This window comes from Aquarana catesbeiana, linkage group LG05 (genome assembly GCF_042186555.1).
Source record: "Aquarana catesbeiana isolate 2022-GZ linkage group LG05, ASM4218655v1, whole genome shotgun sequence".
Taxonomy (NCBI): Eukaryota; Metazoa; Chordata; class Amphibia; order Anura; family Ranidae; genus Aquarana; species Aquarana catesbeiana.
Genome location: NC_133328.1, coordinates 540765467 through 540837555, shown reverse-complemented (window position 1 = coordinate 540837555; position 72089 = coordinate 540765467). Strand labels below are relative to the sequence as shown.

The 72089-nt window shown below is 42.8% G+C and overlaps 1 pseudogene; it reads right to left on the bottom strand.

The window, feature by feature from the left end:
• Positions 1–35395: 35395 nt before the first annotated feature.
• Positions 35396–55468, bottom strand: LOC141146067 (H(+)/Cl(-) exchange transporter 3-like; annotated as a pseudogene).
• Positions 55469–72089: the final 16621 nt, after the last annotated feature.

Genomic DNA, 72089 nt, shown 5'->3' with positions numbered 1-72089 from the left:
ATCGTGAGAAAATTTTAAAGCCATTTTCCTGTGTGGTAACGTTTCTTGATCCTTTATGTATGTTGAGAAAAGCTTGTTCCCATTGAGTCTCAGAAAATACTATCGAAAGGTCTTTTTCCCATTTTTGACAGGCAATGTTCTGGTTCGTCTGTATGTTTGTGAAGAGTAAACTGTGAGTTATAGAAATTAGATGTGGTTGTGTACTAGTTTGGGTACATATTGTCTCAAAAGGAGTAAGCGGTCTTGAGCATGTAGCTTGTTTGTCTTTTGCTTGTAGGAAATGAGCAATTAGAATGTATGTCCAGGGGGAGATGGGTGGGTATCCTGTTTGGGTAGAGATTTGAGAGGCCGTGAGAATTTTCCCTTGGTGAAAGAATTGGTGTGCCTTTATGTTCTCTTGTGGGATGTTGGCCTACGGTCATTCCATATAAATTTATTGAGAAGGCTCCTAATTTTGTGAAAAATTACTTAAGCAAAGGCACAGGTATCATCTGCAAGAAGAACTGCATCCTGGGTAAGATGCTCATCTTAACAATATTAATTTGTCCTATCCATGTAAAGGAAGTCTTACTCCAGGATAGAAGGTCTTCCCAAATTTTACCAAACAGGGGGGCATAGTTTTTAAGATAAAGGAAATCCGAACTATTAGTAAAATGAGAAAGATTGTTGCAAAGTGGTAATGAGAGCGAAGGGACAGTTATGGTCTGGGCTTTTAAAGGCACTGATGCAGAAATGAGCATTGCAACACCAGTGCTAGGAGATTGAGTTGGTTTGAGGGACAGTGGTTTAGATCAAATCCCGGGATAGTCCTGTGGAAGCGGTTGAAAGGTGTTGGAAGGTATGCATATGAACAGAACGTGAGGGGAAATAAAAAATTAAGAACTGTCACAAACAAAAGGTAAGGGAACATCTTCCTTCACTTTAGGGAGATTTCCAGTCCTTTTCCTGTTGCACCAAAAGGACAAGAAGTGAATGTAAATCTCCTTAACTTTGCTAAAATGGCACAAAATGCACTGACAGAGTCTTTAGCCCAACCCTGTCCAAAAGAAATTGGACTTTAGATATATTTTATGGGTTTCTAAACTGATTTAATTATCTAAATAAAATGCTATCATATGCAATATTTAATTTTAACGTCATTTTAAAAAATGTATGAAAATATAGAATGTTTTAATCTGTAGTCCTGAATATTAAAAAAAAAAAAATAGAAAACAATATATTTCCATATGTGCACTGTGTTTTGTTAGCCTGGTAGCAGCTGCAAGAGACTTTGGTCTTTAGTGAATAGCAACCCCCTGTGGTTTGTATTGGAAAATATGTGATTAAAAGCTCATGTTAAAAAGCATTGTTTTAACATACGGTACATTTTAAATGCACGTTTAACTTTAATTGAGCAGTACAAATTGCAGTTCAGGGAGACATGCTTTGTGTTGCACTGCGTTTCTTTGAACAAAGCATGTCCTACAGAGTTGCGTTTCAGCTACTTGCAAATCCAAATGCAGCCTTTTCTTAAAATGCTGCATATGCCATTGGAATACATGCTTTTGTGTAGCAAAATCTGCGTTCTGAATAAATATAATTGTTCACCTTCCATAGGTGCATCAATAGGCCATACAGGAAGCACTGTGAGCAGAGACTGGCTTTTGTTGGCCTGAAAGGCAGATTTAAAGCAGAACTCCAGCCAATAGTAGTAAGATAAAATGAACAGGCCAGTAAAAGATGAAATGACAAAACCATCCTTTGCTGCAATATTCACCTTCAATACAGAGACTTCTCCTGCAGAATTTATTATGATATTTTTATCAAGCGGATAATAAAGATTTGGATGACAGTGCAGCTCATTTCTGTATAATATATATATTTACTGTGTGTGTGTATATATTTATATATATATATATATATATATACAGTGGGGACGGAAAGTATTCAGACCCCCTTAAATTTTTCACTCTTTGTTATATTGCAGCCATTTGCTAAAATCATTTAAGTTCATTTTTTTTCCTAATTAATGTACACACAACACCACATATTGACAGAAAAACACAGAATTGTTGACATTTTTGCAGATTTACTAAAAAAGAAAAACTGAAATATCACATGGTCCTAAGTTTTCCCCCCTTTCCCCTCCGAGTGCAATTATTTCTATTGGATGGCTGTACTTTGCAGGACTGCTGTTGGCTGCTGTGAGTACAGCCATCACCTAGGAGGCAGTAAAAAAGGAGCTTACATAGGGCTGCATATGAACATTGCTGGGTCAGGCCTGAAGGTGGGTGGGTAGGAAAGGGTGCCCTTTGCCAACCCCTTTAGCATTGTTTGTAAAATCTCCATCCCCAAAACACTTTTACAAGTACAGTATAATAAGGAATTAGCCTGTACTCTATACAGTGGGGACAGAAAGTATTCAGACCCCCTTAAATTTTTCATTCTTTGTTATATTGCAGCCATTTACTAAAATCATTTAAGTTCATTTTTTTCCTCATTAATGTACACACAGCACCCCATATTGACAGAAAAACACAGAATTGTTCACATTTTTGCAGATTTATTAAAAAAGAAAAACTGAAATATCACATGGTCCTAAGTATTCAGACCCTTTGCTCAGTATTTAGTAGAAGCACCCTTTTGATCTAATACAGCCATGAGTCTTTTTGGGAAAGATGCAACAAGTTTGTCACACCTGGATTTGGGGATCCTCTGCCATTCCTCCTTGCAGATCCTCTCCAGTTCTGTCAGGTTGGATGGTAAACGTTGGTGGACAGCCATTTTTAGGTCTCTCCAGAGATGCTCAATTGGGTTTAAGTCAGGGCTCTGGCTGGGCCTTTCAAGAACAGTCATGGAGTTGTTGTGAAGCCACTCCTTCGTTATTTTAGCTGTGTGCTTAGGGTCATTGTCTTGTTGGACGGTAAACCTTCGGCCCAGTCTGAGGTCCTGAGCACTCTGGAGAAGGTTTTCATCTGGGATATCCCTATACTTGGCAGCATTCATCTTTCCCTCGATTGCAACCAGTCGTCCTGTCCCTGCAGCTGAAAAACACCCCCACAGCATGATGCTGCCACCACCATGCTTCACTGTTGGGACTGTATTGGACAGGTGATGAGCAGTGCCTAGTTTTCTCCACACATACCGCTTAGAATTAAGGCCAAAACGTTCTATCTTGGTCTCATCAGACCAGAGAATCTTATTTCTCACCATCTTGGAGTCCTTCAAGTGTTTTTAAGCAAACTCCATGCAGGCTTTCATGTGTCTTGCACTGAGGAGAGGCTTCCATCGGGCCACTCTGCCATAAAGCCCCGACTGGTGGAGGGCTGCAGTGATGGTTGACTTTCTACAACTTTCTCACATCTCCCGACTGCATCTCTGAAGCTCTGCCACAGTGATCTTTGGGTTCTTCTTTACCTCTCTCACCAAGGCTCTTCTCCCCCGTTAGATCTGTTTGGCCGGACGGCCAGCTCTAGGAAGGGTTCTGGTCGTCCCAAACATCTTCCATTCAAGGATTATGGCAGCTACTGTGCTCTTGGGAACCTTAAGTGCAGCAGAAATTTTTTTGTAACCTTGGCCAGATCTGTGCCTTGCCACAATTATGTCTCTGAGCTCTTCAGGCAGTTCCTTTGACCTCATGATTATCATTTGCTCTGACATGCACTGTGAGCTGTAAGGTCTTATATAGACAGGTGCGTGGCTTTCCTAATCAAGTCTAATCAGTATAATCAAATACAGCTGGATTCAAATGAAGGTGTAGAACCATCTCATGGATGATCAGAAGAAATGGACAGCACCTGAGCTGAATATATGAGTGTCACAGCAAAGGGTCTGAATACTTAGGACCATGTGATATTTCAGTTTTTCTTTTTTAATAAATCTGCAAAAATGTCAACAATTCTGTGTTTTTCTGTCAATATGGGGTGCTGTGTGTACATTAATGAGGAAAAAAATGAACATAAATGATTTTAGCAAATGGCTGCAATATAACAAAGAGTGAAAAATTTAAGGGGGTCTGAATACTTTCCGTCCCCACTGTGTGTGTGTGTATATATATATATATATATATATATATATATATATATATATATATATATGTAGCGCTGACAACTTTTGTTTCTAGTCATATGTATTGTTGTAAAGGTAATAAGTTGATATAGCGCCATCTAGTTGCTAATTATAAGGATACAATCTGTTTATTTTGCATTACTTTGAGAAGTGACATGGAAGTGGTTAATTGTTTACTTCTGGACATTAACTATGACCTACCCACAATGTTCAAGGACCAGAGGACAACTGAACTGCATTGTGGGGAGGATATAAAAGGGCTGGAAGCAGCCATCTTAGGTCTCTTGTTCCTGGGACGCGTGGCCTGCCAGCAGAACTCTGTGGGTGTGTGTGTCCCACAGGGTTGCGGCCTACCTTGTAAAGGAGCGGAGCAGCACCAAGGATCCTGCTATTGATCACAGTGTGCTGGATTAACAGAAGTGATCAAGACCCGTGGAGGAGGTAACTGAGGACTCCTGGTCGTTAGAAAACGGAACAGCGTAACAGCGAGGTTGGGGCTCCACACGGACTGAGAACTAATGAAACGGAGACACCTATCTGTCCAGATCCATTGCGGTGAGAGGGTTAACACCCAGAAGTTTGTTTAACACTACACACATTTAAAACTGTTACAGAGTGTTGCTGGGACTGATAGTCCTACGGAACAAGTGAGTTGGAAAACATTACATTTCCACAGACTTCAATATCCAAGAACTGTTACTGGATGTCTGTCTTCTTCAACTAAGAACACTTAATCAATTTGCTGGATTATAATTGCCTTTGTGTATCACCTTGCACTGCGCAACACTCCAGAAGAACTCTCTGTGGAATACAATTACTGATTCATAACTAGCAAAGACGTCAAGACATCAGGACTATTTTTTTCTTTTCCTATTGCAGGGCCCTGCATCTAGTTATAGAGGATAGTGACTTTATGGTTTAAAGCAGGGGGAGCTCCCTAGTGTATATAGATATATATATTTAGGTATATTTGTGTATGTTACAAAGACTATCATAATTATTCACTATACTATCACATTACGTTGGTGTGATAGTGTAGCCATTGTAATAACTTTTATATACATATATCATTGCAGTAAAAAGAAGTTATTTTGGTTATTACAGAAGTTGGTGTGCAGTGTTGTTATTTCTCCTGCAGGTGGAGCTACAAGCAATCAGGTAGAGGTAAATATATGTATAAGTGTATATTGTGGGCTAAAGTTGGCATTAGTGTCATTACAACACTGCAGTACAGTTGTGTCAAGGGGAGAAGAAGCAAGTTTTAAGAGGGGTGAAAAGATCAGAGGACAGGCCCAATAATAAACCAGCAGCTCCGCCGTGAGTTATCGCTACATGTGGGGGCTCGTTTAGGATAACTGTCACTCTGAAGTCAAGCGCCCCCTTAAGAACCATAGAATGGATCCCCCCACTGTGGCACAGTGGTGTGAGGCAGAAGGCACCCGCTCAGAAGCGAGCGTGGCCATGGAACTCTGGGGAGATATCTGGGAGAAGGAACACATTAACCGAGTGGTAAAAACCCTGTCCCCAGAACAAAGAGCCAAGGTGGTCGCAGTCAGACCCAATCATGAGACATTCCGCACTTATGCATTATTAGAATGGAGGTAGGGAGTTCTGGAAAATTTCAAGGGTACAAGTGTCGAACTTACTGATAAGACCAAATTTTATCTGACCCACCCAGGGGAAGAAGGGGAGAATCTTACCACCCTCCCACAGATGAGGGCAGAAGTCAAGGTTCCATCACAGTCAGCCCCGGCAGTAATTGAGCCAGAACTCTTCACAGCCCTGGGGAACCTTGTGTCCCAATGTCAAAAAGGGAACCCAACATACCAAAAACTGGGCATTCTCTCAGGCCGATGGCCTGTACCCAAAGAAGAAGACACCTTTGAAGAGTGGCTGGGACAGGCCACGCAAGCTTTGGATGAGTGGGACATCCCTGAAACGCATTAAAAACAGCGGATTACCGAGAGTTTGAAAGGGCCTGCTTCCGAGGCTATTCGAAATCTGAAGCTCAGCAAACAGAATTGTGTAGCCCAAGATTACTTAGATATTCTGCAAGATGTGTTCGGACGTACTGAAAAGGTTTTCGATCTAATTTATCAACTAGAACACACCTATCAAGAAACAGGAGAGAAGTTGTCAGAGTATATGAGACGCTTGGACAAGGTCATTCACCAGATTTTGTTAAAAAAGGGGTTAGATCCTCATGAGGTGGATGAAATTCGAGCCAAACAAGTTTTAGGAGGTGCCCAGCCTTTGGACCCCATCACGCTCTAGTTAAGAACTCGTCAAAATGGAGGCATATTAAAGTACCCCAATCTGATTTGGATTGTACGAGAAGAAGAGGCTATCCTGGAAAGGAAGAAGGGAAAGACTCAAGAGAAGAAACAAGTTGTTGGGGTCAGGACTGTTAATGTAATGGATGATGATCCTCAGATCCAGTTCCTAAAGACTCAGGTGGCACAGTTAATGGAGATGATGGCTCTGTTGACCGAAAAAACCCTTACTCCACCTGAAGGAGAAGTTAGAAAACCTGAAAATATGTCCAACTCTACCTTTGAGAGGAGACCTGGGCTCTGTTTCCACTGTGGAGGGGCTGGACACCATAGGAGAGTGTGCCCAAGCCCAAGGGCAGCAGTGAGACGGCAACAGCCGGCGGAAAACTTCAAAGGGCCCCAGTGAAGGAGTCAACTGTAACACCTGCCAACTACAAAAAAACCCAGCCACGCCAAGTTCCGAGGATAAGAGAGAAGATGAAGTTGGGCAAACGCCCATGGAAACGAGGAATCAAAATACGTACTAATAAGCAGAGTAAGCCAACCTCGCCTTGTGGATTTCCTCCCAAGCTAGTAGGACCCTCCCCGATCATCCCAATCCAGGTGGAAGGAATCTATGCTAAAGCCCTTCTGGATACTGGAGCTCAGGTGACCCTATTATACAAAGCTTTCTATGTGAAGCATCTCAAACATCTGCCCCTGCAAAAGTTGGAGGAATTGGAGATATGGGGCCTGGGTACCCAAAACTTCCCTTATGAGGGATATATTACTATCAAACTCACCTTTGACCCGAGTGTGGCTGGAAAAGCGACACCCTGGCAGTAGTGTGTCCTCGGCCCCCTGGGGCTCATAGAAGTTCCCTTATCATTGGAACAAATACTGATCTGGTCAGAAGACTTCTGACACCGCTTGTACAGAAGGAAAGTGCCCTGGCCATGAAGGTACATCCCATGCTAACCCAAGTGTACAAGGATATAGTACACGAACAGAAGGCCCCAGCAGGAGGAGTGGGAAAAGTTTGGCATTTAGACCGAGGTGAAGAACTGCTACAACCGGGTGAAGTGATATGCATGAGGGCCTCTGTCAAGTTGAGTTGGAGACAACCTGGTCGATTCATTGTCTTGGAGACGGACACTCGAGAAGAAGGTGTGGGTCTGGAGATAATCCCAAAAGTGTTATCAACTAAGACACTTAAGAGAAGCAGAGGGAGAGTCTCAGTCAGTGTTCGGAACACGACAGCTTTGCCTGTGAAGGTACCAGCAAGAATGCTACTTGGGCAGGCGAATCAAGCAACCCCGGTCTCGCCAAGTGATGTTAAAAGAGGACCCGAAGGGGAGATTCCCATAGAGGACTTCTACCCAAAGAACACCTCCCTTACGCCTGATTGGATGGAGAGGGCCAAAGCCCAGCTCATGAGATGAAGAGAGGCTTTCTCAAGGAGTGAGTTTGATGTGGGGTATGCTAAAAGTGCAGAGCACAGGATCCGGCTGGAGGAAGACAAACCTTTTCGAGAAAGAGTTAGGAGGATCCCATTGGGAGATCTGGAGGACCTTCGAGAACAGCTGGCTGAGCTGAAAAGGACTGGGATTATCAGGGAGTCCAGGAGTCCATATGCCTCCCCGATAGTGGTAGTGAGGAAGAAAAATGGGTCACTATGGCTGTGTATCGACTACAGGACTCTGAACCGACGGACCATTCCTGATCAATACACTACCCCTCGTATAGAAGATGCCCTACAGAGCCTGTCGGGGCGAAGTGGTTCAGTGTATTAGACTTGAAGAGTGGTTATTACCAGATCCCCATGAGTCCTGAGGATAGGGAGAAGACTGCATTCATTACCCCCGTGGGGTTCTATGAATTTAACCGGATGCCACAAGGTCTGTCTGGGGCCCCAACAACTTTCCAGCGGCTCATGGAAAAGACGGTAGGCGATATGATCTCGATTGAGGTCCTAGTATACTTAGACGATATCATAGTATTTGGCTGAACTCTTGAAGAGCATGAAGAGTGACTTGAAAAGGTTCTGAAGAGATTACATGATGAGGGCTTAAAACTTTCAATGGAGAAATGTCAGTTTTATCAATCTTCAGTGAACTATCTGGGGCACATAGTGTCTGAAGAAGGGATAGTAACTGACCCTGAGAAGTTGGAAGCTGTTACCTCTTGGCCCAAGCCCACGAATGTGACTGAGCTCAGGTCATTTCTGGGATTCTGCTCCTATCGTAGGCTTGTGGAGGGGTTTGCGAAGATAGCCCACCCACTCACGGAACTATTGAAAAATCAAGAAGAGGCTGATGTGGATTCAGAGAAACCTACGAGGCGGAAAGAAGGATCCAAAAAGAAGAAGGAGTCTATTCAGGATCAGTGGACTCCACAATGTGAGGAGACATTCAGACAATTGAAGTGGAGCCTTACCACTGCTCCAGTGTTAGCTTATGCAGATCCTACCAAACCCTATGAACTGCACGTGGATGCCAGCCGAGATGGGCTCGGCAGAGTACTCTACCAAGATCATAATGGACAATTAAGGCCCATTGCTTATGTGAGCCGGAGCCTACCCCTGCTGAGAAGAATTACCCCACTCATAAACTTGAGTTTCTGGCCTTGAAGTGGGTCGTAGTAGACAAGTTGAAAGATTACCTGTATGTTGCAGAATTTGTAGTCAAAACAGATAACAATCCCCTCACATACTTGCTTGCCACCGCAAAGTTGGATGCTACAGGCCATAGGTGGTTGGCTGCTCTTTCAACATTCTCCTTCAGCTTAAAATACAGACCCGGAGTGGGCAACAGAGATGCAGATGCTCTGTCAAGAAGACCCCACAGTCCCTTGAGTTCCCAAGAGGATTGGACTCAGCTTGCCCCCGAAGGGGTAAGAGCCCTTTGTGAAGGAGCAGAAAAGCAGGAGAAAGGTGGAGCCAGAGCTGAAGAGATTGGAGTGACTACAGCAGGGGTGCCCAGGTACTACTGTAATGTCTCTCAGATTGCTGGAGAAGGTCTACCTAAGTTATCAAAGAAAGACCTTAGGAGAGATCAACAGGAAGATCCACTCTGCCGCTTGATACTGGAAGCTTTGGAGAGTCAGCACCCCGATTTACTTTTGAAAAGTGCTCGGAGGGAAGCTCTGTTGTTACATAAAGAGTGGAGTCGGTTGCAGTTGCAACAAGGGGTGGTCTACCGAAGGGGCCCCTCTGAAGATCTGGAGGAAAAGTGGCAACTGGTTCTACCAGAGAAACACAGGGAGAAAGTGTTAATCGCCCTGCATGATTGTCATGGCCATCTGAGGGCAGAAAGAACACTTCAACTGATAAGGGATAGATTCTATTGGCCTTACATGAGGAAAGAAGTGAAGAGTTACTGTCACTCCTGCCATAGGTGTATCCAGAGAAAGACTTTGCCGCAACGAGCTGCCCCGATGGGTCATTTATCAAGCCAAGGTCCCATGGATTTAGTTTGCATAAATTTCCTGTGTCTAGAATCCGACTTGAGTGGGCAAGGAAATATCTTGGTAGTCACAGACCATTTTACCAGGTATGCTCAAGCCTTCTCCACGAAAGATTAGAAGGCAGTCACAGTGGCAAAAACGCTAGTGGAGAAGTTTTTCGTCCATTATGACTTACCACAGAGGATTCACTCAGATCAGGGAAGAGACTTTGAAAGTACGCTCATCAGGAGGTTGTTGGATCTATTGGGAATTCAGAAGTCAAGAACTACACCTTATCACCCACAAGGAGATCCTCAGCCAGAGAGGTTTAATAGAACTCTTCTTAATATGTTAGGGACACTGACCTCTGAGCAAAAGCCCAACTGGAGTAAGCATATCACTGCTTTAGTACATGCGTACAACAGCACCAAGAGTGACGTCACAGGATATTCACCTTATCGGTTGATGTTTGGGCGAGGGGCTAGATTACCAGTGGACCTGGCTTTCGGAACTTCTCTGGATCACACCTCAGAGACCTCTCACCGAGGATATACAAATAGGCTGAGGAAGAGTCTAAAGAGTGCTTATGAGAAGGCTCGGACTATGTCAAACAACAGAGGGAGTAGAAATAAGAGGAACTTTGATCTCAAAGTAAGGGTTCAAGATCTACAACCTGGTGACCGAGTTCTACTAAGAAATTTGGGTATTCCTGGGAAACACAAGTTGGCAAATCGCTGGAGGTCACAGCCATACATCGTATGTAAACAGCTTCCAGGGCTTCCAGTATTTGAAATTAGACCAGAAGGAAGTGCTGGACCAGTTAAGACTTGGCATCAGAATCACCTTTTGCCCCTCACTGATGCAGTCAGGATAATCCCCGAGGAGGAGTTACCATCTACATCAGATGTTGCACGTCGGCCTGTAACTAGCTCTCAGTCTGGGTCTTTAACAACTGAAAATAGTGAGGAGAGAGACATGGACATCAGCTGGTTGTGGTCATCTGATACACCCGCAGCTAAAAGGGGTGTTTTATCCCCGACAACCAGAGAAGATAGTGAGGCCCTTAGGCCAGAAGCTTCAGAGTTTGTACCATTGTCTGAACGGTCTGAAGAGTGTTTGTCACTCACTGAATTGGAGGAAACGAGGTCTGTAATAGAAGAAAACAGTGTTCACTCAGAAATGGAGGACACACCAAAAGGACAAAGAGGAAAGAGGAGCATTCGCCCACCCAAAAGACTGACATATGATACACTGGGCGAGTGTTCTGAAGTAACAAAGGTTACCAGTAAAAGGAATGTCAATGAGCCTAGTTCCTCCTCTGTCAATCTGGAAATGGAGAGCCCTGTTTCACCCCTTGACACACCTGTATCTGATACCAAGGTGACAGTTGTGGGTACACAGAATAGTTTCCCCACACCTGAGAATTGATGGGAGGCTCCTCTGTCGGTCCTGTGCACTCGTTTAGAGGCTAAAATGTGTAGCAGGAACAAGGTCTTGCATATCTTTGGGGACCAAAGATCTAAAGCAGGGGGAGTATGTAGCGCTGACAACTTTTGTTTCTAGTCATATGTATTGTTGTAAAGGTAATAAGTTGATATAGCGCCATCTAGTGGCTAATTATAAGGATACAATCTGTTTATTTTGCATTACTTTGAGAAGTGACATGGAAGTGATTAATTGTTTACTTCTGGACATTAACTATGACCTACCCACAATGCTCAAGGACCAGAGGACAACTGAACTGCATTGTAGGGAGGATGTAAAAGGGCTGGGAGCAGCCATCTTAGGTCTCTTGTTCCTGGGACGTGTGGCCTGCCAGCAGAACTCTGTGTGTGTGTGTGTCCCACAGGGTTGCGGCCTACCTTGTGAAGGAGCAGAGCCGCAGCAAGGATCCTGCTATTGATCACAGTGGGATGGATTAACAGAAGTGATCGTTCTGGAGACCCGTGGAGGAGGTAACTGAGGACTCCTGATCGTTAGAAAACGGAACAGCGTCACAGCGAGGTTGGGGCTCCACACGGACTGAGAACTGCTGAAACGAAGACACCTATCTGTCCAGATCCGTTGTGGTGAGAGGGTTAACACCCAGAAGTTTGTTTAACACTACACACATTTAAAACTGTTACAGAGTGTTGCTGGGACTGATAGTCCTACGGAACAAGTGAGTTGGAAAACATTACATTTCCACAGACTTCAATATCCAAGAACTGATACTGGATGTCTGTCTTCTTCAACTAAGAACACTTAATCAATTTGCTGGATTAGAATTGCCTTTATGTATCACCTTGCACTGCGCAACACTCCAGAAGAACTCTCTGTGGAATACAATTACTGATTCATAACTAGCAAAGACGTCAAGACGTCAGGACTATTTTTTTTCTTTTCCTATTGCAGGGCCCTGCATCTAGTTGTAGAGGATAGTGACTTTACGGTTGAAAGCAGGGGGAGCTCCCTAGTGTATATATATATATATATATATATATGTATATATATATATATATATATTAGGTATATTTGTGTATGTTACAAAGACTATCATAATTATTCACTATACTATCACATTACGTTGGTGTGATAGTGTAGCCATTTTAATAACTTTTATATACATATATCATTTCAGTAAAAAGAAGTTATTTTGGTTATTACAGAAGTTGGTGTGCAGTGTTGTTATTTCTCCTGCAGGTGGAGCTACAAGCAATCAGGTAGAGGTAAATATATGTATAAGTGTATATTGTGGGCTAAAGTTGGCATTAGTGTCATTACAACACTGCACTACAGTTGTGTCAAGGGGGAAGAACAAGGTTTAACCACTTGCCGACCGCCTCACGACGATGTACGTCGGCAGAATGGCACGGGCAGGCAGAATCACGGTGCCCGAGGCAGTCGGCTTCTGACTGGGAGCGTTCAGAGATGAGGGGGAGGCCATTCATTCATGGCCCCCCCCTCACGATCGCTCCCAGCCAATCAGATCATTCCTCTGCCTCTGTATAGTACACAGAGGCAGAGGAAATTATGTAATCTCTCCTCGGCTCTGTATTTTCCGTTCCGGCGCCAAGGAGAGAGGACTGCAATGTGAGTGCACCAACACAACACATCACAGTAGAACATGCCAGGCACACAATACACCCCCCTTTACCCCCCTTTACCCCCCGATCACCCCCCCCCCCCCCGTCACACTGACACCAAGCAGTTTTTTTTTTTTTCTGATTACTGCATTGGTGTCAGTTTGTGACAGTTAGTGTGGTAGGGCAGTTATTGTTAGCCCCCTTTAGGTCTAGGATACCCCCCTAACCCCCCCTAATAAAGTTTTAACCCCTTGATCACTCCCCGTCGCCAGTGTCGCTAAGCGATCATTTTTCTGATCGCTGTATTAGTGTCACTGGTGACGCTAGTTAGGGAGGTAAATACTTAGGTTCGCCGTCAGCGTTTTATAACGTCAGGGACCCCCATATACTACCTACTAAAGATTTTAACCCCTTGATTGCCCCCTAGTTAACCCTTTCACCACTGATCACCGTATTAACCGTTACGGGTGACGCTGGTTAGTTCGTTTATTTTTTATAGTGTCAGGGCACCCACCGTTTATTACCTAATAAAGGTTTAGCCCCCTGATTGCCCGGCGGTGATATGCGTTGCCCCAGGCAGCGTCAGGTTAGCGCCAGTACCGCTAACACCCACGCACGCAGCATACGCCTCCCTTAGTGGTATAGTATCTGAACGGATCAATATCTGATCCGATCAGATCTATACTAGCGTCCCCAACAGTTTAAGGTCCCCAAAAACGCAGTGTTAGCGGGATCAGCCCAGATACCTGCTAGCACCTGCGTTTTGCCCCTCCGCCCGGCCCAGCCCAGCCCAGCCCACCCAAGTGCAGTATTGATCGATCACTGTCACTTACAAAACACTAAACGCATAACTGCAGCGTTCGCAGACTTAGGCCTGATCCCTGCAATCGCTAACAGTTTTTTTGGTAGCATTTTGGTGAACTGGCAAGCACCAGCACCAGGCAGCGTCAGGTTAGTGCCAGTAGCGCTAACACCCACTCACGCACCGTACACCTCCCTTAGTGGCATAGTATCTGAACGGATCAATATCTGATCCGATCAGATCTATACTAGCGTCCCCAGCAGTTTAGGGTTCCCAAAAACGCAGTGTTAGCGGGATCAGCCCAGATACGTGCTAGCACCTGCGTTTTGCCCCTCCGCCCCGCCCAGCCCACCCAAGTGCAGTATTGATCGATCACTGTCACTTACAAAACACTAAATACATAACTGCAGCATTCGCAGAGTCAGGCCTAATCCCTGCGATCGCTAACAGTTTTTTTGGTAGAGTTTTGGTGAACTGGCAAGCACCAGCAGCCTAGTACACCCTGGTCATAGTCAAACCAGCACTGCAGTAACACTTGGTGACGTGGCGAGTCCCATAAGTGCAGTTCAAGCTGGTGAGGTGGCACGCACAAGTAGTGTCCCGCTGCCACCAAGAAGAAGACAAACACAGGCCCGTCGTGCCCATATTGCCCTTCCTGCTGCATTCGCCAATCCTAATTGGGAACTCACCACTTCTGCAGCGCCCATACTTCCCCCATTCACATCCCCAACTAAATGCAGTCGGCTGCATGAGAGGCATTTTCTTTATGTCCTCCCGAGTACCCCTACCCAACGAACCCCCCCAGAAAAGATGTCTGCAGCAAGCGCGGATATAGGCGCAGATATAGGCGTGACACCCGCTATTATTGTCCCTCCTGTCCTGACAATCCTGGTCTTTGCATTTGGTGAATGTTTTGAACGCTACCATACACTAGTTGAGTATTAGCGTAGCGTACAGCATTGCACAGACTAGGCACACTTTCACAGGGTCTCCCAAGATGCCATCGCATTTTGAGAGACCCGAACCTGTAACCGGTTACAGTTATAAAAGTTAGTTACAAAAAAAAGTGTAAAAAAAAAAAAAATATATATATATATATATATATATATATATATATATATATATATAAAATAAAAAAAAATAGTTGTCGTTTTATTGTTCTCTCTCTCTCTATTCTCTCTCTATTGTTCTGCTCTTTTTTACTGTATTCTATTCTGCAATGTTTTATTGTTGTTATGTTTTATCATGTTTGCTTTTCAGGTATGCAATTTTTTATGCTTTACCGTTTACTGTGTTTTATTGCTAACCATTTTTTTGTCTTCAGGTACGCCATTCACGACTTTGAGTGGTTATACCAGAATGATGCCTGCAGGTTTAGGTATCATCTTGGTATCATTCTTTTCAGCCAGCAGTCGGCTTTCATGTAAAAGCAATCCTAGCGGCTAATTAGCCTCTAGACTGCTTTTACAAGAAGTGGGAAGGAATGCCCCCCCCACCATCTTCTGTGTTTTTCTCTGGCTTTCCTGTCTCAACAGGGAACCTGAGAATGCAGCCGGTGATTCAGCCAGCTGACCATAGAACTGATCAGAGACCAGAGTGGCTTCAAACATCTCTATGGCCTAAGAAACCGGAAGCTACGAGCATTTTGTGACTTAGATTTCGCCGGATGTAAACAGCGCCATTGGGAAATTGGGAAAGCATTTTATCACACCGATCTTGGTGTGGTCAGATGCTTTGAGGGCAGAGGAGAGATCTAGGGTCTAATAGACCCCAATTTTTTCAAAAAAGAGTACCTGTCACTACCTATTGCTATCATAGGGGATACTTAAATTCCCTGAGATAACAATGAAAATGATTTAAGAAAAAAATGAAAGGAACAGTTTAAAAATAAGATAAAAAACAAAAAAATAATAAAGAAAAAAAAAAAGCACCCCTGGCCCCCCCTGCTCTCGCGCTAAGGCCAACGCAAGCATCGGTCTGGCGTCAAATGTAAACAGCAATTGCACCATGCATGTGAGGTATCACCACGAAGGTCAGATCGAGGGCAGTAATTTTAGCAGTAGACCTCCTCTGTAAATCTAAAGTGGTAACCTGTAAAGGCTTTTAAAGGCTTTTAAAAATGTATTTATTTTGTTGCCACTGCATGTTTGTGCGCAATTTTAAAGCATGTCATGTTTGGAATCCATGTACTTGGCCTAAGATCATCTTTTTTATTTCATCAAACATTTGGATATAGTGTGTTTTAGTGCATTAAAATTTTAAAAAGTGTGTTTTTTCTCCAAAAAATGCGTTTGAAAAATCACTGCGCAAATACTGTGTGAAAAAAAAAATGAAACACCCACCATTTTATTCTGTACGGCATTTGCTTTAAAAAAATATATAATGTTTGGGGGTTCAAAGTAATTTTCTTGCAAAAAAAATAATATTTTCATGTAAACAAAAAGTGTCAGAAAGGGCTTTGTCTTCAAGTGGTTAGAAGAGTGGGTGATGTGTGACATAAGCTTCTAAATGTTGTGCATAAATTGCCAGGACAGTTCAACCCCCCCCCCCCCCAAATGACCCCATTTTGGAAAGTAGACACCGCAAGCTATTTGCTGAGAGGCATGTCGAGTCCATGGAATATTTTATATTGTGACACAAGTTTCGGGTAAGAGACAAATTTTTTTTTTTTTTTGCACAAAGTTGTCACTAAATGATATATTGCTCAAACATGCCATGGGAATATGTGAAATTACACCCCAAAATACATTCTGTTGCTTCTCCTGAGTACGGGGATACCACACGTGTAAGACTTTTTGGGAGCCTAGCCGCGTATGGGACCCCGAAAACCAAGCACCGCCTTCAGGCTTTCTAAGGGCGTAAATTTTTGATTTCACTCTTCACTGCCTATCACAGTTTCGGAGGCCATGGAATGCCCAGGTGGCACAAAACCCCCCCAAATGACCCTATTTTGGAAAGTAGACACCCCAAGCTATTTGCTGAGAGGTATAGTGAGTATTTTGCAGACCTCACTTTTTGTCACAAAGTTTTGAAAATGAAGTCTTTCTTAATTTTCAAAAACAAATGAGAGCTGCAAAATACTCACCATGCCTCTCAGCAAATAGCTTGGGGTGTCTACTTTCCAAAATGGGGTCATTTCGGGGGGGGGGGGGGTTGTGCCACCTGGGCATTCCATGGCCTCCGAAACTGTGATAGGCAGTGAAGAGTGAAATCAAAAATTTACACCCTTAGAAATCCTGAAGGCGGTGAATGGTTTTCGGGGCCCCGTACGCGGCTAGGCTCCCAAAAAGTCCCACACATGTGGTATCCCCATACTCAGGAGAAGCAGCTAAATGTATTTTGGGGTGCAATTCCACATATGCCCATGGCCTGTGTGAGCAATATATCATTTAGTGACAACTTTGTGCAAAAAAAAAAAAAAAAATTGTCACTTTCCCGCAACTTGTGTCAAAATATAAAATATTCCATGGACTCAACATGCCTCTCAGCAAATAGCTTGGGGTGTCTACTTTCCAAAATGGGGTCATTTGGGGGGGTTTGTGCCATCTGGGCATTTTATGGCCTTCAAAACTGTGATAGGTAGTGAGGAGTGAAATCACGCGGCTAGGCTCCCAAAAAGTCCCACACATGTGGTATCCCCGTACTCAGGAGAAGCAGCTGAATGTATTTTGGGGTGCAATTCCACATATGCCCATGGCCTGTGTGAGCAATATATCATTTAGTGACAACTTTTTGTAATTTTTTTTTTTTTTGTCATTATTCAATCACTTGGGACAAAAAAATTAATATTCAATGGGCTCAACATGCCTCTCAGCAATTTCCTTGGGGTGTCTACTTTCCAAAATGGGGTCATTTGGGGGGGTTTTGTACTGCCCTGCCATTTTAGCACCTCAAGAAATGACATAGGCAGTCATAAACTAAAAGCTGTGTAAATTCCAGAAAATGTACCCTAGCTTGTAGATGCTATAACTTTTGCGCAAACCAATAAATATACGCTTTTTTACCAAAGACATGTGGCCGAAAACATTTTGGCCTAAATGTATGACTAAAATTGAGTTTCTTGGATTTTTTTTATAACAAAATGTAGAAAATATCATATTTTTTCAAAATTTTCGGTCTTTTTCCGTTTATAGCGCACAAAAAAAAATGGCAGAGGTGATCAAATACCATCAAAAGAAAGCTCTATTTGTGGGAAGAAAAGGATGCAAATTTCGTTTGGGTACAGCATTGCATGACCGCGCAATTAGCAGTTAAAGCGACGCAGTGCCAAATTGTAAAAAGTGCTCTGGTCAGGAAGGGGGTAAATCCTTCCGGAGCTGAAGTGGTTAAGAGGAGTGAAAAGATCAGAGGACAGGCCCAATAATAAACCAGCAGCTCCATCGTGAATTATTGCTACACTTATATATATATATATATATATATATATATATATATATATATATATATATATATAGAGTATCTCACAAAAGTGAATACATCCCTTATATTTTTGTAAATATTTTTCCTTGTCAAAAGAAGTTCATTGAGTATACAATGTTATAAAGATACATAAAGTAAGTTTACAAGGATCTATAAAGTAAGCTTATTGTTTTACAGTAGGGCTTATATAGGTAAATATCATGAAATTTCAAATATTAAACATTGGGTTCACGTAAACCTAAATTAAAGATATATATCATTTCCTTAGTTACTTTTGTAGGTATTTAAATTATTTATACCTACTATACATATTGTTTACAAGTAGAGTGTATATAGGTCAAATAAATTCTGATAATGAGCTTTAATCGTAAGGTGGAGAAAAGGAAAGAGAAAGAAGAAAAAGGGTTGAAAGGTAGAGGTATGGTCCACAAGGTTGTCCCGCTCGTCAGTTTATTATTCTTTTTAGTTCTCTTTGAAGCCTTAGAATGGGTGTCTCTGTAAGTCATTTAATCTGTTACCATGGCAACAGGACAGAATCATTGAAGTTTGACAGGAACTGTTGTTTTATCCAAGGATGCCAAAGTTTTTCAAATTTTGGAATTTGATTTTGATCGATGGCTACCATCTTAGCATGGGATATTGTATTATTCATTCTGTGAATTGTTTCTGCTAGTACCAATGTAGGAGATTTCCATGCCTTGGCCACTGTTTGTTTTGCAGCCGTTATTAGTTGGATCATAAGTTTGAATTGAGAGAGTGTTAACCATTCCGGTTTTAGATTAAGTAAAGTTAAATATGGATCTGGTTGTATTATTTTTTTTAATATTTTAGATGCAATCACGAAGACTTCCTTCCAGAAGGTTTGGATTACTGGGCACGTCCACCATATGTGTAAATATGTGCCTATTTCTGGGCATCCTCGAAAACAAAGAGCTGAGGTATTAGGTGAATATTTTGCCACTCTAGCGGGTACAAGGTACCAGCGAGTTAGGACTTTATAATTTGTCTCCAGTGCTAAGATGTTGGGTGAAGATGACTTAGATGTGAGCCATATGTTAGACCAGTCCGTGTCTTCTAAAGTTCGTCCCAGGTCCTCCTCCCACCTCTGAACGTAAGAGGGTCTATTAAGATTTGCTACTCCATATAATTGATTATAAAGTGATGAAATTGTACCTTTAGCAAATGGATCTTTTGTACAGATTGATTCAAAAATGGATAATTGGGATAATGGTGTATCCCCCTTTAGGAATGGTGTATAGAAATTTTTGATTTGGAGATATCTAAATATCTCAGAGTTTGGTAGATCATATTTTTCTCTAAGCGATGGGAATGAAAGGAATGATTTAGATGCTATGAAATCATTTAGTGTCTGAATGCCTGATGTTGTCCAAGCTTTAAAGGAATTTGGGTAGATCCATGCCGGATAAAAGGCCGGATTTCTGATAAAAGAAAGGAGAGGATTGTGTGGAGATTGTAACTGATATTTGGTTTTTAGTTTATCCCAGAGAGATAAGAAGTGTTTAGTTATGGGATTATGAATTTTAAAGCGGTCTTTAGGATCAAGCCATAATAAATTTGATATTAATAGAGGGTCATTTTCTGAAGCTTCTATAAATACCCATAATGGGATTTCCTGTTTTGCATGGTATTTGGACAGACTGGCCAAATGTGCTGCTCTGTAGTAGTTAGTAAAATTAGGGTATCCCAGGCCTCCTTTATTTTTGGGAAGATGTAGTGTGTGTATAGGTATACGTGGTTTAGAAGAGCCCCATATAAACGAAGTTGCTCTTTTTTGTACTATTCTCAAAAAATAGGAAGGAATTGGAATAGGGAGGACTCTGAATAGATAAAGCAATTTGGGTAGAATAGTCATTTTGATTGCATTAATCTTCCCTATCCAGGATAAAGGAAGTTGCGACCATTGTTTTATTAGATTTGTGATCTGTCTTAATACAGGAGGATAATTGGTTGAGAATAAGTCAGAATGAGATGCTGTTAAATGAATTCCAAGATATGGGATTGATTTTTCTGCCCATGTGAATGGGAGTGCAGCCCTAGCCGGGATCAATTCCATGTTTGTGAGTGAAATATTAAGCACTAGGCATTTCTTAGGATTAATCATAAGGCCGGATAGGGCTGCAAATCCATCAAGAGCTGGTATTAAGTTAGGACCAGAGACCTGTGGTGATGATAGAAAAAGTAATATATCGTCTGCAAATATACATAATTTGTGTGTAATACCTCCTACTTCAGTGCCAGTTATAGTTTGGTTTGTTCTGATGTATTGGGCCATGGGTTCGAGTATAAGGGAGATAATGGGCAACCCTGTCGGGTACCTCTTTCGATATTAAAGGCTTCAGATTTGTATCCAGCATATTTTATATAGGCTTTGGGTTTATTATATAATGCTTTGATCCATGTTAAAAAGTGGGGTCCAAAACCCCATTTTTGTAATGAATATTGCATATATTGCCAGGATACTGTTTTCAAATGCCCTCTTAATATCGAGAGATAGAAAACATAAAGGGATTTTCCGTTTTTTAGCAATATGTGCCAATAACACTGCCCTGCGTATATTATCGCCTGCCTGTCTATTTGGCATGAAGCCTACTTGATCTCTATGTATTAATTAATTTTCCTATAATGCTATTGAGGCGTTTTGCTATTATTTTTGCTAATAATTTAATATCAAGGTTTAACAGAGAGATAGGCCGATAATTCACACAGGAAGTATCATCAGAAAGGGGTTTTGGGATCATACAAACAATTGCCATTAGTGTTTCTTGCCGAAAAGAATGTCCATCTAGAAGTTTGTTAAAAGTTTCAGTGAGAATGGGAGAGAGTATTTCTGAGAATGTTTTATAGTATAAAGCCGTGTAGCCGTCTGGGCCTGGTCTTTTGTTAAGTTTTAGGTCTTTTATGGCGTTAGCAACTTCATCTATAGTTATAGGCTCATCCAAACTGCTTTTTTGATTCTGAGATAACTCAGGTAAGGTTATTTTTGAGAAGAAGGATTCAGCCTCTGTAGGATTAAATTCATTGTTTGTCTTGTATAAAGTTGCGAGATGTGAGTGAAATTTATGGACTATTTTAACTGGATTACAAGTGTAAACATTTTTTGGTCATTTCAAACGTATTGGTTTGAAAGATTTGTTAGTTGAATTTAATGCCCGAGCCAAATATGTACCTGGTTTGTTTGTATTCATGTAGAAATTGTGTTTGGAGCGTTTGAGGGATTTATCAACTGACTCAGTGAGAAATAGATCGTATTCCAATCTAGATTTTTCCAGATGAGATTTTGTACTCTGAGATGGATTATCTTGAAATGATATGTAGGCTGCATTAAAATTGAGTTCTAGTTTTTTTGCTAGATTTTTGCGTTCCCGTTTAAATAGTGCCATTTGTCTTTGTATTGTACCACGCAAGACAGGCTTATGAGCTTCCCACAGTGTTATTGGGGAGATGTCTGTTGTATTATTAATTGATATGTATTCCTTTAAAGCTTGTTCAATGGCCATCTGATGTAGTGGGTGTTTGAGCATTATGTCCGGTAAGTACCACGTTGGGTCATGCGCTTTTGGTATGGCTGAGGCTATAGTAGTGTATACTGCATTATGGTCAGACCACGGAATCGGAATTATATCTGATGCAATAATTTCTGGTATCATTCCTATTGTTAGAAAAATATGATCTATTCTGGTGAAGGTTTGATGAGGGTGCGAGAAATAAGTGAATTTCTTTTTCATTGGGTTACTTTCTCTCCATGAATCTACCAGATTGTATTTGGAAAGAAGTTGAGAAAAAGGTAATCTAGAGGTTATTTTGGATGGTGTAAAAGGTGATTTATCTAGAAATGGGAGGAGGACCTGGTTCGAATCCCCACACATTATCACTGTTCCTATTTTGTGTGTATTAATCATTTGTAATATATGTGAGAGGAATGGTGTAGGTTGTTTGTTAGGAGCGTAGTAGGAAATCACTGTGATTGCTGTATCCATTATATAACCCATGAGTATCAGGTATCTACCTTCTGGGTCTTTAATTTCTGATGATAAGGTGAATGGTGTGGATCGGTGAAATTCAATTAGAGTTCCCCTTTGCTTGGTACAGGCAGAAGCCGTGTAAATTTGTTGATAAAAAGGAGAAATATATTTTGGAGTAGAATCTTTGGTGAAGTGTGTTTCTTGGAGGCATACTATGTGAGCCTTCTTGTTATGGAAAGTACGGAAGGCTTTGGTCCTTTTTTGAGGGACATTTATTCCCTGAACATTCAGGGAAAGTATATTCAGTGGTGCCATGGCAATAGATCAAATAGTTTTGACTTACTTTTTGTTATGCAGAGCTGACTGCGCAGATCAACCTGTGTGGACTGAAGAGATGAATAGATTGAAAAGAAACCAGTGAATTCTGGAGTAAAGAGTAAACAAAAAACATATGAGATTAGATGATACATTGTATAAATTATTTTTTGCAAGTAATCACAATTTACCCGTGAAAGAGAATAAATATCTCTCTCAGGGGAATAAGTGCCTTCGTCACACTCCCACATAATATGGTTGGGAGAATGAGGAGGGCTAATGGGGGTACACGGATCTTCCGCTTACAGGAGAGAAGTGCTATGTCAAAAGACATCAAAATGATGTTTCATTAATTGGAGTGCAGAATATAGTTTTTGTTGAAATTATTTATTCCAGGGTGGTTGTATATGGTTAGTCTTGCCCTAGGCTAAATAATTCAGTTAGAAAGGTACTGTTAATAACATTGGTATTGATGAAGATAGTTTGAATTATTTTGGGATTTTAACCCTTTTAGAGTAAACAATTACATATTTTATTCATATGCAACTGTTTAGAAATGTTAACTCATAAAATTGAGGTTGTATTGCTTCAGATTAGAATAAACAAAAACATAATTCTAGGAACTAGTTAGGTAATAATATATTTGTTTTAAGAAAAGAAAGAAAAAGCTTCCATTACTTCTGGATTATTGAACATATTTGTCCTAAAAAGTAATAAATCTATTGTTATTACCTGATAATATATAACTGAACAAGAATTTCCTTATTTCACTTATATATTCTAAGGCTATATGAATCAGAAGTAATAAGAAATATAACTGGAATGTAACATGATCCCACACAGTGTGTGACTATCAGAATGCAGTTACATTCAGTTATAAATATAGGTTTTTTTATAGAGAACCATCTCTTAGTATAATAAATGAAGAGATATCAGGAATTAGGATGTCAGTCCATTGAATCTTCTTGGTCCATGGATGATGTGGCATAACGGCCTCTTTTGTGAGAATGATGATTCCCATTTTGTTCTGAAATTTTCTGGGTGCTGCCTGAAGGTGAAGATGATGCCATTCTTCTGCGTGTGGGAGTGTTGCTGCTTGTGGGTTCTGTCAGATTTAATTTTAAAAGGGTTTGTTGTAGTTCATCTGCTGATCTGCTTCTGTAAATTGTACCTTGGTAGTTAAATCTGACTGAAAAGGGGAAGCCCCATTGATACATAATGTTGTGGCGTTGCAATTTCATTAGTTGGGGTTTCATGGATCGTCTTTTAGTAATAGTAAGTTGGGATAGGTCAGCAAAAATGTGATAATTGTGTCCTTGAAAAATTAAGTTCCTTTTTTTCTCTTGCAGCAATTAGTATTTGTTCTTTCGTTCTGTAATAATGAAATTTTGTGATTATATCACATGGGGGTCCATCTTTCTTTTTGGCTGTGAGGGCTCTGTGTACTCTGTCCAATTCTAAACGTTCAATAGGGATATCTGGCTTTAGTTCTTGTAATAGAGCAGTAATAGTAGATTGCAGGTCTGTCACAGTTTCAGGTATTCCCCTTATGCGCAAGTTTGAACGTCTGGCTCTATTTTCGTAATCTTCGAGCTTAGTTTGAAGTATTAAATTCTCTTTTTTTAATTGTTCCAATTCTGTTATATTTTCTTGGGTTGTAATTTCAATTTCATCCATTTTTATTTCTAAGGCTGCGGTGCAGTTTCCCAGCTCTCTTATTTCTTTGGTTAGGCTTTTTGTTATTTGGTCTGAGGTTTGTTTTAAAGCCTTATGAAGCATCTTTTCAAATTGTAATAATATTACTGGGGATACTGAGGAGGCTTGTGGAGAAGTTTGTGAGAGGATTTGTTCTGTATCTGACTCAAATGGAGAGTCTTGCTGTGACATTTTCTGTCTGTGAGAGCGCCCTGATGCTGTATCTTGTGAGGTGACTGGAGCTGCTTCAGCTGCAGTGAGTGCCTGTGAGCTCTTTGTGAGGTGATTTTTATTTCTGCCACGGTTTCCTCCCAGTACCATATTTCCTGCCCAAACTTTCACAGTTTGTTCCCTGGGGCAAAAAGGTTCAAATGGATACCTTTTGAGCCTGCAGGCTCCTCTTTGTCCTTCTCTTCTCTCCTCAGCGGTGTGGAGCTCTAACAATGCATGTCTGCTCCACTAGGCTCCGCCTCCTGCCCCCAATATTTTTGTAAATATTTTATTGTCTTTTCATGTGACAACACTGAAGAAATTACACTTTGCTACAATGTAAAGTAGTGAGTGTACAGCTTGTATAACAGTGTAAATTTGCTGTCCCCTCAAAATAACTCAACACACAGCCATTAATGTCTAAACCGCTGACAACAAAAGTGAGTACACCCCTAAGTGAAAATGTCCAAATTGGGCCCAAAGTGTCAATATTTTGTGTGGCCAGCATTATTTTCCAGCATTGCCTTGGGCCTCATGGACTTTGAATTTACAAGAGCTTAACAGGTTGCCACTGGAGTCCTCTTCCACTACTCCATGACAACATCACAAAGCTGGTGTATGTTAGAGACCTTGCACTCCTCCATCTTCCGTTTGAGGATTCCCCACAGATGCTCAATAGTGTTTAGGTCTGGAGACATGCTTGGCCAGTCCATCACCTTTACCCTCAGCTTCTTTAGCAAGGCAGTGGTTGTCTTGGAGGTGTGTGTGGGGTCATTATCATGTTGGAGTACTGCCCTGCGGCCCAGTCTCCAAAGAGAGAGGATCATTCTCTGTTCCGGCAGCACTAATGTAGCCCCACTCCCACCACCATGCTTGACTGTAGGCAAGACACACTTGTCTTTGTACTCCTCACCTGGTTGCCCCCACACATGCTTGATACCATCTGAACCAAATAAGTTTATCTTGGTCTCATCAAACCACAGGACTTGGTTCCAGTAATCCATGTCCTCAGTTTGCTTGTTTTCAGCAAACTGTTTGCGGGCTTTCTTTAGAAGAGGTTTCCTTCTGGGACGACAGCCATACAAACCAATTTGATGCAGTGTGGAGCGTATGGTCTGAGTACTGACAGGCTGACCCCCCACCCCGTCAACCTCTGCAGCAATGCTGGCAGCACTCATACCTATATTTCCCAAAGACAACCTCTGGATATGACGCTGAGCATGTGCACTCAGCTTCTTTGGTCAATCATGATGAGGCCTGTTTTGAGTAGAACCTGTCCTGTTAAACCACTGTATGGTCTTCGCCACTGTGCTGCAGCTCAGTTTCAAGGTCTTGGCAATCTTCTTCTTATAGCCTAGGCCATCTTTATATAGAGCAACAATTCTTTTTTTCACATTCTCAGAGAGTTCTTTGCCATGAGGTGCCATGTTGAACTTCCAGTGACCAGTATGAGAGAGTGAGAGCGATAACACCAAATTTAACACACCTGCTCCCCATTCACACCTGAGACCTTGTAACATATCAGATGACATCGGGGAGGGAAATGGCTAATTGGGCCCAGTTTGGACATTTTCACTTAGGGGTCTACTCACTTTTGTTGTCAGAGGTTTCGACATTAATTCAGGAGACACTGCAGCAACAATAAAGTTCAATACAAGAGCTTCATCAATAGGATCATCTATAGACACATGATCAGAAGCCCCCGGTGTCAGAGGGTTAGCACTGGTAGATACACCCTCATCTGGATCTTCAGGAGTATCTTCAGCCTGTACTGCTGGATCAGTGTTGCAGTCTAAGTCCAGTTACCATAGGAGGCAGGTATCATTCCATAGGAGCCTCCTGAACTGCTGAAATATCCATGGTGCCCCCTCAGTCTGCAGCAGCCCTAGATGATCTTAGAAACAAAGAACACAGAGGAGAGATGGGTTTGCTTTAAGAACATATTAAATAAGGGCATTAGCTAGTGCATCCCATTGGGAAATACATTTTAAAGAGCGAACAAAAGTCCTGGATGGCTTAGCACCAATGTAAAAATGCATATAAAAGCAAAGGAGACTTTAAAAAAAATACAAGGCTGAGGGTTCATCATCAGCATTCAGACTTTACAAAGAATGCAACAAGATATGTAAGGGTGCAATTAGGGTGGCTAAGATGGAACACGAAAGACACATAGCGGAGGAGAGCAAAAAAAATCCCAAGAAATTCTTTAAGTAAAAAAACAGTAAAAAAGGGAGAATAGACCATATTGGCCCCATAAAGAATGAGGAAGGACATCTGGTTACAAAGGATGGGGAGATGGGGAATGTATTGAATTATTCTTCTCCTCAGTCTTCACAAGGGAATCAGGGGGCTTCAGTAATCAAAACTGCAGTGTTTGTCCTCATGACACATCACAGGAAGCACCCTCATGGCTAACAGAGGACAGAATTAGAAATAGACTTAATAGAACTAAAATAAGACTTAAGAAACTTAACATTAATAAATCACAGGGACCAGATGGCTTGCACCCGAGGGTACTTAGGGAACTCAGTCAAGTAATTGACAGACCATTGTTCCTAATTTTTACTGACAGTCTACTGACTGGAATGGTACCAGCTGATTGGAGAAAAGCCAGTGTAGCACCAATATTAAAAAAAGGGCCAAAATACAGTACATCCCTGGGAATTACAGACCAGTTAGCCTAACATCAATAGTATGCAAGCTGGGGGATGATAAGGGACTATATACAAGATTTTAGTAATGAAAACGGTATCATTAGCAGTAATCAGCATGGATTCATGAAGAATCGTTCTTACCAAACCAATCTATTAACCATCTATGAGGAGGTGAGCTGCCATCTAGATAAAGGAAGGCCCATAGACGTGGTGTATCTGGATTTTGCAAAAGCATTTGACACAGTTCTCCATAAACGTTTACTGTACAAAGTAAGGTCAGTTGGCATGGACCATAGGGTGAGTACATGGATTGAAAACTGGCTACAAGGGCGAGTTCAGAGGGTAGTGATAAATGAGGAATACTTGGAATGGTCAGGGGTGGGAAGTGGGGTCCCTCAGGGTTCTGTGTCGGGACCAATCCTATTTAATTTGTTCATAAAAGACCTGGAGGATGGGGTAAACAGTTCCATCTCTGTATTTGCAGACGACACCAAGCTAAGCAGGGCAATAACTTCTCCGCAGGATGTGGAAACCTTGCAAAAAGATCTGAACAAATTAATGGGGTGGGCAACTACATGTGGAAAAATGTAAAATAATGCATTTGGGTGGCAAAAATATGAATGCAATCTACTCACTAGGGGGAAAACCTCTGGGGGAATCTAGGATGGAAAAGGACCTGGGAGTCCTAGTAGATGATAGGCTCAGCAATGGCATACAATGCCAAGCTGCTGCTAACAAAGCAAACAGAATATTGGCACGCATTAAAAAGGGGATTAACTCCAGGGAGCGATAATTCCCCCACTCTACAAGACTTTGGTCTGGCCTCACCTGGAATATGCTACTGGAAATGGAGCGAGTACAAAGAAGGGCAACAAAGCTAATAAAGGGTCTGGAGGATATTTGTTACAGTATGAAGAAAGGTTGCGAGCACTGAACTTATTCTCTCTGGAGAAGAGATGCTTGAGAGGGGTTATGATTTCAATTTACAAATACCATACTGGTGACCCCACAATAGGGATAAAACTTTTTCGCGGAAGAGAGTTTAATAAGACACGTGGCCACTCATTAAAATTAGAAGAAAAGAGGTTTAACCTTAAAATGTGTAGAGGGTTCTTTACTGTAAGAGCGGAAAGGATGTGGAATTCCTTTCCACAGGCGGTGGTTACAGTGGGGGGCATCGATAGTTTCATAAAACTATTAGATAATCACCTGAACGACCACAACATACAAGGATATACAATGCAATACTGACATATAATCACACACATAGGTTGGACTTAATGGACTTGTGTCTTTTTTCAACTCACCTACTATGTAACTATGCAACTATAATAAATCTCCCCTGAAGACAAATGGCCTCAGTAAGTTCCAATGTACACGTTTCTGGGTATTCCCTTGACCTTCTGTTACAACATTATACACTGGAGAGTTCGGAAAAAGTTGCTTCTCCCCACGGTATGGGCAAGTCCCCAAAGCATCTGATAAGGGACCATTATCAGATAAATGTCTTGCTGCTTAGTGAGGATGTGAGCTTGTCCATACAATACTTCCTCTCAAATCTCCAGAAGGTCACACTGCTGAAATAACTGTAGTACCACGGCTGTAAGCTGAAGGCACTCCCTAACAGAGGATATCTTATTCCTATTCATATCCGAGCTACTGTATGTCTGGGTCTTTTCACCATTCTTCCAGGGTTTAGAGTTCAGCTGTAATAGTGATTGTGTAGTTTGAACCACCGACACACCCCAATCTTTCTCTTGTCGCATTTGCGAAGGTGTAACTTCGAATTCTTCTACACACTGGTCTATTTCCCCATGGGGTTTTTTAACAGGGTGGCGAAATAGAGCATTTATGTTGCTGTTCAATCGCTCAGGCTTGTAATGGTTATAGTATAACAAAGTTGTTACGCAGATAAACCCAGACTGCAAGCCACTGGCAAATACAATACAGATAAGATTGTAAGCAGCACAAACCAAAAAAAATTTGCCACGCTAACATAAACTAAAAAAAAAATTATAATAATGTGATATTAGCTTAAAAACGACAAAGTCCCATAAGTGATATAGTCCTGTGAAGAGTGATACAGTCCAATCCTGGTAAATCACTCCAAAAAAATGTGAAAGATTCAATATTCAACATATATCACATGCACATCTTGATAGTGAAAATCATAAAGATAGGTAAATCACCCAGGTGCGCCTCCACCATATAATGAGAGACCAGAAGGTCTCTGATCTCCTACCAGAAGGAGTGGACTCTAGGTTATAAGAGTCATAAACGTAGTATGGTAGAATCTCCTTTAAGGCAGAAGTCATCAACCCTTTCTCGTTTATAGTGTAGCAGGAGACCTCCACATCCTTCCTTAAGTATCAAATGGGAACAGTCACGTGGAAATAGTGGATGGTTCACCAGCAGATCATACATGCAGGATGAATCGGAGAAACTCCCATAGTGTAAAACTGTATAAAATTCATTACAAATAAAAAATACCAACTACTGAAAAACGGTTAAAAACTAGCATATATGCAGTAAATTTCGAATATCAAGTCGTACTATATTTCCATAAAGTGATTCCGTGCAGTGAATTAAAATAATTAGACCTTTCTAAAGTGAATAACATAAATCAGATTTATCAAACTGAACACTGTAAACAGTCCATTGTATTGATAGTAGATCTCCACTGTGAAATCAGCACACAATACACCCGGGAATAGTGATGAAAGAAAGATCTGCCTTCCACCTCCACACACGCTGCCCTCCTATTGATCTCTTATTATAGGAGATCTTATGCGCTTCTGGCTTGATACCCAGCCCGGACCTTTTATGTATGCAGCCAAGATCTTAGCATCTTCCAAGGTGTAATACCCCTTACAGGTACACTTTGCCGGATATTCCCCATAAAAAAGTAATAAAAGCTTCCATGGCATAAAATCTTTAGGTAACTTTAATGAATAAAAAAGTATTGTACTTACATAGTATAAGCAAAATCATGCAGTATAAAACACAGAGCCGGCCGGCTCTTGATTGCAGCTCGTGGTTTCGGGACTTGCGTGTATCACGGTGACGTCAGCACGTCACTCCTCCCTACGCGTTTTGTCACACCTGACGTCGTCCTGGGGCACGGGTGGCGTGCTGATTCACTGCTCTATATACATCCATCTATCAGAAGAACCACACCTCGTTCTGAGCAATGGATAATACTTTTCCGAATCGGCCATTTTAAGAAAGGGTAAATGCCCACAGTATACAGAACAAAATTTAGCACAAAATAAAAATAAGATTCACCAAAGTATGTATATGTAATTTTGCCAGGAATTGCGCCTACACATTGATAGCGCAATTAAATCATGCAGCTCTAACTCGATTTGGAAATCAAAGATTCCGATCCCAATTGTTATTTGGATCAAAATAATTAATCCCCAATGTTATATCATTACCATCTGAGGTAAGTAATATAGGTAAAAGGCCCATTCTATATACAAATTCAATGTTGCCAAATCAAAAAATTATCTGATTTGCCTAAGAGGGAATAAATCGCTTTTCTGGGGACACCTATTACTAAGGTACAATAGCCCCTAGTGGTGAAAGAAATGTACACATATTCATTGTTCAGATTTGGCAAAATCGGATCGAAAATTGATCCACGCACCCGGAAGAGAATTTAATCACTTTCATGGGGACACCTATTATTGCGATATAGCAGCCCCTAGTGGTGAAAAAAACTATACACATGTACCTTTTTAAAATTAGGCAATGTCAGAATCAGAAGAGAAGAGAATTTAATCACTTTCATGGGGACACCTATTACTGCGATATAGCAGCCCCTAGTGGTGAAAAAAACTATACACATGTACCTTTTTAAAATTAGGCAATGTCAGAATCAATGTGGAAAAGATCTAAAGCCCTCCCAACTCTATTCATTTCAATGGGCTACCCAAGGCACTGAAATCATGCCAAAGAAATGCTTGCGTGCATTGGCATCTTTGCCCCATTATTCTTTGCACTGCGTTGTACATTTCCCATTCCATGCCACCTCATTCAGACCCCATTTACCACACCGCTATAAGCCATGCCTAATATTCAGCGAAAAAAAAACAGACCCACTTTTTGGAGCAGCATGCTACACATGTCACAATTAATTTCTCTCAATCAATCAATCAATCAATGAGGCCCAAATTATGATTGTGCACACAGGCCCACTGCTTCCAGTGCCCCTGAAAAAAGCCACGTGGAACAGGGGCTATTTATGAAATCAGTGGGCATGTGTGCAAGATCATAAGCTGGGCCCCAATAGATTTCCATTTATGAACAGATTGCTTGAAGTTGTGATCTGTCATTGGACCACAGCAATCACATGGCACTTGACTACTTGGACCATGTGACCAGAAGGAAGAGAGGAATGATCCCAGACACCGCACATACACCCATGCCCATGACTAAGCTCTGGGGGGTGGAGTGAAACACATTAGAGGCATGGTCTAGCGGGAGCCCAGGCTGAGATTGTCTCTATCATACCACCACAGGACTCCATGGATGTACGGTGCCAGGGATCTTTCTTCTCTTCCTTACAGTGACTACAGGAGCTGGGACAAGCTCCATCCTTTGCTGGCACTCCTGCAGTGGTTGCAGCATCACCCACCCTACTCCTCATAGTGATCGAGCCTGAGCGGCACACTAAACAAACTGTGAGTTACTTGGACCATGTGATTAGCTGTGACCATTTACAGATCACAACCTTAGGCACGCTGTTCATGAATGTTAACCCATTCATGACAGCTAAAACTATTGCTTATACAATGTGTGGATAAAAATTATATAAATTTCATTTGCATACAGTGTTGCATGACCGAGCAATTTCCAGTTAAAGTAGTAGAGTGCTGCATAACAAAAAATGCCCTGGTCATGGAGGTGGTAAAACCTTCTGGAGGGCAAATCGTTAATGAATGTCAAGCATTCTCTGATTGGAAAATATGGAGAGGTGGAATAGCAACTGCACAGTATGGTATACGGAATGAAATGTGTGGAATAGGGAACATACAGTGGGGATGGAAAGTATTCAGACCCCCTTAAATTTTTCACTCTTTGTTATATTGCAGCCATTTGCTAAAATCATTTAAGTTATTTTTTTTCCTCATTAATGTACACAGCACCCCATATTGACAGAAAAACACAGAATTGTTGACATTTTAGCAGATTTATTAAAAAAGAAAAACTGAAATATCACATGGTCCTAAGTATTCAGACCCTTTTCTGTGACACTCATATATTTAACTCCGGTGCTGTCCATTTCTTCTGATCATCCTTGAGATGGTTCTACACCTTCATTTGAGTCCAGCTGTGTTTGATTATACTGATTGGACTTCATTAGGGAAGCCACACACCTGTCTATATAAGACCTTACAGCTCACAGTGCATGTCAGAGCAAATGAGAATCATGAGGTCAAAGGAACTGCGTGAAGAGCTCAGAGAAAGAATTGTGGCAAGGCACAGATCTGGCCAAGGTTACAAAAAAATTTCTGCTGCACTTAAGGTTCCTAAGAGCACAGTGACCTCCATAATCCTTAAATGGAAGACGTTTGGGACGACCAGAATCCTTCCTAGAGCTGGCCGTCTGGCCAAACTGAGCTATCGGGGGAGAAGAGCCTTGGTGAGAGAGGTAAAGAAGAACCCAAAGATCACTGTGGCTGAGCTCCAGATATGCAGTCGGGAGATGGGAGAGAGTTGTAGAAAGTCAACCATCACTGCAGCCCTCCACCAGTCGGGGCTTTATAGCAGAGTGGCCCGACAGAAGCCTCTCCTCAGTGCAAGACACATGAAAGCCCACATGGAGTTTGCTAAAAGACAACTACAGGACTCCAAAATGGTGAGAAATAAGATTCTCTGGTCTAATGAGGCCAAGATAGAACTTTTTGGCCTTAATTCTAAGCGGTATGTGTGGAGAAAACCAGGCACTGCTCATCACCTGTCCAATACAGTCCCAACAGTGAAGCATGGTGGTGGCAGCATCATGCTGTGGGGGTGTTTTTCAGCTGCAGGGACAGGACGATTGGTTGCAAATGAGTGAAAGATGAATGCGGCCAAGTACAGGGATATCCTGGACGAAAAACTTCTCCAGAGTGCTCAGCACCTCAGACTGGGCCGAAGGTTTACCTTCCAACAGGACAATGACCCTAAGCACACAGCTAAAATAACAAAGGAGTGGTTTCACAACAACTCCGTGACTGTTTTTGAATGGCCCAGCCAGAGTCCTGACTTAAACCCAATTGAGCATCTCTGGAGAGACCTAAAAATGGCTGTCCACCAATGTTTACCATCCAACCTGACAGAACTGGAGAGGATCTGCAAGGAGGAATGGCAGAGGATCCCCAAATCCAGGTGTGAAAAACTTGTTGCATCTTTCCCAAAAAGACTCATGGCTGTATTAGATCAAAAGGGTGCTTCTACTAAATACCGAGCAAAGGGTCAGAATACTTAGGACCATGTGATATTTCAGTTTTTCTTTTTTAATAAATCTGCTAAAATGTCAACAATTCTGTGTTTTTCTGTCAATATGGGGTGTTGTGTGTACATTAATGAGGAAAAAAAATGAACTTAAATGACTTTAGCAAATGGCTGCAATATAACATCCATCCCCACTGTACATCATGGTATAGCGAACGAATGACATACGGAATTAGAACAATGGAAAGTACAGCATGGCATATTGAATGAGTTGGAGTGGAATAGGAATCATATAGCATGGCATATGGAATGAGAGTGTGCAATAGGGAACATACAGCATGTTGGCAGAGTACTGATATAATGCGCTGGAAGCTTCTTGGATGCCGAGAATACTTTACCTTCAGGAACAGGATACAAACAAGTAAACATTGAACGTAGACAGAACATCCTGTGTTTACATTACCATAGAATACACACTATAATACTGCAGTGCCACCTGCTGCTTTGATAGACATAATGCATACAGTATATAGTTCACAGTACTTTACACTACTTGCTGTTGTTCTTTCAACACCTCTTCTCAACAGCATGTGCTTTGTCAAAATATATTCAGCTTTTTCTGGATATAACGATGACATTCCTTCAACAAAGGATTGGTGAGTGCATCGGCAGTCATCTCCTCTGACGGGCAATATTGAATGTCAATAACATTCTTGATTATCCCTCAATAGGTGATACATGACGTTGACGTGTTTAATCCTAGGATTGACCCTTTCTGATTGTGTAAGCTTTATACTTCCTTGGTTGTCTTCAAAATGGGAATTGGTTTTGACATGACTATCTCAATGTCCACAAAAAGTTGACAAATCCATATTGCTTCTTGACAAGCGTGTGCTGCTGCAATGTACTCTGCTTCAGTTGAAGATAGAGGACAGTTACTTGCTTTCGACTAGACCAGCTTGTGGTTCCTTCCCCATACTGGAAGATGAATCCACTTATGGATTTACGGTCTGTGCAGTCCCCAGCCCAATCAGCCTCCAGATATCCAACCAGTTTTGGATTGGATGTTGCTGGTAACCGTAACTTCATCTGAATTGTTCCTTTGAGGCACTGCATCACTCTTTTTACTGAGTTCCAGTCACGCTGACAGGGAGCTAAGACTATCCTGCATAGTATGCCCACTGCTGCGGCTATGTCTGGTCTTGTCACAGTGGCAAAATATGGCAGTTTACCGATTGCGCTACATGTCATTGTTGGGTAGCAAGTTTTCTGCTTCATTTCTCTTTTGGTAGCCTGGTTTCATTTTTCACTTCCTTTGCATCTTGCATATAAAATTGTTCCAAGATTTTGGAGATTTTCTGAGATTGGTTGTGAAGATAACTTCCATCTTCTTATCTCTCTATTTATGCTTTACTTCTTCTTTACTCCCTCTCTGGTAAGTACTTTGTTAACTTTCTCATTTCACATCCTTGCAGATTGCTTAAGACTGTAGATGCTCTTCTGAAGTTTACACACAAGGTTGTCTCCTTGCTCAAAACCTGGTGGTTGCTCCATGTAAAGATATTCCTTAATGTCTTCATATAGGAAAGCAGTTTTAATGTCTAGGTATTTCAATTTCATGCCCTTCCCAGCTGCAACGCTAAGAAGTGTTCTGATGGTGGAGTGTTTTACGACGGGAGTGAATGTTTCATTGTTTCATTGTAATCTTCACCGAATTTCTGGGAGTAACCCTTGGCAACTAGTCTGGCTTTGTATTTGTGGATATTCCCTTCTGCATCTGACTTTACTTTGAAAGTCCACTTACTTCCTATAGTTTTGCAGTTAGGAGGGAGCTCTGTGAGTGTCCAGGTTTTATTTTCTTGAAGCGACTTTAATTCTTCTTCTGCTGCCTTTCTCCATTTATTGGCTTCACATTTTGGCAGGTTTTTCTATGTCTTCCCAGGATGTTGGTTCAAGTATGCTGTGTGTTTTGACAGTGTATGACAGCTTGCGGGGTGGTATCCCCTTTGTAGTCCGAGTGGATCTTCTGACTTCAGGCAGTTCAGCAGGATCTGGTGGGGAACTTGATTTAGGCAATGTGAGTTCCACCCAAACAAGCAGCAGCCCCAACCATAGCATACAGCCCTGGGGTGATGCAGTCTGCGCCTACTTCACATCACTGCTTGAATATGAACCAATCATGAACCATCATAAGTCAGCTGCTCGACAGCAATACCCACAATCCTTCCTGCTATGGCACCAATTGCCATGCTAGGGATAATTAGGCCTGATGGAACCTTAATGCCAAATGCGAAGACTGTCATGATGCGCCAAATACAGTTGCCACATAGCAGAGTAAACTCCATTACCAGCATGCCGGTCCAGAATATCATCCACGATCTTGCTAGCATTCATATCATTTTTATAATCACAAAGTGAAGAGGATTCCAATGGCCCACAATCTGTGAAGAGCTCTTTAATCAGTTGGCTAGTGTTGATGCAAGTCTAGGGATTTTGGAAAGCAATGATTGCTCTAATGGCAGCCACCACAATAACCTCCAACACTGGATACTTTCCAGACTTTGATGTCTTTCGGCGCAGACTCCAGGCAATATGTGCCTTTGCATTCATGTGTGCACGGACAAAAAAGGCTCCCCACAAACCACTGAACACTCCTAAGAGGATGAATGAGATCAGTTCAAATAGATACCATGGAGTGTGGTACACTACATAAAATAGCACAAGTCGACGGTTCCCAAAGAGATTAATAGATCGCAAGATGAAAGCAGTCACCAATTCTGCAAAGTAGGACCTCCATAATGTCTTGAGTGGTAAGTAGTAACTGAGTTCTTTCAAGCTGAACAGGACACTGCCAATAGGTGCGCCAAATGCTACAGATACACCAGCTGCTGAAGCTGCCGAAAGAACCTTCCTTTTCTTTGCCTCATTTGTGCTATACTTGGGGAAAGAGGTAGGAGAATATACGGTATTTCTACAGCAGCAAGCAACGTGTACTAAGGAACTCTCCTCCCCTAAGCTCAGGCCTGAAGCCACAGCAAGTATCAGTGTTACCATCTTGATCATTAAAGTCCAATTTCCCAAATAACCTCTGACGATAAATCCACCTAAAATGGTTTTAATCTCTGGAATTCTATATTTGTTATACCAGTCTAAACAAAAGCAAAAGCAGATTTATGGCACTTTCACTGCTTGTAGGCTTAAAAAATATCAACACACTGAATGAAGAAGTCAATGTTTTGACATGATTTTTATGGAAAAGTACCTGAAAACCACCTAGAAATATAAGATACCATTGCAGAATCCAGGGACACGCTGTACAGAACAAAATGCTTTGCTTCTGTTAGGGAGTGAATTGGACAACAAACATTTGCAGGCTTTCAGTTACTTAAGCTACAAGTTATGTAAACTTAATACAAGACATGATATTTAAATATAGCATTATCTTATTGGAGGAATTCAGAAAACCAGCCTCTGAAAAGAACACAAAGTACTGAGGGCACATGGGAAAGTTTATCCTCTACGTAAATCATCATATAAAAATGATGTAAAAGCTTATTTACAAAATGGGCAAAGTGATTCAAAGGACACCAATCTCAGCAGGGTACTATAATGTATTTAAATGTAATCACTGTGACGTTCAGTATAAGGCAGCCATTGATGGTCAATTTCATTCCCATGACAAAATCATAGAGCTAGTCTTTGCATTCAGCCCAGGTGAGTAGCAAAGATTAAAAGAGAAAGGAGCATCTGTCCCACTGATACTGCAGTCAGCTCTCATTTTTTTTGTTTTGGCTCAATACAACATTTCTTGGCATGTCAGGAACAATCACTAAAGTGATATTGAAGGATAATTTTTTTAAATGAAAAAAAAAAGATGTTATACTTACCTGCTCTGTGCACCGAAATTGCACATAGCGGTCCCTTACCTCCTGTTCTGGAAGTTCTCCACACATGCTGTCCGCTTCTTCCTGCTACGGGTGCCTCGTAAGCAAGCCAAGTGCCATGGGAGCACTCATGCGGGCACACTCCACAGCTGGTCTGTGTGCATCCATTGCCACTCACAATGTCAGTAAGCCGCTGCTTCCTCTTCACAAAAGTTTGACTGACAGCAGCAGGGCCCTACGATTCCCACTGCTCTCAATGCCTCCTGTGAGACCAGGAAGAAAGAAGAGCAGTTCTGCAGCTGGGACATTGATGGATCAGTGAAAGGAGGCAGGTGTTTAGGGATGTGCGGGGGGGGGGGGGCAGTTAGGGGGGTGTTCTATACCTTAATGCAGAGAATGCATTAGGGGAAAAACACTTTAAGCACCCCCTTTTGCTGCAAACCTTTTTCTTTTTTTTCTTTTCTTTTCTTTTTTACAAAAACAGAAGTGCTTTATTTCCAAATAAGCAATACAGCATAATAAAATGCAAACCAAAGTCCAGTACAATGTCAGATAAAGGAACATACACACATAGCCAATTTTGACAGGCAAACATAACCACCACAGAACCAGTAGGCATTGAAAGAAAGTTAGTTGTAACAATCATGAGTACAGTACATGCAATACTACCCAATGACGCAAACCTTGTCATAATGGGAAACTTTTCAGGTCAGGGTCCAAGGGGACCGCACTTTTTCAATTTTCCACTGACAACCCCTGTTTACATACATCATTTTTTACAGAGGAAGAGCCGCATTCACCATAGCCTCCCAAGAGGACACTTCAGGTGGGACTGAGGACAACCATTTCATCAGAATTTTCTTTCTTAGCATAATAAAGGAGATATAATATTAGTAGTTTAGAATAATGAGAGTGCTGCTCATCATCTGAAATCCCCAGTAGGGCCAAGGAAGGAGTGGGTGATAAGGTAAGTTGTAACCTAAGATTTATCTCAAAGATAGCCTTCCAGTAGGGCACAATAGCAGGGCAATCCCAAAACATACAGTATGCAGGTACGATCCCAGTTGGAGTCTACAACGGTGACAGAGAGGGTCCGGCTGAGGAAACATTTTGTGAAGTCTTGAGGGAGTAAAGTACACCCGGTGAAGAAATTAGACTTATCAGTTTTGATCCCTTTTCCAAACAGTCATCCCAGGCTTCCCTATCCAGAGAGGAGATATCCCCTAACCAGTGCTCCCACAATTTTCCAATACTGGGTGAATCAACTGAAAGAAGGGCCCTATGGAGTGTTAAGAGTGGCTTGTCTAAGTCTCCAGGGGCCAATAACTCCTCAATAGGATTAGCTTGAAGGATAGGTGACTGTAGGGAAAAGGGACATAACAGCATGTTGTAACTGAAAGTACCAGAACAGCATCCAGGACGGAAAAGAAAATCTCCGAGACAATCGTGGATAAAAGTTAACAGGGTGCCAGAAGGCATTATTTCCCTAATGGTCTTAATCCCGTAGCGCACCCCCACGTGAGGGTACAGAACGGTACGAAGGTGGGGAAGCTCAGGGTTACCCCAAATGGGAGTTGAGCAGGTGACAACTGACCAGGGCAGAAAAAGTGTAGTGTTGCAATCTTCCAGACTCACCAAGTGGTACATGTGGGTCCCGGGATAAAGGGGTAAGCTCGGGGCCCCCGGTATATTAGGTTACACAAGTCCATTGGGGATCCCAAAAATGCTCTTAGAAAATAGCCGCATTGGACTTAGAACTTTGAAACCACCAATAGATAGATACCAGAACTGCTGCATAAAAATAGACAATAAAATTAGGTAGTGCAAAGCCCCCCAACCTCAGTGGCAGGGATATCGTAGATTTTGCTAAATGGGAGGGAGGCTCCATTCCTGATAAAAGAGTTCACGCAGCCATCCATGTCTTTAAAAAAGGAGTTAGGAACCCAAACTGGAAAATTTCTAAATATGTAGTTAAAACGCAGGAGGAGCATAATTTTGACCAAGCCTATCAGGTTCAGCGGGAGCCCAGACCATGACGAGCATTTTGTTTTGAGCAATGATAGTAGCAGAAGAAAATTGTGGTCAAAAAAGTCGGACACATGCCAGGTTACCTGAACCCCCAGTTATCTAAACTCCTCAACCCATCGTAAACAGGGAGGGGGACCCCAAGCTAACTGCCCAATTATCAATAGGAAAAGAGATTCGATTTGGATCAATTGATCCTGATACCAGAAAACGAGCCAAATGCGTTGAATATCTGTAAGGCTGCCAGGCGCGATGGACCCGCATCACTTAAGTAAAGTAAATCATTGTCTGCATATAGGGACAACTTCTCTTCCAACTGTCCTACTCGCAAACCTCTAATCTCGGAGGACTCCATGACTAAAATGGCAAGGGGCTCCAAGGTCAGGGTAAACAGGAAAGGAGACAAGGGGCACCCCTGCCTTGTGCCTCTGTAAAGAGGGAATGCCTCTGATATCCAGTCATTGGTGCGGACCCGGGCCCTATGAGCCCTATAGAGTAACTTGAGCCAATGCAGGTACTTGGGCCCAAACCCATAACTTCTCATGATTTCCCACAAATAGACCCACTCCACTGAGTCAAAAGTTTATTCAGTGTCTAATGAGACGATGACTCTAGTGCCCGGATTGTTGTGTGGTATTGAAAGGTTCATAAAAATGAGTCGTATGTTAATGCCCTTCCCCTTACCCGGCATGAACCCTGTCTGATCAACATGAATCAGATTTTCAATAATGGTAGAGAGACTGTTGGCCAAGACCTTTGCCAAGATCTTCGCGTCAACATTTAGAAGGGAAATTGGCCTGTAAGAGGCACAATCCTGGGGGTCCTTGTCCTTTTGGGATCAGCACAATGACAGCCTCCTCAAAGGACTCGGGGAGTGTTGTAAGAGATGACAATATAGAGAAAAGGGCTGTAAGCTTGGGGGCTATCATCTCTACAAAATCGGAATAAAATTTGGTAGGGAGACTATCAATGCCAGGAGTTTTGCCTGCCTGCAATCGCCCAATAGCTGTTTGAATCTTTTCCAGTGATATATTGGCATCTAATCACTCTCTATTCGCTATGGCCAATGTTGGAAAGTTGACAGAGTCTAAGAAGGAAAGTAAGTCGTTCTGAGGGTATGCAACTTTTGACGCATATAGATCCCTAAAAAACTGCATAAAATGGTTGTTAGGTCCGGAGCCAGAAGTAGCTGCCTGTTCGCATCCCAAATGCCTGCTATATGGATTGAAGGGCTCTGATTTTTTGCCAGGCTAGCAAGCGGCCGTTTTTGTCACCATACTCAAGCACCCTTTGTTGGGAGTACAGCAAGGCTTTTTTAGTATTCACCACACGCAGGAGGGCAAGTTGTCTTAGGATACGTTGCTAGGCCTGATACCTATCCGGAACTGGGGACAAAACATATTCCATCTCTAACCTTTTTGCCTCCATCTCCAGAAATTCCAGTGATGAGATGCCTTCTTTTGGAGTGCAGGAATACGGGAGATATATTCACCCTTGTCCCAAGCTTTAAAGGAGTCCCACAGCACTAAAGGGGATGCAGCATCTCCGTTCATAACCCAATAATTGCAAAGAGATTCAGTGAAAGGCTCCTGCAATCGGTCATCCATTGCCCAGAACCTAGACAGATGCCATAACCTACAACCTGGTGGACTAGCGATGGAAATGGTTAAACAGAGAGAGGCATGGTCAGACACAACCCTTGGGAGTATACGCGCCTCTGTGACCCAATGGAGAGAAATGGATGAGACAAAAGCCAGCCAGATCCAACCTCGACAGGGTTTTAAAGGAATGACATGTGAATTCTTTGTTGTCAGGATGCAGGTGTCTCCAGACATCCACCAGAGCAAAGGTGGAGGCCCATTGCATTAGTGCAGACGTACCCTTACGGCCCGTACACACGATCCGAATATCGTACGAAAACGGTCGTCCAAGGAAGGATCGTATGATATTTGGATCGTGTGTACACTACTTTCGACAGTTGATCACGACCGTTCATTCGATATTATTCGATCGGACATACACGAAAATTTTCCTCGTACGATTCCAGATCGTACGATTTTCGTTTAGTCAGTATAGTTGTCGTCTGAAAATACAATACAAATACATTACAACACATGACATCACTTCCGATTTTTTTGTCTGTCGTACGAGAATTTTCGCAACTTTATTAGCTATTCAATTTCTACTTGCGACTATTTAAGCAAGAACGGTCGTACGATTGGTGGTACGATATTCGGAACGTGTGTACGAGGCATTAGACACCGCCCGCAGTCTGTCCAGGTCTGGGCAGTGAACCAAATTACAGTCACCCAACAGAAAAATGGCTGCAGTGTCATAACTTAATACTAAATGCACAATGTTATTCAAAACAGAAACCGATGCCAGGGGTGGAAAATAAAGTCCCACGAGGAACACAGTTTTTTTGTATATACATGCATATATAACATACAGTCAGGTACATAAATATTGGGACATCAACACAATTCTAAACCTTTTGGTTCTATACACCACCACAATGGATTTGAAATGAAACAAACAAGATGAGCTTTAACTGCAGACTTTCAGCTTTAATTTGAGGGTATTTACATCCAAATCAGGTGAATAGTGTAGGAATTACAACAGTTTGTATATGTGTCTCCCACTTTTTAAGCCTCTAGTACCCTAAATGGCAGAGACCTATGCACCCAAACACTTATTCCCCTAGCATAGTTAGAATAAGTCACCTTTCATCCTGGATCCCTGAAGGTGACTCTCCTGCAGTATACAGATATGTGAATTATACTTCTGGAGAAATTTAAATACCAGAGACCATTTGACTGCCAAGTTAAGACCCTGTACATTCCAGGAAATAACATTAAGCTGGGACATAAGATTTGAGGTAACCATAAAAAAAAAAAAAAAAGGGGGGGAGGGGGCTAAGAACAAGGCAGCAGAGATCACTGGCTTCAGGGAAACAAATCTGGATGGTAGACAGGCAACATAAATTGCAAATTTTAAAACAAACTGTACTGGATACTACATTTAGCATTGCTTATATCAGTAAATAAAATATAAAGCACCAAACAAACTAAACACAAGAAAATTAAAACATAATGTAGAACATCTCCCCTACCACCCCAGACCCCGGGCGCAAAACAACCCCCACCCCGCGTCGCCATCCCAAACATGGACACGAGGGCACTCTTTACGTCTAGAGGAAAAGAGATTTCATCTCCAAATACGGAAAGGTTTCTTCTTCACAGTAAGAGCTGTGAAAATGTGGAATAGACTCCCGCCAGAGTTGGTTCTAGCCAGCTCAGTAGATTGCTTTAAGAAAGGCCTGTATACTTTCCTAAATGTACATAATATAACTGATTTATAGGTAAAGTTGATCCAGGGAAAATCCGATTGCCTCTTGGGGGATCAGGAAGGAATTTTTTCCCCTGCTGTAGCAAATTGGAGCATGCTCTGCTGGGTTTTTTGCCTTCCTCTGGATCAACTGTGGGTATAAAATTGGGTAGATTGGATTGTACGATATTTATTATTTTATTTATTTATTGTTTTTAAGGTTGAACTGGATGGACTTGTGTCTTTTTTCAGCCTGACTAACTATGTAACTATGGAGAGCATGACAACCAGCCAGTTAATGCAAAAGGGGCAGCGAATGAACATTCGCTGTTGCAACACTGATCCTTCTCCCGGCCAATCGGGAAGCAGGTCTGATACCCATCACGCGATTGGCTGAAAGCACAGGCGATCCTTTTGGATGCCTAGGAGGAGGGGAGGAGACTCATAGCGGAAGCGAGGAGGAGAAGACACAGGAGCACCGCAGCCTGATGTCCGCTGATGCCCAATCCCTACCATTGCACGATGTCCCCACCGCTGCCTGATGTGCCCGCCACTGCCCGGTCCCCGCCGCTGCCCAATGTGCCCGTCGCCTAGATGAGGTAAGTGCTGGTGGACTGGCAGACTGCGAAGGGTGGGGGGGGGTTGAGGTGCCCTGATGGGGGGGTGGTTGTTTGTCCCTCCCAAACAAAAAAACACCAGCCGCCACTGTTAGTGTCACTGGTGATGTCAGTGGCAGTTAGTCAGTTCCCATAATGTGTCAGATTGCCCACCGCACTATCACAGTCCCATTATATGTCACTGATCACTGCCATTAGTAGAATTAAAAAAAAGAAAAAAAATTCCAGTATATATCCCATAGTTTGTAGGTGCTATAATTTTCATGCAAACCAGTCAATATACACATATTGTGATTTTTTTTTTTACTAAAGACATGCAGCAGAATACATTTTGGCCAAAATTTATGAAGAAATTAGATTTCTTTTTTTTATTATTATTATTATTATTATTATTAGTATTAGTATTAGTATTAGTATTATTATTATTAGATATGTTTTGTAGCAGAAAGTAAATATATATATATATATATATATATATATATATATATATATATATACATAGTTACATAGTTACATAGTAGGTGAGGTTGAAAAAAGACACAAGTCCATCAAGTCCAACCTATGTGTGTGATTATGTGTCAGTATTACATTATATATCCCTGTATGTTGCAGTCATTCAGGTGATTATCTAATAGTTTCTTGAAGCTATCAATGCTCCCCACTGAGACCACCGCCTGTGGAAGGGAATTCCACATCCTTGCCGCTCTTACAGTAAAGAACCCTCTACGTAGTTTAAGGTTAAACCTCTTTTCTTCTAATTGTAATGAGTGGCCACGAGTCTTATTAAACTCTCTTCTGCGAAAAAGTTTTATCCCTATTGTGGGGTCACAAGTACAGTATTTGTAAATTGAAATCATATCCCCTCTCAAGCGTTTCTTCTCCAGAGAGAATAAATTCAGTGCTCGCAACCTTTCCTCATAACTAAGATCCTCCAGACCCTTTATTAGCTTTGTTGCCCTTCTTTGTACTCGCTCCATTTCCAGTACATCCTTCCTGAGGACTGGTGCCCAGAACTGGACAGCATACTCCAGGTGCGGCCGGACCAGAGCCTTGTAGAGTGGGAGAATTATCGTTTTATCTCTTGCGTTGATCCCCCTTTTAATGCATGCCAATATTCTGTTTGCTTTATTAGCAGCAGCTTGGCATTGCATGCCATTGCTGAGCCTATTATCTACTAGGACCCCCAGGTCCTTTTCCATCCTAGATTCCCCCAGAGGTTCTCCCCCTAGTGTATAGATTGCATTCATATTTTTGCCACCCAAATGCATTATTTTACATTTTTCTACATTGAACCTCATTTGCCATGTAGTCGCCCACCCCATTAATTTGTTCAGGTCTTTTTGCAAGGTTTCCACCTCCTGCGGAGAAGTTATTGCCCTGCTTAACTTAGTATCGTCTGCAAATACAGGGATTGAACTGTTTATCCCATCCTCCAGGTTGTTTATAAACAAATTAAATAGGATTGGTCCCAGCACAGAACCCTGGGGAACCCCACTACCCACCCCTGACCATTCTGAGTACTCCCCATTTATCACCACCCTCTGAACTCGCCCTTGTAGCCAGTTTTCAATCCATGTACTGACCCTATGGTCCATGCCAACGGACCTTATTTTGTACAGTAAACGTTTATGGGGAACTGTGTCAAATGCTTTTGCAAAATCCAGATACACCACGTCTACGGGCCTTCCTTTATCTAGATGGCAACTCACCTCCTCATAGAAGGTTAATAGATTGGTTTGGCAAGAACGATTCTTCATGAATCCATGCTGATTACTGCTAATGATATCGTTCTTATTACTAAAATCTTGTATATAGTCCCTTATCATCCCCTCCAAGAGTTTACATACTATTGATGTTAGGCTAACTGGTCTGTAATTCCCAGGGATGTATTTTGGGCCCTTTTAAAATATTGGTGCTACATTGGCTTTTCTCCAATCAGCTGGTACCATTCCAGTCAGTAGACTGTCTGTAAAAATTAGGAACAACGGTCTGGCAATCACTTGACTGAGTTCCCTAAATACCCTCGGATGCAAGCCATCTGGTCCCGGCGACTTATTAATGTTAAGTTTCTCAAGTCTAATTTTAATTCTGTCCTCTGTTAACCATGGAGGTGCTTCCTGTGTTGTGTCATGAGGATAAACACTGCAGTTTTGGATACTGAAGCCCCCCGATTCGCTCGTGAAGACTGAGGAGAAGAATAAATTCAATACCTTCGCCATCTCCCCATCCTTTGTAACCAGATGTCCTTCCTCATTCTTTATGGGTCCAATATGGTCTGTCCTCCCTTTTTTACTGTTTACATACTTAAAGAATTTCTTGGGATTTTTTTTGCTCACCTCCGCTATGTGTCTTTCATGTTCTATCTTAGCCGTCCTAATTGCACCCTTACATTTCTTGTTGCATTCTTTATAAAGTCTGAATGCTGAGGATGATCCCTCAACCTTGTATTTTTTGAAGGCCTTCTCCTTTGCTTTTATATGCATTTTTACATTGGAGTTAAGCCATCCAGGATTTTTGTTCGCTCTTTTAAATTTATTACCCAATGGGATACATTGGCTAATGCCCTTATTTAATATGCTCTTAAAGCAAACCCATCTCTCCTCCGTATTCTTTGTTCCTAATATTTTATCCCAATTTATGCCTTTTAGCAAGGTTTGTAGTTTAGGGAAGTTGGCTTTTTTGAAATTCAGTGTCTTTGTGTTCCCTTCATGTTTCCTATTTGTGTGATTTATACTGAAACTAATTAACCTGTGATCGCTGTTACCTAAATTGCCCCGTATTTCCACATCCGTGATCAGGTCTGTATTGTTGGTAATCAGTAGATCCAGTAATGTTTTATTTCTAGTTGGTGCATCTACCATCTGACCCATAAAATTGTCCTGCAAGACATTAAGGAACTGGCAAGCCTTAAATTAATGCGCGGTTCCCTCCGCCCAGTCTATGTCTGGATAATTAAAATCCCCCATTATGATAACACTTCCCATCCTTGCTGCTAATCCAATTTGTGATAGGAGATCCGTCTCCACTTCCTCCCTCAGGTTAGGGGGCCTATAGCATACTCCCAGTATTATTTTCCCCTTAGCTTCATCCCTTTGGAGCTCTACCCATAAGGATTCCACCTCCTCTCTAGCTCCCTCAGTGATGTCATCTCTCACATTCGCTTGTACATTATTCTTGATATATAGGCATACCCCTCCCCCTTTTTTACTCTCTCTATCCTTGCGGTATAGGGTATACCCTTGAATGTTTGCCAGCCAATCATGAGAGCTGTTGAACCAGGTCTCTGAAATTCCCACAAAATCCAAATCCTCCTTGTACAACAGTATCTCTAGTTCACCCATCTTGTCCGCCATGCTCCATATATAATATATATATTAATTTTCTGTCTTTTTTTGTTTATATCACAAAAAACAAACAAAAACAGTGGCAACAGCAAATTAAAGCTCTATTTATGTGAAAAAACTGAAAATTAAGTCAAATACTTACCGTAATTTTCCTTTTCTGATGCCAAACCATGGCAGCATACTAGTGATAGAGCTCTGCCTCTTGACCACTCCTTTCAGGATCAGTGAATAGCATAAAAAAAGGCATAGTTAGCCGCACCCCCCCCCCCCCATTCTTTGTAACAAGCCGCATATCGAAACGTACTGTACAAGGGTGGGTCCGTATGCTGCCATGGTTTGGCGTCAGTAATTGAAAACTACGGTAAGTATTTGATACAATTTTCCGTTTTCCTAATGCCAACATGGCAGCATACTAGTGGTAAATAACTAGCTGACAGGGTGGGTACTGCTTAAACAATTTTTAGTTTTATTTACAATGTAAGAGAAGATTGGATTGTTCTTCTCCCAAAATCTAGAGACGATAAGGCATCCAGATCTAACCTATGTAGCGCTGGTAGATTTCTAATCTATCGCTTATACGTAAATTTAGTGGGTCATCTGTTCTTTACATAGTTCAAATTTAATCTATAGCTAATTTAGCCTCTGTTACAGCACTGGCTGTGTTGCGTGCAGTTCCACACTGTCACCTGTAGGTGTCGTTGTCACCGTAGGTCGGTGTTGGAAAAGCAACAAGCTGAGGTATATTGAGTGCTCTTCTTACTCGGAGGCAACTCGGCAGAGGTGGACCGCTGCCGTGCATTCTGGGAGAGAGTATTTAAGGGACAGATGCCATGTGTTAGGGGAGTTCTACCTCGTGGCTCTCCAGGCCGGAGGGCTGCGACTCTGCAGCCATGCAAGTAGGCCCAGAAGCCTGTCTGGGGCCTACTACTGCTGGGATGGTCCTGTGCTGTCTGTCCTGCGGGAAGCCGAGCAATTGAGAAGACCCAGGGGAGGACCCATCCTGGAGAGGACCGTGCGGAAGGCTGGTCTCAAGAGGGGCCTGGTGACTTGATTGGAGGACGCATCTTAATCTAATCTACCGCACAAGTACTGCCGGGTCGGCTTTAAGGTTCTGGTACTGTGTTGCTGTTCATCTAAAACTACTACGCCCTGTGGCAGAGGATCGTACAGTTAAATTGGTCTTCTAAAGTCTGTGGCAGAGACTTTTCTTTTTGTTCGTGTTACACTCCGGCTGCTAGGTTAGTGAGAGAGACCTATCCAGGTGGGCAAAGATTAAACCCTGGAATGAAGATACGTTCGTCTACGAGAATGTAAGTCCTCAGAGATCTTAAGAAAAGGTATTTGAACTTACCTGCAACTGTTCTTCTACCTCTTTCCTGCTACTTCTTCAAGTTATTCCCTATTAAAGCATTGAAAAAGTACTAAGTGACTGGTGCTTACATTGTCAGATACAAAGCTCAACACAGTAACAGCCCGATATAAATCAGCAGCTCCTTCGGGGGTTAGTGCTACACCTATAATGCCTTAGAAAGGTTGTTTTGAGAGGACCATGAAGCTGCTCTGCAGATGGTCTCCATCAACACATTTGAAAAGGCTGCCCACTAGGCCACCACTGCCCTGGTAGAGTGTGCCGTCACCGTTGAAGAGAGTTCACACCCTCTTGCCATGTACGCTCTGTGAATAAGCTTGACGATCCAGCTCACCAAGGTTCTTGAGGTAGCCTCCTTTCCTTTGTGTTTTCCCACTGGGATTATGAAGAGCTTAGCCGAGCATCTGAAGGGAGCAGTGGCTGACAGGTATTTACTTAAGGTTCTTGAAACATTCAACTCATGTAGCCTGGAAAGGTAATATGCCTATTTGATACTTCCAAGGCCTGAAGTGAGACTCTCCTGCCTGCAGTGATGGCCATCAGAAAAACAGCTTTTTGTGTAATGTCTCACAAGGAACACTGCTCAGTCGGAGCAAAAGGTTGGCCAGATAGAAAGTCCACCAGCACAAACAGATTCCATTGGGGAAAGATTCTCTCCCTAGGTGGTCTAATTTCATTGACCGCCTTTAGGAACTGCACTACTAACAGGTCTTCAGCCCATTTATCTTTGTCACTGCTGAGATGGCTGACACTTGTACTTTGAGTGAGCTCAGGCTAAGGCCCATGTCCAATTCTGATTGAAGAAAATCTAGGACAGCTGAAAGTGGAGGTGCAGAAGGGTCCATTTCCCATCCCACCAGGGAACTTGAAAACTTGTCCCAAACCTTGGCATATACTTGATTCGTGGAAGGTTTTCTGGCTCTTAATAGAGTAGAGACTACCCTAGAAGAGCATCCTAGGTTCTCCAGCTTCCTCCTCTCAACAGCCATGCTTGCAGCTCCAGTCTATGCATAACGGATGCAGAAAGTCTCCCTGAATCAGAAGGCGTGGAAACACCAGGAGGGGTACTAGTTGTTGTACGCTGAAATGGACTGCCAGCGGAAGCCAGGGTCTCTGCGGCCAAAATGGAAGAATCGCCATGACCATCATGTTCTCCTTCAGCAGCCTCAAGAGGAATCTCATAATCAGAAAAACCAGGGGAAAGGTGTAGATACAACATTTTTTAAGAGCAATCACCGGAGTGCAGATCATCTTTTCCTCAGGCTCCTCCTCATGCTGAAAGATACTGTTATTAGTTGTGTTAGAAACTGTTTCCTCTACTGTGCATGGAACTCCCGCATGTGCCAATGTGCCCAATGGAGCATGGGAACGCACAAGGACATGGTGCAAAAAAGGCTGAGACACTGGGATGCTGACAGGTGGGTGGATGTTGCCGCTCGCAGGACCCTGTTCCTGACTGTAAACGCCTTTGCTAGCGGGATTGAGACAGAGGCCTTGGTCGTATTGAAGAGTGCCCCCAGGTATACCAATTGCTGGGTTGGGGCAAGCTTGCTCTTCTTGATGTTAATCATCCAACCAAACTTCTGTAAGGTACTAATAGGGATCTCCCTGTGTGTCAGGAGTTCTCTCCAGTCCCTGGCCAATAGAAGGACATCGTATAAATAATGATAGACCCGAAGACCCTTCACTCTGAGTAGGGCTAATACTGCCATGAGGACCTTTGTAAATGTTCTGGGGGACATGCATAGGCTGAAGGACAGGCTGGTAAATTTCAGGTGTGTGCGACCAATGGCAAACCTGAGATGCCTCTGAAAAGAGGGCAGGATTGGGACATGCAGATAGGCGTCCTGAAGATCCAAGGAAAGCATCCAGTCGCCTGGTTGTACTGTCTGGATGATTGTGTGGATGGGCTTCATGTTGAATCTTTCCAGAAGTAAAAGTGGTTAACACTTTTTAGATCCATGACTGGACGCCAGCCTCCATCCTTTTTGCGGACCATGAACAGGGTGGAGTAAAACCCGGTATATCTTTCTGAAGATGGAACCTGTATCACGGCTTGCTGTGCTTGCTTGCAAGGTTTGTACATATTGTAGCAGAACTGCTGCCTTCTGTGGAGCCTTCGGAATCTTGGTGAGGGAGAAATGATCCGGAGGAGGGGCGCTGTGAAACTGCCAGAAATGGCCCCAGGTGACTAACAATAGAAGGACAATCCTACAAGCAGGGCCGGCCCTACCATGGGACCCGGTGGGACCTGCTATCCAGCCCGTTTCGTCGGAACCGCTGCTTATTTCACAGGGACCGATCGGGCTTGTGTACTCCCGCTTCCTGGTGACTGGAACGCACGATAGGGCGGACGTGATGTCATCAGCCAGAAATTATGACCGTGTTGCCTCCCATGTCTTGCATCATTTCCGGCTGATGACATCACGTCCGCCCTATTGTGCGTTCCACCACTACCAGGAAGTAGGAGTACACAAGCCCGGTCGGTTCCCTTGAAATAAGCAGTGGAGCAGGCGCAGTGTATCTCTCTCTCCTCCCCTGTCCACAGAGTCCCTTCTTGGTCCAGACATGACAGCCACTACAGTGGGCATCAGGGCCGCTGTTAGAAATCATGGGGCCCCGTACATCCTACCTGACGGGGTCCCCTTCGACCCAGTGGCAGGCAGCGTAGCAAGCGACAAGCTGCATCTGCTGACAAGTGACATGGCCAGTGACTCACTGCATCCGCTGACAAGTGACGTGGCAAGTGACTCACTGCATCCGCTGACAAGTGACGTGGCAAGTGACTCACTGCATCCGCTGACAAGTGACGTGGTAAGTGACTCACTGCATCCGCTGACAAGTGATGTGGCAAGTGATAAGCTGCATCTGCTGACAAGTGACATGGCAAGAGACAAGCTGCATCTGCTGACAAGTGACGTGGCAAGTGACAAGCTGCATCTGCTGACAAGTGACATGGCAAGTGACTCACCGCATCTTCTGACAAGTGACGTGGCAAGTGACACACTGCACCTGCTGACAAGTGACGTGGCAAGTGACAAGCTGCATCTGCTGACAAGTGACGTGGCAAGCGACAAGCTGCATCTGCTGCCAAGTGACTCACTGCATCTTCTGACAAGTGACATGGCAAGTGACACACTGCACCTGCTGACATGTGACGTGGCAAGCGACAATCTGTATCTGCTGACAAGTGACGTGGCAAGTGACAATCTGCATCTGCTGACAAATGACGTGCCAAGTGACAAGCTGCATCTGCTGACAAGTGACGTGGCAAGTGACAAGCTGCATCTGCTGACAAGTGACGTGGCAAGTGACACACTGCACCTGCTGACAAGGGACGTGGCAATTGACAAGCTGCATCTGCTGCCAAGTGACATGGCAAGTGACTCACTGCATCTGCTGACAAGTGACGTGGCAGCTGACAATCTGCATCTACTGATAAGTGACGTGGCAAGTGACAAGCTGCATCTGCTGATAAGTGATATGGCAAATGACACACTGCATCTGCTGACAAGTGATGTGGCAAGTGACAAGCTGCATCCGCTGACAAGTGACGTGGCAAGTGACAAGCTGCGTCTGCTGACAAGTGACGTGGCAAGTGACTCACTGCATCCGCTGACAAGTGACGTGGCAAGTGACAAGCTGCATCTGCTGACAAGTGACATGGCAAGTGACAAGCTGCGCTTGCTGACAAATGACGTGGCAAGTGACTCACTGCATCTGCTGACAGGTGACGTGGCCAGTGACATGCTGCATCTACTGACAAGTGACGTGGCAAGTGATAAGCTGCATCTACTGGCAAGTGACACCCTGCATCTGCTGACAAGTGACGTGGCAAGTGACACACTGCATCTGCTGACAAGTGATGTGGAAAGTGACACGCTACTGCTGCTGCTGACAAGTCACGTGGCAAGTGACACGCTGCAGCTGCTGACAAGTGACGTGGCAAGTGACACACTGCAGCTGCTGACAAGTGACGTGGCAAGTGACACGCTGCAGCTGCTGACAAGTGACATGGCAAATGATAAGCTGCATCTGCTGACAAGTGACATGCAGCATCTGGTGGCAGGAGACAGTGACACGCTGACAGCCAACAGTGTAAAGGGGGCAGAGCTTTCTGCTGAAAGAAGAGACCCCATGTTGGAAAAGGCATCGCTATAGGCACGACCGACACTGTAAGCATGTAAGTACTAGCACCCATTGATCCCATCCCCACCACCACATCTGCCTCTGTCTGTCTGAACCCCCCCCCCCTCCCCACCACCACATCTGCCTCTGTTTGTATGAACCCCGCCCTCCCCACCACCATATCTGCCTCTGTCTGAACCCCCCTTACCACCACAGCTGCATTGGTCAGAACCCCCCACCAGCATTGTTGGATGTAAATCTGACTTCCTGATACATTTAATTTTAGCTTTAATTGTCATGGTATAAAATAATGGATGTGGGGACCTTTTGGTGGGCGTGATTATTTTTTTTGGAGGGGGGCAGCATTTCATTCTTGGTCCCAGGCAGCACAATGTCTTGGGCCGGCCCTGCACAGGGCTGGACTGGGACAAAAATTTGGCCCTGGACTTCATCCAGACTGGCCCACTTTGACAGGTCTCTCCCATGCCGGCTTGCCACCCAAGCCCCCCCCCCACTAGCCATTAGCCGTTCTACATTATTTCTCTTATAGGCAGTACCAGTGGGGAAGCTAGACATTATTCCAGATCGTATGATGAGCTTCTCAGTGTTGACTCCTGAGCATCATATCTGTATTCAGGCGCGCTGCATAACTAGCCAGGGAGAGGAGGTGAGCACTGCGGGGGGGGGGGGGGAACAGAGGACCGGAGGGAGGCAGCGGTCCACTGTCACTGAAATCGGCCCACTGAGCCATCGGCCCACCGGGAAACTCCCTGTAGTCCCAATGGCCAGTACATGCCTGCCTGCGAGCCACCAATTCCTAGATGCTAAAATGTAAATAAAATTACCTAAAGCTTCTAGCGTTACACATGTCACATATATCGTGCAAAGACAATTATAAATATATATACGCTGCGCTAAAAGATATGTATAAGAAGTGCACAGTGAATAATTGATCTCAAAAATAAATATTAAACCAGTGAATTATAAATGTTAATACACATATATCATACTATGGATAATATAGGTAAAGTGCCTAGTGCATAATTGTGTATTACAAACCACAAAATAAAAAATATTAAAAAAACAGCAATATATCAAAGTGCTTCTGTGCTTTCCTACAGTGTCCAAATAAATCTATGATGACCGTGCTTTCATACAGTGTCCAAATAAATCAATGATGACCGTGCTGAAACACAATGCTCTGATAAGATCATATAACAAAGTGCTCATGTGCATGTAAGCAGCAACCAATTGCGTCATTAATCCAGTATTGATAAAAGTCAGTGCCATCCAAAAGATGTGATCCAAGCCGTGATAAGGTGTCATCGCTCAGGTGCCCCCCTTAGGTAATAAATGCTCACCTTGGAGCGTGCGACTTTGCGATCAAGTTAAGTCAAAACACGTATGTGAACCGCCTTCGGGCTCTATAATAGTATTGGGCTCCTGGATTCCTCAGCATACACCACCGGGATATGAAACAGGAAAAAACTTGATAGTGCAAGTACAGTTTTAACCATTTATTGAATAAAACAAAAAAGGTCCCCTTCAGGGGTACTCACACAGATTAGGTGCGTCAGTGCACCGCTCTATAGTAAGCCTATACTGGTGTATACCAATGATGGTATCGGGATGATACGGGCGTCCTCCTCAGTGCACAAGATGCCTGCCGTGCCGTCCTGAGGGTCATTTTTTTTTCTATAGCCGCTTCACCAATGAAATCGGATGACACCTTGAGTTCTTCTAGAGACTCAATATCTGCTCTTGGAACCCCCCTGGCTGATTCAACATTTTGGATCTAGATTTTCAAGACGCTGGCCACCGAGGTGAGGACTACAGCTGGACAACAGGCTGCCCCAGCTGCTTGATAGATTCTCTTTTAATCTAGATCTATCCTCTTATCCCTTACATTTTTAAAGGTGGTTGAATCCTCCATTGGGAGGGTAACGATCTTGGCCAGCCTAACGACTGCTGCAATCACCACCGGAGGGGAGTCAAGAGAGTCTACATCTGCCTCCTGCAGAGGATATAGCTTATGCAGCCTGTTGAATGAGAACCTTTTCTCAGTGTTCTGCCACTCTTGCTTAACCACTTCAGCCCCGGAAGGATTTACCCCCTTCTTGACCAATACCGCACTGCGTCACTTTAACTGACAATTGCGCGGTCGTGCGACGTTGTACCCAAACAAAATTGACGTCCTTTTTAACCCATAAATAGAGCTTTCTTTTGGTGGTATTTGATCACCTCTGCGTTTTTTATTTTTTGCGCTATAAACAAAAAAAAGCAATATTTTTTCTTTTTGCTCTAATAAATATCCCCCCAAAAAAAATAAAAAAAATAATTTCTTCCTCACTTTAGGCCAATATGTATTCTTCTACATATTTTTGGTTAAAAAAAAAAGCAATAAGCGTATATTGATTGGTTTGCACAAAAGTTATCGCGTCTACAAAATAAGAGATAGATTTATGGTATTTTTATTATATATTTTTTTTTATTAATAATGGCGGTGATCTGATTTTTATCATGACTGCGACATTGCAGCGGACAGATCGGAAACTTTTGACACTATTTTGGGACCATTGGCATTTATACAGCGATCAGTGCTATAAAAATGCACTGATTACTGTGTAAATGTCACTGGCAGGGAAGGGGTTAAACACTAGGGGGCGATCAAGGGGTTAACTGTGTTCCCTCAGTGTGTTCTAACTGTATGGGGGATGGGCTCACTAGAACATGACAGAGATCACTGGGAGCAGTAGATCCCTGTCGTGTTGCTAGGCAGAACAGGGAATGCCTTGTTTACATAGGCATCATCCCATTCTGCCTCTCCGTGCCACGATCGCAGGCCACCGGCAGACATCCAGTCCGTGGGACCCATGGGTATGCTACCGCGCTGCAAGTGCCGGCGGCAGCTTACGTGCGCCCGCTAACAGCTGATGACGCTGCGACTTATGGGTATGTCATTTTGCGCACCCGTGACACTTTGCCAACGTATATCGGTGCGAGCCGGTCGGCAAGTGGTTAATGACGGCCTTAATTTCCTCCATGAAAGGAAAGAAGGATTGGTGCTTTTGGAGGAAAGGAAAATAGGATTTCGCCTTCTTGGGGGCTTCCTCTTCTTCCCATGCAATGGCCTGCTTGATTGCCTGGATATATGTATCCACCAGAGAGAAGCTAAATCCGAGCTGTTCCGGATCACTCTCCGAAGAGGAGGAACTGATGTCTTCCGAGGAAATGAGGAGCGCTACCTGTTAAAGTTCCTGGTTGATCCTCTATCAGAGCTTCCTGTCTGGGGCAATTAACAGGCTGTCTGGCTGGAATAATGGACGGGACCCCAATGATGGAGTCTCGCACCACCTTCTTCAGTAAGGTTGACACTTGTGCAGTCTCCTGCTCTCTGTCCACAGCGAACTCTTCCAGGAAGCCCCTGCAAACTCGCTTGTTGGCCATTGGAGCTGCTCCACAGGCCCAGCAGGTCTTTTTATTAGGAAGCTGGTCTTGCTCAGGAGAAGAGGAGGCGTGCTGCCTCTTTTTTTACTTCCTTTTGGAATGGGAGCGGTGCCTGTGGCTGCGCTCTCCTGAGGAGTCTCTTTCTTCTCTGGCTCTAGATCTTTGACAGCGTGAGCATGCAGGGCTGAAGCAAATCAAAGCAATCCGCAAAAGAAGGCACTTTTTTTTTTTTACCTTACTTAACTTACCCACATGTTGGTCACCTACCTTAGAAGTTAAGGGTCTTATATAAACGCTGACTGACTCATGGCTGAAGAACAGGTGGGATGGCCAGCTGAAAAAGGAAAGGCAGGGAAAAGAAGGCAAAGTTTTAAAAATATTTGGGATGAAAGAATAAAATATGCTTCCCAAAAGGTCAAAGGAAAATGCTCCCTTTTTCTTTCTTTCTTTTTTTTGAGTAATACCTGCAGGGAAACAGCAGGAGGCGCTCAAAGAACACTTGTCTTGCAGAGGGGAAAACCCAAGGAGAGCCGTCTGTTTAATACATGTGTCTGCCCGCCATTCAGGCAGGCCAAGCCTATTAAATAGAGCAGAGGGAGGGCAGTGACCTTCCGCAGACCCACCCGCCCACTTGCTGGAAAAATACCAGGGTTTCTTCGCTCAACCAACATGACGGAAGGCGCTCCTGCCGGCCATCGAGCATGTGCGGCCTGGCGCGGCCCGCTGCCATCATCACCAGGCTCCACAGGTTGAAAAGGAGCATTAGGTGGCCGCGCTTGCCCTATAGGGCAAACCAAAGACCCCTGAAAGGTGTGCATTCCACCCCCCGACGGTATGGACACAGGACCACCGCCAGAGACCAATGAGGGGAAGAAGTAGGGAGATAGAGGCAAAGGAGACAGAAAGAAAAAGGGCGACAACAGAGGGTAAGAAACCATCGGAGACCCAAAAAATAAATAAAATAAATAAAATAAGGGACAACAAAACCCTAAACAGCACAGGCTGCCAATGCAAATGAAAAGAAAGAAATAGCTGCCCCCTTTCCACACCTCTGCCCACAGTCACTTAGTAAATGGCAGATTTAGTTCCTAGTGAGAAAACGCTGCAGGCCCCATCAAGACCATCAAGACCCACAGAAGGGGCTTCCTTGGCTATAGTGCATTTTGCAGCCTGAGCCTAGGACCTCGTACTGGGAGAGGCTCACCCAGCGGGATGCTGAACGGAGGCAGAGGTGGGGACATAAAACTGCTTAGTTCCTCACTGGTGCTTTGAGGTATGAGGAAAAAAAGAAGAATGGAGGGGGGGGCTATGCCTTTTTTTTATGCTATTCACTGGTCCTGAGGGAGTGGTCAAGAGGCGGAGCTCTATCACTAGTATGCTGCCATGTTGGCGTCAGGAAAATTATTTTAATTTCCTTTGGGTACAGCCTTGCATGACCGCACAAATACCAGTCAAAGTAGTGCAGTGCTAAATAGCAACAAATGGCCACGAAGGGGGGCTCAAGTAGGCAAAATAAGATTGGGGTGATTTTGTGTTGTATGCAAAGATTTCCCACTTTGGGGAAATATGTCTTCTTACTTTCAATAGTAGTTAATTGGCTTCTGTCTAAATTGGCCCTAGTATATGAATGTGAGTTATGCCGTGTACACACGGGCAGACTTTTCAGCATCAAGCATCCGACGGTCTTTACAACGGACTTTCGATGGAGTTACGACAGACTTGCGAACGACCGGACTTGCGCACACACGAATGGACTAAAGTCCGTTCAAAAGTCCATTGGTTTGAACGTGATGACGTATGACCGGACTAGAATTAGGACGTTCATAGCCAGTAGCCAATAGCTGCCCTTGCGTCCTTTCTTGTCCGTCAGACTAGCATACAGACGAACGGAATTTTCAACCGGACTCGAGTCCATCGGAAAGATTTGAAACATGTTCTAAATTCCATCTGATTTTTGACAGAAAAGGTCCGCTGGAGGTCCGATGAAGCCCACACACGATTGAATTGTCCGACGGATTTGTTCCGTCGGACCTGTCCGGTCGAAAAGTCCTCCCGTGTGTACATGGCATTAGTGACCTTAGATTGTAAGCTCCTTGAGGGTAGGGACTGATGTGAATGTACAATGTACATGTAAAGCGCTGCGTAAATTGATGGCGTTATATAAGTACCTTAAATAATAATAATAGTAACTCTGGGACAGGAAGCAAAGGAAAAACTTCCCAGTGAGATACAAACTGCTAAAAAAAAAAAAAAAAAATTAAAGGAGGTTTAACCATTCCCTACTCCCTACTCTCCCTTAAAAAAAAAAAAAATGTTTTTGCTTTGGATGCACTTTAATTGCCAGTGACTGGAGGTTGTGCACATTACTGCTCTAAGGCCCCTTTCACACTGGGGCGGTTTGCAGGCGCTATTGCGCTAATAATAGTGCCTGCAAACCGTCCTGAAAGAGCCGCTGCTGTCTCTCCAGTGTCAAAACCCCGAGGGCTTTGACACTGGAGCGGTGCGCTAGCAGGAAGGGAAAAAAAGTCCTGCTATCAGCATCTTTGGAGCGGTGTATACACCGCTCCTTTACTGCTCCTGCCCATTGAAATCAATGGGACAGCGTGGCTATACCGCTGGCAATGTAGATATTTGCCAGCACACCAAGGATCAGCACAAGGTGGGGTCCAAACGCTTTAGTTTATTGCATTATCACAACACAATTTTTATCACATCCCTGACGAAGGGGTCCTGTGTGACTCCAAAACGTTGCACCTCTTTGTGCTGTGATAATGCAATAAACTAAATCGTTTGGATGCCACTTTGTGCTGATCCTTGGTGTGCTGGCAAATATCTGCATTGTGACTTGAACCAGTATCCAGCTGGTTGTTGCTGCAGCACCCGACCTTTAGAGCTTATACCAGGAACGTGTGCAATGGGAATATGAAACATATACCGCCGGCAAAGCGCCTTCGCAGTGGAGCTTTGCGGTGGTTTTTAACCCTTTCTCAGCCGCTAGCAGGGGGCAAAACCGCCCCACTAGCGGCCGAATACCGACGGTAAAGCGCCGCTTACAATAGCGGCGCTTTACCGCTGACGCCGCCCCTGCCCCAGTGTGAAAGGGGCCTAAATGTCAATCTAAATAAAACATAAGGATACATACGTACATAGTAAAACATATTGCTTTCATTTCTTTTTTCCTGAATGTGATGTCGGATGATCTCCTTGAATACAATTATAGGTGGTATCTGAAATAAATATTGCTTTTGGCTCTCACATTAACGTTTGTTTAATCATAAATCTCTGGGTCTGTGAAGTTTGGAGTGAAATTGCCCTGGAAGCCTACTTCCTTTCCCAACTCTACCATTTATCATGTTTCTATATAAAACGATCTCTGTTATAAACATCTATAGTTTCTGTACACCGCGTTCTCCACTTTATTTTGAGGTAATTGAGCTGTTTTGCTCAAATCAAACATTAAAATGTACAGCTGGAAAGTGATTCTCCTTAGCAATGGATGAACAAGAACAGATGGTTAAACGGAAAAGATCTGTATTCTTGATTTGCACAATTCCTTGTCACAGAACACATAAATAGCCCTCTTTGGGCCCAAATCATTAGCATCTAAAGAGTGCCCAACAGTGAATGACATTGCCTAAAATGGTTGAGACGATCCCTCTAGATCGTATACTGTAGTTGTGGAAATGTACTGTTCTAACAGTTGATAGGAAAGTAATTTTGCCTGGCAGCACTAGGGTCATCAGTTCAAATCCCAACCACGGCACTAACTGCACAGAGTTTGCATGTTCTGCCTGTGTCTGTGTGGGTTTCCTCCGGGTACTCTGGTTTCCTCCCACACTCCAAAGACATGCTGGTAGGTTAATTGGATCCTGTCTAAAACAGCCCTAGTGTGAGATCTTAGATTGTAAACTCCTTGAGGGCTGATGTGAATGTATAATATATGTGTAAATTTACAGCGCTATATAAGTACATGTATAAGTACCTGTAATAATAATCATAATGATAAATAGATTTAGTGATTAATCATTCCCAGTAGGGAAAGGGAAATGTCCTTTTAGAAAGGCTTATATAAAATAAACTGACTTAATTAAATAATCCTGGATATATTAATGGTGTATTCTGTTCACAATAATAAATCCCCATCAACACTATTTTTAACCACTTAAGCCCTGGACCATGTGGCTGGCCAAAGACCAGAGCACTTTTTGTGATGCGGCACTGCGTCGCTTTACCTGACAATTGCGCGGTCGTGCGACGTGGCTCCCAAGCAAAATTGACATCCTTTTTTACCCACAAATAGAGCTTTCTTTTGGTGGTATTTGATCACCTCTGTGGTTTTTATTTTTTGCGCTATAAACAAAACTAGAGCGACAATTTTGAAAAAAACACATTATTTTTTACTATAATAAATATCCCCAAAAAATATATAAAAAAACATTTTTTTTCCTCAGTTTAGGCCAATACGTATTCTTCTACATATTTTTGGTAAAAAAATCGCAATAAGCGTTTATTGACTGGTTTGTGCAAAAGTTATAACGTCTACAAAATAGGGGTTCGTTTTATGGCATTTTTATTAATAATTTTTTTTTTTACTAGTAATGTCGGCGATCTGCGATTTTTATCGTGACTGCGACATTATGGCGGACACATTGGACAATTTTGACACATTTTTGGGACCATTGTCATTTTTACAGTGATCAGTGCTATAAAATTGCATTGATTACTGTAAAAATAACACTGGCAGTGAAGGGGTTAACCACTAGCTGGATAGGAAGGGGTTAAGTGTGTCCTAGGGAGTGATTCTAACTGTTAGGGGGCGTGGCTACGAGTGACACATCACTGATCACCGCTCCCGATCAGTGACAGTGGGGGTCATTTACTATAGAGCTGCGGCGCTAATTACCGCAAATTAGAGCTAATTCGCGGTAATTAGCGCTAATTAGTACTAAAACGGTATTCATTATAGCGCTGGTGAGAAAATACTCCCAAAATCGAATTAGAGAGTATTTTTTTTTAAAATCTGCTCTATTTTAGTCCAAATGAAGTATTAGCCATTGATTCTAATGGAACAATTCTAACTTTCACAAAAAAAAAAACCTTTTAATGTTGAGATGAAATGTATCTTTCTGTGAAATAAATTTTCCTTTGCAACATTGTTGCTTCTACTTAAAATATTTTGATTTTAAGAATACTAGAATGTGGAATGTTTGGATGTTTTGGTAAAATATATTTTTCTCTGTCACTTTCACTTGTTACTCTCCATCTCACAACCATCTTTAAGCTCAGCGAAGCTGGCCCCCCTACAATCAGAACAAATAAAAACTCAAGTGTGTTTCTTTAGTGCTACGTTTGTGCTGTTTTGTGCCGTAAAAATTTACATTTGTGCTGCTTTTATTTTTAAGATATTAGCAATTGTTTTTTCCAGACTATGACATCACCTAGCCCCCCTACAACGCCCAAATGACACAAAACTGGTCTCGTTGGTTAGTGCTACGTTTGTGCTGTTTTGTGCTGCTAACATTTCCGTTCTATCTATTATCGTTTTTGCGTTATTAATGATTTATTAAAGGTCACCAAAGGTCACTCAGCCCCCCTACAATGCCCAAATGACACAAAACTGGTCTCGTTGGTTAGTGCTATGTTTGTGCTGTTTTGTGCTGCTAAAAATTCCGTTCTATCTTTTATTGTTTTCTCGTTATTAATGATTTATTAAAGGTCACCAAAGGTCAGTCAGCCCCCCTACAACGCCCAAATGACACGAAACTGGTCTCGTTGGTTAGTGCTACGTTTGTGCTGTTTTGTGCTGCTAAAAATTTTATTTGTGCTGTTATGGTTTTTAAGTTATAACAGTTTTTTTTTCCTCAAACCCCACTCACTTTGCCCACCCTACAATCAGCACAAATAAAAACTCAAGTGTGTTTCTTTAGTGCTACGTTTGTGCTGTTTTGTGCCGTAAAAATTTACATTTGTGCTGCTTTTATTTTTAAGATATTAGCAATTGTTTTTTCCAGACCATGACATCACCTAGCCCCCCTACAACGTCCAAATGACACAAAACTGGTCTTGTTGGTTAGTGCTACGTTTGTGCTGTTTTGTGCTGCTAAAATTTCCGTTCTATCTTTTATCGTTTTTGCATTATTAATGATTTATTAAAGGTCACCAAAGGTCACTCAGCCCCCCTACAACGCCCAAATGACATAAAACTGGTCTCGTTGGTTAGTGCTATGTTTGTGCTGTTTTGTGCTGCTAACATTTCCGTTCTATCTCTTATCGTTTTTGCTTTATTAATGATTTATTAAAGGTCACCAAAGGTCACTCAGCCCCCCTACAATGCCCAAATGACACAAAACTGGTCTCATTGGTTAGTGCTACGTTTGTGCTGTTTTGTGCTGCTAAAAGTTCCGTTCTATCTTTTATCGTTTTCGCGTTATTAATGATTTATTAAAGGTCACCAAAGGTCAGTCAGCCCCCCTACAACGCCCAAATGACACGAAACTGGTCTCGTTGGTTAGTGCTACATTGGTGCTGGTTTGTGCTGCTAACATTTTTATTTGTGCTGTTATGGTTTTTAAGTTCTAGCAGTTTTTTTTTTTTCAAACCCCACTCACTTTACCCCCCTACAATCAGAACAAATAAAAACTCAAGTGTGTTTCTTTAGTGCTACGTTTGTGCTGTTTTGTGCCGTAAAAATTTACATTTGTGCTGCTTTTATTTTTAAGATATTAGCAATTGTTTTTTCCAGACCATGACATCACCTAGCCCCCCTACAATGTCCAAATGACACAAAACTGGTCTTGTTGGTTAGTGCTACGCTTGTGCTGTTTTGTGCTGCTAAAATTTTGGTTCTATCTTTTATCGTTTTCACGTTATTAATTATTTATTAAAGGTCACCAAAAGTCAGTCAGCCCCCCTACAACACCCAAATGACACAAAACTGGTCTAGTTGGTTAGTGCTACATTTGTGTTGTTTTGTGCTGCTAAAATTTTTATTTGTGCTGTTATGGTTTTTAAGTTATAACAGATTTTTTTTTTCAAACCCCACTCACTTTACCCCCCCCCCCCTACAATCAGCACAAATAAAAACTCAAGTGTGTTTCTTTAGTGCTACATTTGTACTGTTTTGTGCTGTTTAAATCTATGTTCTATCTTTTATCGTTTTTGCGTTATTAATGATTTTTTTAAAGGTCACCAAAGGTCACTCAGCCCCCCTACTACACCCAAATGACACAAAACTGGTCTCGTTGGTTAGTGCCTCATTTGTGCTGGTTTGTGCTGCTAAAATTTTTATTTGTGCTGTTATGGTTTTTTAGTTATAACAGCTTGTTTTTATATTTGTGCTTTTTTGTGTCATAATAATAAAAATTTGTGCTGCTTTTTTTTAAGATAATAGCAATTTGTTTTTTCCAGATGATGACATCACCCCGCTCTCCTGTCACGTACCTGGTTAGTGAGCTCCTGGTTAGAAAGCAGCCATGGGAGCACAGTGAGGTATGAGTGGCTGTGATTAGTCCAGTAGACTGCGTGGTGGCAGCAGTCAGCAGGTGGATGTGGCGGCAGAACCAGCTGGTGGCAGATGAGCTGGCACTGAGCTTGGCTGGTGGCAGACTGTGGGTAAGCAGCTGGAAGCAGGAGACAGTTGAGACCTTGCTGGGCTGAAGAGCTGTAGCAGGCTGGATGAGCAGGATGCAGGGTCAGATGAGCCGGATCCATAATGGTCAGCCAGATCAGGCATAGACGGCACACAACAGGATAGTCGGGTCACAAGCCAAGTCAGCAACAGGAGGTAGATCAGGCAAGAAGAGAAGGCAGAAGCAGAATCCAGAGACAAGCCAAGATCAGGGCAGGGAGCAGTCAAACGGAGGTCAGGAGCAAGCTGGGTTAGGATCAGAGGTCAAACAAAGGAATCAGGAATGAACGCACAGAAGCGGCACACCAAATTGCAGCCTGTTTAAATAGTTTGTCTGGTGCCAGCATTGGTGACAGGCTCACGCTCATTTGCCCAGCCAGTTGCCAGTCTGCGCATGCACATATGTATGTACAGGGAGACATCATTTGTGCTATGCAAAAGCCTTCCCTGACACCCCCTACAACAGCCAAACAAAATGAAAACGGCTAGTTGGTTAGTGCCACGTTTGTGTTGGTTTGTGCCTATTTACTTTCCATTCTATCTCCTTTTGTTTTTCAGTTATTGTTGATTTATTAAAGGTCACCAAAGGTTACCAAGGTTATCATTAATAACATGAAAATGATAAAAGATAGAATGGAAATTTTAGCAGCACAAAACAGCACAAACGTAGCACTAACCAACAAGACCAGTTTTGTGTCATTTTGGCATTATAGGGGGGCTGAGTGACCTTTGGTGACCTTTAATAAATCATTAATAACGCAAAAACGATAATAGAACGAAAATGTTAGCAGCACAAAACAGCACAAACGTAGCACTAACCAACGAGACCAGTTTTGTGTCATTTGGGCGTTGTAGGGGGGCTGACTGACCTTTGGTGACCTTTAATTAATCATTAATAATGCAAAAACGATAAAAGGTAGAACGGAAATTTTAGCAGCACAAAACAGCACAAATGTAGCACTAAAGAAACACACTTGAGTTTTTATTTGTGCTGATTGTAGGGTGGGCAAAGTGAGTGGGGTTTGAAAAAAATAAATAAACTGTTATAACTTAAAAACCATAACAGGACAAATAAAAATTTTAACAGCACAAACCAGCACAAACGTAGCACTAACCAACGAGACCAGTTTCGTGTCATTTGGGCGTTGTAGGGGGGCTGACTGACCTTTGGTGACCTTTAATAAATCATTAATAACACGAAAATTATAAAAGATAGAACGGAAATTTTAGCAGCACAAACCAGCACAAACGTAGCACTAACCAACGAGACCAGTTTCGTGTCATTTGGGCGTTGTAGGGGGGCTGACTGACCTTTGGTGACCTTTAATAAATCATTACTAACGCAAAAACGATAAAAGGTAGAACGGAAATTATAGCAGCACAAAACAGCACAAATGTAGCACTAAAGAAACACACTTGAGTTTTTATTTGTGCTGATTGTAGGGTGGGCAAAGTGAGTGGGGTTTGAAAAAAAAAAACTGTTATAACTTAAAAACCATAACAGCACAAAAGATAGAACGGATCTCTCAAATCGCATGACAAATCGCTCCTATGTAAACCTAGGCTTCAGCACACCTGTAAGTTAATGATAAAGGTGGAATCTTTATATATAACAGCTGTGGAGAATCGCAGGTAATGAATTCAGCTGGTGGATAGGCAGTGTTGTATGTGACAGCTTTAGTTCACATTGGTGCGATTTGACATGTCAAAGCGGTGACAATTGCACTGTTTTAATTGGACTGACATGCAGGAATGAAAGTGTGTGTGATTTCAGCTGAACGATTTCCTCCCGCTGCTAACCCAGGGACACCATTTCTTATCGAACGCCTTTAACTATCATAAGTAGAAATACAAATTTGCATATCTGCAAATAAACAAAAATAATAAAATTCTAATAGTGGTTGCGATCAAATATTCGCAGCAGCGATCAAGAGTGTTCCGCCCCTTGATCGTTCTTACAGGAGGAGAGAGGGGACATTCCCCCCCACCACCACCACCCTCCGGTGCTTGTACCGACTCACCGCTACAATCGAGTCGGTCACAGGATCTGCCAGCCCCGGATGTTTATCATAGAGATTTCTGGCGGGCCAGATGGTCGCCGGAGTCTGTATGATCGTTCGGAGGCCAGGCGTGGTGTTATGACGTCACGCCCGGCCTCTGTATTCAAAAAAACGGTGCCGCTTCTGCTGGGCAGCGGAGATTTTTTTTTTTTTTCAGGCTTCTAAGCCTAGAGGTGAGATGTGGGGTCTTATTGACCCCACATCTCACTGTAAAGAGCACCTGTCATGCTTATTCCTATTACAAGGGATGTTTAAATTCCTTGTAATAGAAACAAGTGATCAAAAAAAAATTTAGGGGAAAAAGTGTCAAACTAAAATAAAAAAAGTAAAATTACCAAATAAAAAAAGCATGCAGAAGCGAACGCATACATAAGTCCCGCCCACATATGAAAACAGTGTTCAAACCACACATGTGAGGTGTCGCCGCGAATGTTAGAGCGAGAGCAATAATTTTGGTCCTAGACCTCCTCTGTAACTCAAGTCATGTAACCAGTAAAATTTTTTAAAGCGTCGCCTAAGGGGATTTTTAAATAGCGAAGTTTGGCGCCATTCCACGAGCATGTGCAATTTTGAAGCGTGACATGTTGGGTATCTATTTACTCGGCGTAACTTCATCTTTCACATTATGCAAAAACATTGGGCTAACTTTCTTTTTTTTTTTTTTTTTTTTTAAAGCCCAAACCTGTTTTTTTTCCTAAAAAAACGCATTCGAAAAATTGCTGCGCAAATACTGTGCTAGATAAAAAGTTGCAATGACCGCCATTGAATTCTCTAGGGTCTCTGCTAAAAAAACATATATAATGTTTGGGGGTTCTATGTAATTTTCTAGCCAAAAAAATTATGATTTTTACATGTAGGAGAGAAATGTCAGAATTGGCCTGGTAGGCAAGTGGTTAAAGTCTATGGGACACGCACATGAATAATCAAAAGTGCTAATTTTAAAGGTTAATATGCAAGTTATTGTCATAAAAAGTGTTTTGGGACCTGGGTCCTGCCCCAGGGGACATGGATCAATGCAAAAAAGTTTTAAAAATGGCTGTTTTTTCGGGAGCAGTGATTTTAATAATGCTTAAAGTGAAACAATAGAAGTGTAATATTCCTTTAAATTTCCTACCTGGTGGGTGTCTATAGTATGCCTGTAAAGGGGCGCATGTTTCCCGTGTTTAGAACAGTTTGACAGCAAAATGACAGTTCAAAGGAAAAAGTCATTTAAAACTACTCGCGGCTAATAATGAATTGCAATAGCGACAATACACATAAAAGTTCATTGATAAAAACGGCATGGAAATTCCCCACAGGGGGAACCCCAAACCAAATTTTTTTTTAAAAATGGCGTGGGGGGTCCCCCTAAATTCCATACCAGGCCCTTCAGGTCTGGTATGGATATTAAGGGGAACCCCGGCCAAAATAAAAAGAAAAATGGCGTGGGGTCCCCCTCAAAATCTATACCAGACCCTTCAAGTCTGGTATGGATTTTAAGGGGAACCCTGTGCCAAAATTGTAAAAAATGGCGTGGGGTCTCCCCAAAAATCCATATCAGACCCTTATCTGAGCACGCAACCTGGCAGACGCAGGAAAAGGGGGGGATGAGAGAGCGCCCCCCCCTCCTGAACTGTACCAGACCACATGCCCTCAACATTGGGAGGGTGCTTTGGGGTACCCTCCCAAAACACCTTGTCCCCATGTTGATGAGGACAAGGGCCTCATCCCCACAACCCTGGCCGGTGGTTGTTGGGGTCTGCGAGCGGGGGGGCTTTCGGAATATGGAAGCCTCCTTTAACAAGGGGACCCCCAGATCCCGGCCCTCCCCCCTGTATGAAATAAGGGGGTACAAAAGTACCCCTACCATTTCACTAAAAAAGTGTCAAAAATGTTAAAAATGACAAGAGACAGTTTTTGACAATTCCTTTATTTAAATGCTTCTTCTTTCTTCTATCTTCTATCCTCTATCTTCCTTCGGTTTCTTCCTCCATCTTCTTCTTCTGGTTCTTCCTCCGGTGTTCTCGTCCGGCATCTTCCTCCGCGGCGTCGGCGTCTTCTTCCCTTCTTCTACTCGGGCCGCTCCGCATCCATGATGGCATGGAGGGAGGCTCCCGCTGTGTGACGCTTCTCTTTTCATCTTCTTCTCTTCATCTTCTTGTCTTTGTCTTCATCTTCTTGTCTTCATCTTCTTTTCGGGCTGCTCCGCATCCATGATGGCATGGAGGGAGGCTCCCGCTGTGTGACGCTTCTCCTCTTCTGACAGTTCCTAAATAACCCGGTGACCCTGTCCCCCTCTGACGCACGGGGACTTCCCTGTGGCATTCCCCGTGACGTTAGAGGGGGTGGGGTCGGATGGCCCCTCCGTTATTTAAGAACCGTCAGAAGAGGAGAAGCATCACACAGCGGGAGCCTCCCTCCATGCCATCTCCCCCCCCCTCTTTTCCTGCGGCCTGCCAGGTTGCGTGCTCGGATAAGGGTCTGGTATGGATTTTTGGGGGAACCCCACGCCATTTTTTTTTTTTTAATTTTGGCCGGGGTTCCCCTTAATATCCATACCAGACCTGAAGGGCCTGGTATGGAATTTAGGGGGACCCCCACATCATTTTTTTTTAATCTTGGTTCGGGGTTCCCCTGTGGGGAATTCCCATGCCGTTTTTATCAATGAACTTTTATGTGTTGTGTTTATTGTGAACACAGGAGCTCACCCGGGTACCATTTAGAGATCACTTTGCATTTTCTAAATGAATGCATCTGATTGGATGTCACACTCTCCACCTCATCCAATCAGAGAACACTTTACATTCAGTAGAGATTTCCAACAGGAGAAAGATAGGATGTGCTCTAGATTCCTTGATAGGGGCTATCAGCCCAACATTGTAAATAGGGCACTTGAGATAGCGGACTATACCCCTAAGGTGAGGTTGCGACTGGGCAAAAAAAGAGTCTACGTCTTTTAGAACTCCTATCTTTTCAACTTCATATAGTTTGGAATATAATAAAATTAGAAAAATAGTGGAACGATATGTGCCCATTCTGTATGAAGATGAATGCTATGCCAAGATTTTGTCTGGGGCGATAAAATCCGTCTCATGGCAGGCACTGACATTGGCGAATTCCCTGTCTCCTAGTGAGTTCAGTAGCAATAAACAAGCCAGAACGTGACTAGATTTTGTGGGTACGTTTATGTGCGGTGCTGACGATCGTCCATGCTGTTCTCGGGTCATAAAAAGTGATTAACTTCGCTCCACAGTGAATGGTAGGTCTTTTTAAAATCAAGAGCTTCATTAATTGCAACACTAGAAACGTGGTCAATTTGATTACTTGTAAAATGTGTGCGATCCAATATGTGGGTCGCACAACTAGAAGGCTATGAGATTTTGATCAGGTCTATGACACAGAGAAAGAACACAGTACTAGTGTTGCTAGGCATTTTAACCACTTGCCGCCCGCCATATAGCAGAATGACGGCGGAAAAGTGGTTTCAATATCCTGACCGGACGTCATATGACGTCCAGCAGGATAACAGCCGATGCGCGCCTGTGGGGGCGCTTTGCGCCGATTTGTGGTGTCAGTCTGACACACCGCAACACAGATCTAGGTAAAGAGTCTCTGATGGAGACTCTTTACCACGTGATCAGCCATGTCCAATCACGGCTGATCAGGAAGAGCTGTTGATTGGCTTTTCCTCACTTGCGTCTATCAGCTGCGAGTAGAGGAGAGCCTGCTCCTCTCGCAGGGGGGGTCTGTGCTGATTGATTATCAGCGCAGCACCCCCCCCCCCCCAAGGATGCCCACACTGGACCACCAGGGACGTCACTAGGACCACCAGGGATGTCACCACCAAGTATGCCACCCTAGACCACCAGGGATGCCAATCAGTGCCCACAATGGATGCCAATCAGTGCCCTCAATGGGTATAACTGATTGGCAGGCATTATTGTTTGGCACTGATTGGCATCCATTCATACCATCAATTACTGTACATCAGTGCCCATCCATGCCCATCTGTGCCACCTATCAGTGCCCATCTGTGCCGCCTTTCAGTGCCACCTATGTGTACCCATCAGTGCTGCATATCAGTGCCCATCAGTGGCGTCTATCAGTGCCGCATTATAGTGCCCATCTTCAGTGCCCATTAGTGCCACCTCATCGGTGCACATCAGTGCCGCCTTATCAGTGCCTGTCAGTGCAGCCCCATCAGTGCCCATCCTGAAGGAGAAAAGTTACTTATTTACAAAGTTTTGTAACAAACAAAAAAAACACATTTTTTTTTCAAAATTTTCTGTCTTTTTTTTTTTTTTTTTTTTTTATTTGTTTAGCAGAAAATAAATATCCCAGAGGTGATCAAATACCACCAAAAGAAAGCTCCATTTGTGGGAACAAAATGATAAAAAATTTTGTTTGGGTACAGTGTAGCATGACCACGCTATTGTCATTCAAAGTGTGACAGCGCTGAAAGCTGAAAATTGGTCTGGGCAGGAAGGTGTATAAGTGCCCTGTATTGAAGTGGTTAATAAGCTTCATGGAGGTGACACCGCCTTATTACAAATACAATGAATTGAAAGGGTTGTCACCCCCAGGAGAGGTGGAGGCAACTTTAGAATTCTCTGTAAAATAGATTTTTTTGGGGATATTTTCCCTTTAAACGAGGATTCCAGGAGGTTTAAACTTTGAGTGGGATTTGACTCACTTTTATGATTAGGATAGTGCTTTTTCCATTTTTTTGTTTTTTGTTATACCACATATGAGCTTGCAGTGATTTTTGCCTTTTTTCCATATTATATGTTGCCTTTTGAGTTTTTTGACAGTAAAGTAAAACAGTAAAAAGGTAATGTAATAATTATTGTATATATCCTTGATATAGGGATTTTGATTACACATGTACATACATTTTTTCGCAGTGTTGAATATGGAAGAGGCATTGATTTCACCATCACCTGTAGTGGTGTTTAGGTTTCCACAGGTAAGACAGTCGTTTTTCACCTTTTATTTTTTATTTATGTTTTGGAAAAGAAAAATATAATTTTCACAAGTGTAAAATAGAATTTCCACGATGCAGGCTCTGTTTTGCTTTCAGAAGGATGTACACACCTTTATTTTGTTTTTCTCTTTTGTAATATATAATGCATATTTTTATTTTTGTTATTATGTTTCAGTTTTTCAGATTTTGCTGTTTGTTTATCTTATGGAGGAATGGGTGCACCAGAAATGGTTTGTTCTCCTTTTCGAATGGGAACAGCTGATAGATATCATTGGACCTCACAACTTCATCAGTTACATCTGTGTAATCATGTGATATTTTGTATATATGTGTGTTTTGTGATTGTGTCCAATACGGTTTTGACAAAGCACGTATTAAACGCGTGAAATATGTCAACCTTTTTTTCCCCCTGCCTATATGCCTTGTGCTTGTTTTTATTTATGATTTTTTGAATAAGGAAGCTTTTATCTGCAGCCTTCCAATCTTCTTTCTTCACAGTATGGCAGCCGCTTGGCATGGGAACCAGAACCCAGAATTAGTGGAGATCACTGGGGTAGGGGTGTCTGCTTTAGAGATTTCCAGCTTCTAGGAATCCCACAGGTTTGGTATATGCATATTTAGATTGGTCCAAGCTGGATCAATGCAACGATGTAAAAAATGCCACACCAGCGGCAACATGGCTCGGCTGCGCGAATCGCCGTCATGTTACGCTGGTAACCCCTGCTCGCCCACGGAGCCGATGCGAGCGCCCAGCGGTCACGATCACCGCCGGGCTCCCGCAATCGCTCGGGGCACACTGAGAACCGGGATTAGTTTCCGGTTCTCTGAGGGGAGAACAGACAGAGTATGAACAGACGATCTGTCATCTCCCTTGCACAGTCCCCTCCCCCCCTTTAAGTTAGAACACGTACTATGACACGCTTAACCCCTTCACTGCCAGTGTCATTTTTACAGTAATCAATGCAATTTTATAGCATTGATCGCTGTAAAAATGACAATGGTCCCAAAAATGTGTCAAAATTGTCCGAAGTATCTGCCATAATGTCGCAGTCATGATAAAAATTGCAGACAGCCGCCATTACTAGTAAAAAAAAAGAATAATAAAAAAGCCATAAAACTATCCCCTATTTTGTAGACGCTATAACTTTTACGCAAACCAATCAATATACGCTTATTGCGATTTTTTTTTTACCAAAAATATGTAGAAGAATACGTATCGGCCTAAACTGAGGAAAAAAACAGTTTTTTTATATATTTTTTGGGGATATTTGTTATAGCAAAAAGTGCGTTTTTTTCAAAATTGGCGCTCTTTTTTTGTTTATAGCGCAAAAAATAAAAACCGTAGAGGCGTTCAAATACCACCAAAAGAAAGCTCTATTTGTGGGGGAAAAAGGACGTCAATTTTGTTTGGGTGCAACGTTGCACGACCGTGCAATTGTCAGTTAAAGCGACGCAGTGCCGAATCGCAAAAAGTGCTCTAGTCAGGAAGGGGGTAAAATCTTCCGGGGCTGAAGTGGTTAAGGTCAATGCGTAAGAAATAAGATCTCCGATCTTCTTTAGTCAGAAAATTAAGTCCGGCTAGATGACATCAGTCTGGCCCCTTTTGCAGGTATAGTTATGTAAAAGATTAAAGATAAATGCCTATACTGTTTAAAATCCAGTAATACACTGTCTCATCCTGCTCTGCACATGCTCAGTTGCTCTATGTTTTTGAGCACTGTGATGAATTTGTAGAGGCCAATCTTCTGAACCTGCCATTCATGGGCTCTGGGCTTCAGCAAAATGGCAGCCTCCAGCAAGAAGAAACATGAACAATGCTGGAGGCAATTTACAGCACACACTCATTTTGGTAGCATAATTATTAATGTGGAATGTACTGTATACAGTTCTCAGGCCCAGGTAAACAACTGTAGATGGAGGATGGTTCTGACCAGGGGCGGACTGACCATTCGGGCACTCGGGCACTGCCCG